Source organism: Arachis hypogaea, chromosome 2 (genome assembly GCF_003086295.3).
Source record: "Arachis hypogaea cultivar Tifrunner chromosome 2, arahy.Tifrunner.gnm2.J5K5, whole genome shotgun sequence".
Classification (NCBI taxonomy): Eukaryota; Viridiplantae; Streptophyta; class Magnoliopsida; order Fabales; family Fabaceae; genus Arachis; species Arachis hypogaea.
In genome coordinates this window covers 7,632,941-7,704,676 of record NC_092037.1, presented here as the reverse complement: position 1 = coordinate 7,704,676, position 71,736 = coordinate 7,632,941, and the positions used below count along the sequence as shown (strand labels likewise).

Below are 71,736 nucleotides of genomic sequence, written 5' to 3'. Positions count from 1 at the left end.
TTTACTACTCTGTTGATTTTGAATTTGAAATATTAATGTTATTTGGATGTGTAATGATCTCATTTTTTATGTGCTCATATTATTCATGTTAATATTGAATGTGTTTGTGTTTCTGCTGTGTCATTTTTAATTTTTCAAAAATTAGATATGAGAATATTATTGTTCTTGTAAGTGTTGAGGATTTGTTCGTTTTTATGGTGATTTTTGCAGCCTATCAATTATTTGGTGTGCAATTTTATAATTTTGGTTGTGTAGTTTTATAATTTTAGATGTATAATCTTATAAATTTGGAATTGTAAACAAATCATATAGATATAAATTTTAGATGTGTTGATGAAATAATTAGCGAATATTATTATTGTTTTGGATGTGTTGAAAGAGAAAAAGTTCAAGAGAGATCTGTATGTGTGGTGTGATGATGGTGTATTGAAGAGAAAGAAAATAAAAAATTAAGTAATTTTGTTATTTTTTAAATAATCAATATGGTAATCAATTTGGGTTGGTCGAGTGGTCAACTCACTCGTCTGCTTAAATAAGTATCGGGGTTCGAATCCCGTCTTGTGCATGCAGCAACTCGGATTAGTCCTTGACTTGTCGGATTGGAGAATATTGTCTACAACCAAAAAAATAATCAATATGATAAAAGTGAATATTTAAATTAAATTAATTAAATAATAATGAATCTTTACGAATAAAAAACCAAATTCTAAAAAATAAATAGCATTTTTTAACAAAAACAAAACACCATGTGAGAGAGAGTTAGAGAGATTAGAGATTCGAGATTTCGAGAACAATGCAATGCAAGGATCAAATATACAAGCGCCCGAAAGGGCCCACGAATTGGAAATGACGTCACCTGGATGACCTCAGGTGGTGCCAACTGCCAAGCAGTACACATGGCAGATCTCTAGCCGTTGGATGACGACGCGGCTCGTGAATCCGTAGTTGACGTGCTGAATTTTAGTTAAGGTTCTATGGATCTTCCTCACATTCCCATTATTATATAGAAATAGCAAGTTGCTCACTGTTCGTAGTGCTTTTAATTTCTTTAATTAATTAATTAATTAATTAATTAATTGTGTTTTGTCTCACTCACATGAGTGAATATAAATGTCAAGGAGTAGGGAAAGGAAGAAGGCGAGGGTTCCTTTAACAAGTACTATAGCCAGATCTGTCTAATCTCCACAGATTAGAACTGCGACATGAAAATGATTATGGAGGATGATGATATTGTTAGCAGGGAGGATGGTATCAAGGCAATAATCGAGGAGGAGCTTGTGAGAGGGCGTGACTTTGCCAATCAGCTAAGACAACGTATCGTCACCAATAAAGAAGATGATGACTCAGCTGATCATCAACGGCTTCTCAGTAACGTCCTCACCTCCTTCGCCAACACCCTCTCTCTCTTGAATAAATATCCCATACATCCAAATCCAATTCATCTTCACCAATCTTCTGCTTCTTCCCCTTCTTCCCATAATAGTGATCTTCTCATCATGCAAATGCTGCACCTGCAGATCCACCCTTGCTTGCTTACATATGACAACCACATTTGCAAGACCCCGCCGCCGGCGGACACAAGAGGCTCTTATCGGAGAAAGTAATCATCATTCATTAATCATTACTTATTATTATTTATATTATTTTTCCACTGCTCGATCTCTTGATTTTACCTTTACATCTATTTATAAAGAGAAATGTTAGGACGTTGTATTTTTTATTTATATATATTTTATTTAATTTCTCGCATCTGAATTAATAGTGTCATGAGCCTATATATTTAGATAGAGAGAATATAGGATAAAATAGGGATAGAATCATAGAAATGCTTAAACTTCGTCTGTTATTCCTTGTTATTACTAAATAATTGTTATGAATAGGTTCTGAGAATAAAAATATGTTACTTTATCTATAGATTCATTAACCTAGAAGTAGCCTTGAAAATAAACCCTAGTTGTAGTTATTTATATGAAAAAGTCTAGATACCAACAACTTTATTAAATTTTAGCCGGTGTATAACCAATAAAAAAAAAGTGAACTATTGTATTGGATTATGAAATCTCACACAAATTTCGTAGTTATTATGGCTATAAATTACAAAAGTTGCTGATCACGTAGCACTTTTTTATTTATTTATATTATTATTTGTTGTTGGTGGTGGTGCTTGTAGAAGAAACATAGAGACATGGAAGAAGGAGACGGAGAATGAAAGAGAGGAGGATGGGCATCAATGGAGGAAGTACGGACAGAAGGCAATCCAGAATGAGAAATACACAAGGAACTACTTCCGATGCACTCACAAGTACGAACAGGGATGCAAAGCAACCAAGTATGTTCAGAGAATTCAAGAGAAGCCTCCGTTGTACAGGGCCACCTATCATGGTCGCCACACCTGCACCAACACAGACACTACTAATAACCACGTACTCATCATGGAGGAATTAGATCATCCTACTTCCTCCTCCTCCTCCATATTCCTCAGCTTTGACAACTCCTTCCCTAATCCACCAACCAATCCCTTTCTTTCACCATCTTCTTCTTCGCTTTTCCCCTCAACAGCACCGCCGCTACCTCCGATGATGATAATGGAAGAGGATCGGCAAGTTCTTCCCTCAACTACTTCAACCCACCCCGTTTTGGATGTTTCGTCAAGGCATCATGTGGTTCCTATATTATCATCGTCAGAAGATAATAATATTTGCTGGGATGATATGATGATGGCTGCCATGTCTCAAGTGTTATACGGTTCTGTTGATGAGGGATGACGACTCTCTCTCTCTCTTAGATTTTAACATAATTATAAGGGTGGAAACTCAGATGACAGTGTGATAATTAAGAGTCGTTAAATAATTTGATTGATTTGACTAAATTTTCATCTAACGACTTTTAGTTATTAATTTTACGTGAAATTGATTGCACCTGAATTTTCACCGATTATAAATTCGAAATGTTAAGTTCACAAAAAAAACAATTAGAATTTTATTTAGTTATTATTTTAGATTAATTATTATTAAAATTAATAAATACTAAATAATATAAGTTATAGATATTTTTATTATTTTTTTTGAAAATATTTAATAACTAAAATAAATTAGTTAAAATTTATTTTATTTAATATTTGTTAATTATTATAATAATTAATGAATATTATATAAGATAATTATTTTTTTGGTATTATTGTTTTTTTTTAACTAAACATTCCTGATTACTAGCTAAGTCCTATCCTAGGTGTTTTTTGTTTTTTTTGTGTGACTGTGTTGTTTTTTGGTGACTGTATCCTAGGTCTGTTTTGGTCCACCATCTTTCTACTTTCTTCTTTTTTGTTTTTAATTTTATCGGAAGGATAGGTAGCTTTAATTAATGGTTTATATATCCTACAAGCGAGAAAAGTTAGATAGATGAAACTTATATGTTGTTCAGTTGTTGTTAGTTGTTACCCTTTTTTTGTTTTCTTTTGTTATTCTTCTTTTTGGTTTAGCTTGTCTTTTTGTTTAGTTGAAACCGCCGCCTTCAGCAGCCTCTCATTTCATTGCAATGTCTATTTTTTCATTCATTTTGTGTACTAGAAAAAAGAAGAAAAAAGATGACAATACACTTTTTTCCTAATTCTAATAGAAAAAAATAAAAATAATTCATATTGATTTAAATATAAGATAAATTCAAAAAAAAAATAAGCCCTTAATATTTCTCAATTTTTATGTCTGTAAAAAATATCTTTAGTGTACAGTAATACACACAAGATAACTTAAAACAAAAGGAGCTAATAAAAAGCTCCATTTCAGTACTTCTTTAATTTACTACTTATACAGTTATACTACTTCAGTGTACTTCCCTTGTTAGATTCTCATTTTATCATCAATGATAATTTATTTGTGATGGATGCTTTTATGATAACATCTTAATATAAAAATAGCATTGTGAATATTTAGGTATCAAAGGTGATGTGATCCTTTGAGTATTCTGCTTTATTCATTTATGCTTGTCGCCAAAGAAATTTAAAGCACCACGAGCGTATTACAGATTAGAGCGTCAAGTGCAATGAACATACAGACTAGAGAGAATTGAATTTTGAGGAACGAGAAAGAGTCAAACATTAAAAATACCTTAAACTCAAACTAAATGTATAAGACATGCAAAAGGTTAGTTCAATTAGTTTAATCAAAATATGTTCTCTAAGAAATATATGAAGGGTATAATAAAATTAACAATATTGTTTGAAAGGAAAAAAAAACAGTTAAAATAATTTAAATTTATTTTATTTAATATTTATTAATTATTATTATAAAAGTTAATTTTAATTAAAACATCCATGCATGTGTGACTAAAAATTAATTTTAATTTTGTCTCATTTGTCTTCTGTGTATAACAACCTTGTTGTAGTAAAAATAGATGTGTGAATGGCTTCATATATTCTTATCTTTTTTTCTTCTCATAGTGTACAAATTATGAGTGAAGTAAAATTTGAATTCTCCACATATATTTAAATAAATGAGTGAAATAATAATTTTATAAGTCATTACTATAGAAATGGTAGATAACGGTAGTTGGAAAAAATTACTGCTAAATGAATATTGATGGCGGTTGATGCAACAAAAAAGAAGAGCTGCCATTAGTTTGGTATTTAGAAGCGGCTGTGATGGAACTACCACAAAATTGACATATTGCGGTGACGAGTAACATAAAATAAACTATTAGTGTGGTTATCGTTCAACCGCTGCAAAATACTTTTAATTGAAGATTTCCTTTTTTAAGGAGTTATTAAGGAGTTATTAAGTTCTAAAATTCATTGCATGATCAATTGTGTCTGAGTTTTTATTTATAGAAAAAGTGTAGATAAAATATTCTAAATCGGTTGAAGTAATTTTATACACATACTGAAATTCGAAGACATTGGCAAGGCGACAGGGTGAAGAGGTAATTATGTATCTATTATCTTTCATATATTTTTTCGTATTTTGTGATATTCATTTGTTATATGTATGATTGTGAAAATATTTAATGTGATTATAGGAGAAAACACAGCAAAGGCACATTGGTAAAGGAGAGGTATGGACTATGGTTCATAAAAAAAAAGATGGCTCCTATATGAATGATGATACGCGTGTTATTGGAGTAAGTATTGGTTTATAATTATTTACATCTCTTGCTCTATTCATGTTGCTAACTTTGAAATCACAATAACCCAATTCTAGTATGTCTGTAGGAAGCGATTGTGAATATTGAGAGGCAAAATGGTTTCTCGAAGGAGATTTCACATCATGATTTGGTTGCACGAGTCCTTGGAAAGGAGCATCCAAGACAAGTTCAAGAGATAGGTTTTGGATTATGTCCAACCAAAATTATTCGTAATACTACACAACAATCGAACTTTGGATTGCAAATTAAGGAGTATCAGAAGGAGATTATAGAATTGAAGGCAGCAGTAGCAAAACTAAAGACAGCGACAACAGAAAAGAAACCAAAGAGACAACCATGGAGAATATATTGATATACATAATCCAATAATAAGGAGACAATTTGCCATCTGACGTTGCTACAGAGCTAAAGTCTTTAGGGAACGCAACAAAATAGATAGAAATCTTTTAACAACTTATTTTTTTTGCTTTATGAACAGTGCACTTTGAGAACAAATTGCTATTAACTATTTTATTTTGACATTTATATATATAATTTAGATTATTTTAGCATTGTGTTTTTATTTGAATTATGTTAGTTTATTATAATTAGAAACATAATCAGTTAAATTATTATGTAACATCTTTAAATTAAAAGATTTTTTAAATGGTAATTGTGATATGAATGAAAATTCAAATAAACTATCTAAATGGAATACGAAACTACATTTTTAGCAGCAATTACTAATAAACGCCACAAAAATTTCCATTTTTTATAACTGATATAGCGTTAACTGTTGCGAGATGAGGTCTCAAAAGTCAAAACAATTCTGATCAATAGCAGGGACAGTTAGTTGCCGCAAAACGTTTTTGCTACTAACTATTGTTTAACAGCGATTATTCTAACGGTCACAGAAAATTACCGTTAAAAATTTACTAGCGCCATATATTTTAACAGTCAATCAACCGTTGCTATATATTTAGCGGTGGTAAAAAAACTGCCGCTATCCAAAAAACTAACTACCACTTCTGTTGCTGTGAGTAAAGTTTTTCAACTTTTAATTATAGGTAAAATAATGTACTCCTAGTAAGTTACAATTATTATTTTTTATAAAAGCTAATCATCTACGTAAAACTTAATAATTTTACAAAACCAACTATAAATAAGTTTTTGTAATGATTAAATTAACTAAAAGTACATGAATAGAACAAATTTTAAAATATTAAAAAATTAATATCATCCTAATAATATAATTAAAATTTTTAAAATATAATTTTTTACTTTAAATGTATATGAATAGAACAAATTTTAAAATATTAAAAAATTAATATCATCCTAATAATATAATTAAAATTTTTAAAATATAATTTTTTGACTTTTAAATGATTATATCTTAAGTATACCAGGTAGCTTGGAAAAGTAAGTTTACTTAGTCACACTTTTATTATTTGTTTGATCTTGTTGAGGAAAAAATAGAATTATAGAAGTTAGTCAATAATTAATTAACGAAATTCTTGCAGAACCAATAATGAAAAATTATGTATTATATTCGAAAACTATAAAATTACACTATTAAAATTCATACTTGCTGATGTTTAATTCTTATTCGTTGACGTTCATGTGTGTCCGTGTGCAACATTCAAAACTGGTACACTAGACTTTCCAACATTTTGATGAGACTTCTTTGTTCAATAGATTTATTAGGATTCACACTGACCAAAAGAAAAGGCCGGTTGAACGACTTTGAATCTTTGTCTTAGTTTATTGTTTTTTAACCACCTTTTTATTTTTTATACACAGCTATCATAATCTTTCTTTGTCCACTCTCAACAACCAATGATGCATGTAAATTCATAGTTATTGCTTGCTAGCTGCAGATCTATTTACATTTCAGCAAAAAAAATATTCAAGGGTTAGTAACATTTATTTAAGAGTTTCTTGGATAGGCTTACATAAATTCATGAATAGAAGTTTTTTTTTTTTTTTTTTTTGGTCAAAGGAATAGAAGCATTTTAAGTGGGTCAATTGTTCTCATAATTTGTTGAATTCTTGTGTGTTCTAAAACGCGATTACATTATGTTTTTATTTCCTTCCTTATGGCCTATGTAAAACACAAATTGAGTTAGTGTATAACATAATGGTGTAATGGGGGTGATTAACACATATTTTTGTTTTATCATAAGAATTAAATGAATTTAACCCAAACTAAAAAACTAGTCAAAGGAGTGAAATACGTCTCGCGTTTATAATCATTCCTTCCCTCTCATGAATAATTATCTAGAGTTTGAATATATATAGGTGAATACTTCAGTAACATTAAACTGAATAAATTTTGATTTATACTAAAATTGAATGATGAGTCTAAATTTTAAAACTAATTCAAAAAACTAAGAGATATTATTTCACATTTATAAACATCATAAAAATTTATTATTCTTATAAAGTGTGAGATTTTCAATATATATATATATATATATATATATATATATATATATATATATATATATATATATATATATATATATATATATATATATATATATATCAAATCAACAATTGTAGCAATCAACCACATAATTCATATCCATTTATATATAAAAACTAGTTTTCTATCCGTAATAATATTACGGAAATATAAATCTTTTGAAATTACAATGATTTTTTTATATTATATATTATGCTAGAAAAAATTTATAAAATCAAACTATTTTTACAAAAAGGTCGTGAGGACAAAAGTCTTCATCGACTAAGAAGACTAGGATTTTCGTAGATAAAAAAAATCAAATAATATTATTTTCATATAAAAGAATTTAATTTTTCACTAATAATTAATTTTGACGTTCATTATTTAAAAGTTAAAAGAATTTAATATTTATATTTTTATATTTGATTAGGTGTTATTGCACAAATAAAAATAATCAATTTTCATGCTTGTTATATATATATATATATAATTTGATATTAGTATAAAAAAATTATATTGATAGTTATAAAATTAACACAAAAATAATTTTTTTAAATGATTGAATTTTGATTTTAATTATTAATCACAACATTAATATTCTCTCTAAATTTATATGCAATAAATATTTAAAAGAAGAGAGATGAAAAGATAAGTGGTAAAAATTTAAAATTAAATAAAAAAATTAAAAAAGTGTGTATAAAATAATAATACATTTTTTATGTAAATAATATGACGAGATATTTTTAATTATATTTAATTATAAATTTAATATATTTTTTATAATTTTATGAATTTATTTAAATTATATTATTTTATTAATTTTATTATTTATAGAATAGAAAGGTAGAGAGGGGTAGAGAATGAGAGAGAAAGATAAAGAAGAAAAAGGAAAGGAGTTTGTCAATTTTAGAGGAGAATATTTTATTTTAATTGTAATAAAAGAATATCTCATGACACATTTTGGTTTGTCAAATTAGTAATATAAAATATAAATGATAAATTATATATAGAGTAAAAATGATAGAGAGAAATAGAGAAGGAGAAAGAGGGTAGATAAGAAGATGGAAGAAGGAACTTTATTAATTTTGGAAGAAAATATTTTTGTTCATGATATATTTTAGTTGTTAAATTAGTAATATAATATAGTTATATTTCTATTTTAATATTTTAATTTCAGTTTTGATTTTAATTTAATTTTAATTACAATTAGATAATGTTATATTTTATATTTTGATTGTCAAATTTATAATTAATCATTGATAATGATCTATAAAAAAGATAAAATAGGTGAAAGAATGAGAAACAGAAAAAGTGAAAGAGAGGAGGAAAGAACTCTTTAATTTTGGAAGAAAAAAATTTGATTTTAATTACAATAAGAGAGTGATATGTAGCATATTTTAGTTATAAAATTAGTAATAAAAACAATATACTAAATATTTTAAACTATTCTTTTATTTTAAATTTTTTGTTAGTTTATTGATTTGGTACATTTAAAATTCAATATATCTGAATATAATTAAAAATTATAAAGTTAAATTAATTAAATTATAAGAAAGACTTTAATAATTAATAATATAACGAAGCTTTGGGGTTATTTTTAGCCATTTTAGGGTGACCTGTTTAGTTTTTAATGGTGTCCTGGATAAGATTTAGGGTAAACTAGCAAGTTGTAAAGGGAGTTTATTCAATCGAACTGATAGACTCTACTTGGTTAATTCTGTTGCAACCGCTATTCTCACATATCAGATGGAGGTTTCTATTTTTCCCAAAAAAAGCATTAGTGAATTGGAGTCTATGACGAGGAATTTTTTTTAGAAAGGACAAATTGATGAAAGAGGATTGAAATTTGTTAGTTGGAAGGTACTGATTACTCCAAAAAAATATGGAGGTTTGAGGATTAAAAATTCTTATTGTGTGAATATTGTTCTTCTTGAGAAGCTGGTTTGGACTTTTTTCCAGCAGTCAAATAAGTTATGGGTTCAATTGTTGGATGCCAAATACAGATCATCTTTATATGGCTGTTTTGGTTGTCATAAGAACAAGGGCTCTCTCATTTGGAGGAGTCTTTGCAAGGCATGAAAAATATTGAAGGATAGGTTTGCTTGGTGTATTGAGGATTTGAACCAGAATTTTTGGTCTTCTAGTTGAAGGAGAGAAAGGCAGTTATCTAATGAGATAGATTATGTTTACATTTTTTATTCAAACCTCTAGATACAGGATATCTGGTCGGTTGGTAGGTGGCATTTGGATACTCTTTATTTTTCTTTATCTCAAAATTTAAAAGGTAATATTCTTTTTTACTATCCAGATGTGCAAGCAAGTCCGGAAGTGAGTTAGTATTGGTCTGGATCTGCTGCTAAAGTCTATGACTCATGCAATGGTTACTTGTAGTTGTGTAAGCAGTTGTTTGATTGAGAGGAGCGAGAGAATTTACTTTGCCTTTGGGGCCAACTTGTTCCGAAAAAGTACAAGTTTTTTGCTTGGCTGTGTCTTAAGGAAGCTCTTCCTACTGCAAGTTTTCACTTCAGAAAATGGATGTTGTCATCGGATAGGTGCCCAAGATGTCTTTCGAATCGGTTTTGTATTTGGGATTGTCCAAGTGGCATATGTTGGATATTTCTTGTCATCCTTTGGATTTGAAGAACTGGTTCTTGTATCATAGCAGAGAGCATTCGTTCAGGTTCTTTTCGGGACTTTGGTGGATATGACGAGTAAAGAATAATGACATCTTTAATCCTCATAAGACTTGACCTCCGAAAAAAGTGATTTGTCTGACGTTAGCTTTAGAAAATAAACTTAGGAATATTTTTGAATTACAACGCATGTCCCTTCCCTCTATTTTAAATAGTTTTTGAAATTCTCCATCCATTGGTACTTTTAAGATTAATTGTGATGCTAGTTATCCTGATTCGGGTGATATTGTTAGAGATTGCAATGGGAGTTGGCAAATGGGGTATTTAGGAATGATTGGAAGTAATAGTTTTTTTTAAGGAGAATTGTTTGCTATTTGGAGATGATATCTCTTAGTTTGGGATGTGGGTCAACAAGATGTTATTTTTGAGACAGATTGTGTGGAATTGTTTAATCTTGTTATTAATCACTAAGATAGTTTTGGATTTATTGATCTATTGGTGCTCAAAATAAGGAATATCATATATTAGAATTGGTGTGTTAACTTTTATTTGATGATGAAAAATATAAATATGGTGACAAATACTATAGCAAAAATAGCGATGAGATTACAATTTCATCATGTAGAGTTTCTTTTTTTTAGAGAAATTTAAAAATAATCTTAAATGAGACTTTTTTTTATTTTAGTAGTTTTTTTGTTTTTCTTGTTTTTTTTTATTTAGTTTAAGTCACCCAAAAAAAATATAACGAAGCTGACTTTTAGAGCAAGTTGGTTGATTCCAATCCATAAATCAAAGCCATTTCAGTTTTTGAATTTTTTTATTAACATAATTATTAATCAGAAACACAAGGCTAACTTGAAACATATAGAAAAGTGATTCAAGTAATTCAGAATCATAATTCATACATATGAAGATTAGCAAATTAAGTAAACAATGGATAAAACAAGTGAAGTCTCTACTAGAAACAATTGACAATGTAACCTCACTAGTCACTGATGATAATCAAAAGAAATAAATGAACTCACCTTGAAAATGCTCTCAAGGCCTTTTTCCTCCTGCTGTATAGCCACCGAAAAGGATGAAATTTTTATTTATTTTGGGTCATGGAAAAGTTTACATTTTTATTTTTGCTCTTGTAGTAAAATCTATGTAGTAAAGCCCAAAAAAGTTGAATATGCCAGATACAATAGAGTTCGGGCTTAGCCCCAAATAGCAAGCATCATCCATAAAACATATCCTTTTCAGACCAAAAGGAAAAGATTATAGGGAAATGATCATTAGCTTGCCATGTCCAAAAAAAAGATGATCATGAAGACATGAACTACGCAAAGTTTTTTCATTCTGCCTCTTCTCTTGTTATTAGCGACTGAGTGTAGAAGAGTAGTAACTAGTAAGGTTCTAGATCTCTGGTTTTACCTACAAACATTTCTCTATGTTGCACCTTAACTAAATCCCTAAACTATTTCTTATCTTAGCAGTTAGCCCTCACTTGTTACTCGTGAGTGATTTGTGACTTGTCCTTCATTAATTAAACATCATCAACAAATTGAATTAAACTAAGTTAGTAACGCTTCATACCCACTTGCTTGTACTAACCTCAGTTACGCCGTCGTGGTGGTGGTGGCCGTGGAGGAGGCATAATTGAATCCATCAATTGAATCTCATAAAAGAGTATAGAGCTGATTGATGATGGGTTTTCAGTTTGTGAGTCGCACCCACCATAACCGTTGCTATGGAAATCTGATTCCGATTCTGATTCTGATTATTCTGATCGCACAGCAATCGAATGTGAATGGCTCCATCCACGAGTACTCGAAGGAGCCCTTCACCCACCGCTCCAATGCATTCTTCTTCCACGGCGGCAGCGAGGCCCTCTTCGCCTCCTCCTCCGCCTCCCAATCCTTCATAAAGTTCGAGAGCGTGGTCTTCACGCGCCCCAAATTCTCCGCCGCGAAGCACGGCGACATGCAGCAGAACACGGGCCTGGTGGAGGCTATCGTCCTGGAAGTGAAGGATCGCCTCCGCATCGGCGGGTCCCACCTCAAATCGGAGCTTATCTGCTGCACCAAGGAGCTTTCCGATAGCCACCTCTGCAACCTCGGCGAGGTCATCATCGAGAAGAATCCCGACAACCCGGAGTTCCCGAGGCGCATCAAGACCTTCTTCCAGGGCACCGAGGAGCATACCGCCATGGAGACACAAACCGTTACCGTCAACGCCACGGGAATGTACTACCTCTACTTCATGTTCTGCGATCCGGAGCTGCAAGGCACCATCATCTCCGGCAGAACCGTGTGGCGGAACCCTAACGGTTATTTACCGGGCAAAATGATCCCTCTGATGCGATTCTACGGGTTAATGTCGCTGGCGTATCTTGTGATGGGGATGGTTTGGTTCGCGAGATTCGTGCAACTGTGGAAGGATATCATCCATTTGCATTATCATATCACGGCGGTGATTGCTTTGGGGATGTGCGAGATGGCGGTTTGGTACTTCGAGTATGCCAATTTGAATGCCACCGGGAGCAGGCCCATGGGGATTACGGTGTGGGCCGTAAGCTTGAGCACGGTGAAGAAGACGGTGTCGCGGCTTCTGCTGCTGGTTGTGTCCATGGGATATGGTGTGGTGAGGCCCACCATTGGAGGCAGTGGGATGAGCTCCAAGTCCAGGATGATGCTTCTTGCTGTACTCTACTTTGTGGCCTCCGAGGCCCTCCTCCTTGTCGAGCATTTGGGCAACATTAACGACTTTTCCGGCAATGCTAAGCTTCTTCTTGTGCTCCCTGTTGTTTGCCTCGATTCCTGCTTCATTCTCTGGATCTTCTCTTCTTTGTCCAGCACCCTCGAGAAGCTGCAGGTAATTAATTGGTTATGGTTATAGGTAACTAACTTTTAGTTAATGTTAGTATTTAGGTTTATAATTTAGGATTTAGGATTAAAATTTTATGATTGAGGGTTTAAACAATAACTTTAAAAATTTTGGTTGAAGTTGGCGGACTACTGTATTGTTAATTGGTAGTAATCCATGATTGATTATTCCATTTTGAGATTTGGTTTGGTTTGGATTGAATGGTTGTAGATGAGGAGAAACTTGGCTAAGCTGGACCTCTACAGAAAATTCACAAATACGCTTGCCGTCTCTGTCTTGCTCTCTATTGCATGGATTGGCTTTGAGGTACTCTATAGTGTTTACTCTTTTTACTCTGTTATATAGTTTCTGCTTTGATACTGATTGAACTTGAATCAGCTATACTACAATGCAACTGATCCTCTGAGCGAGCTGTGGCAAATAGCTTGGGTCATTCCAGCTTTCTGGTCTTTGCTTTCTTATGCTCTATTGCTCGTTATATGCATCCTTTGGGCTCCTTCTCGTAACCCCACTAGGTAATCTTCTCATCATGCCCTTTCCTTGACATTGTAGAATAGTGATGACTCATACTAGTGCTATATTACCTTTTAGAATTTGTTTAAATGAGAATCTTGATGTTGCATTGCTTGACTTGCCTTGTTAACCGATGAGGTTCCGTCCCCTGGATCATTAATATAATCATGTCATTTGTACTTTGTAGATATGCATACATGGAAGGAGATGACTTTGACGAGGAGGGTATCTCTCTGACAAGCGGCGTAGCAAAGATGAGTGGGGACGTGAAAGGTTCTATTGTCACAGATCGAGAAGATATTGAGGAAGATAAGCGAGAATGATGTTTTTAACTTGTATAGTGATGGAAGTGTTGCTTACGAGAGACAGAGAGGGAGAGTTGTATCATATAGAAAGACTCAGAGACAAAGACGTGCATATATAAACGTGGTTTTGTACGTAGAAGAATATTTCACTTGGTAACATGAGCAAGAGTTAGGCAGCACCGTTAAATCAAACATACCATTTGCTACTGACTACTGAATGAAATTAAGATCATCTTTAGTTTTAGTTTCAGATGGCATTGTTGTCCTTCCTTACATGTCTTATTTATTAGTGATATTGTCAATAATGCTACTTACTAGAATGCGTATTTTTTCCTAATATATTTTTTTTGAAATTGTGTTTTCTCAAACATTAACATTGGAACCTAAGGCTTTCCATTTCTGTGCAATCAAATCAATGTCACAAAGAGTTTAATGTTCATGACTTTGATTTTCTCTTATCCATGAGCAAAAATGCAAAACCTATCTTCTAAAAAAAAAGTGTACTAGTATTATTGATTCATAATAGAATTAGTCCAAACATTATTGATTCATGATAAAATTAATCCAAAGTGTCATTGTATATGTTGATTACGAATTGCGAAATATACTATTGCTCTTCTATTTATCCATTAGCATTAGCATTATGGTTAACATGTCTTGTAATGAAGTGAAAGACTAAGGAAGATAGTTAATTATAAAATTGAGAAACCAATCAATAGAAATAGTTTAAAGGCTTCTATGGAAGGTGTGGCCGTGAGAAGAATAAGAGACGTATTTTGCTGTATTTTAAAGCTTCTACGTTTATGATGCTGTTGCCTGATTTTATCAATCTGTACATTTTATTTTTTAAATTTAGGGAGTAATATGTATAAAACAAAAGATTGAAGGGTGTTAAGTGCAAGTACCCGTATTTTTGGTAGTAGCGTTGAATTGAATGTAACAAACACGGCACAAGCAAGTAAGAATGCATGCAGAGTCAGATTCACATAACAGATTTGAGTATTACACTCCACGTCCACCCCCCATTGTCCATTTCTTTCGATCCCCTAAGCATCAGCATCACTAACCACAAATAACAACCTTGTTCCATTCCATTTCCATTTTCATTAACCGATTGGAGTATTACTGAACCCAAAAATATCACTTGTAATTAACAATGAGAATAAAGGTAACTGTTGTGTGGTGTGTTTGGATTCTGGCTCTGCTATGGCAGCATCACGTGGTGGCAAGGTTCGTGGTGGAGAAGAACAATCTGAAGATCACGTCTCCCAGATCACTCAGAGGTATCTACGAATGCGCAATTGGAAACTTCGGTGTACCGAAGTACGGAGGTGCCATGATCGGTGCTGTGGTTTATCCAAAGGCCAATCAGAACGGATGCAACCGATTCGAAGGCGCCGACGCCTCTCTCTTCGCTTCTAGGCCTGGTGGATTCCCGACCTTCCTTCTTGTTGATCGTGGAGGTATTCATTTATTTTGTTGGAATTAGTATTTGCATTATTGCGAATGAGAAATAAGATTTAGATAATGCTTGTGGCAGAGTGCTACTTCACGTTAAAGGCATGGAACGCACAGAAGGGCGGAGCAGCGGCGATTCTGGTGGCGGATGACAGGATAGAGCCGCTGATAACGATGGACACGCCGGAGGAAGGGACCGGAGCAAACGATGACGGCTACATCGAGAAGATTAACATCCCGTCGGCGCTGGTGAGCAAGGGGCTCGGGGACAGCATCAAGGCGGCTCTGGCGAGCGGCGATATGGTGAACGTGAATCTTGATTGGAGGGAGGCTCTTCCGCATCCAGACGACAGAGTTGAGTATGAGTTTTGGACAAACAGCAACGACGAGTGCGGAGCGAAATGTGACGCTCAACTCAGCTTCGTTTCAAGCTTCAAAGGTGCAGCGCAGTTACTTGAGCAGAAAGGCTTCACTCAATTCACACCTCACTTCATCACTTGGTACTGCCCTCAGGCATTCATCCTCAGCAAACAGTGTAAGGCTCAGTGCATCAACAATGGCAGGTACTGCGCCCCTGACCCTGACCAGGACTTTTCCCGAGGCTACGACGGCCGAGATGTCGTCATTCAAAACCTCCGCCAGGCTTGTTTCTTTAAAGTAGCTAATGAGAGCAAGAAGCCTTGGCAATGGTGGGACTATGTCACGGACTTCGCCATTCGCTGCCCTATGCGAGAGAATAGGTACACTCAGGAATGCTCGGATCAAGTGATTGCATCTCTTGGTAAGTGTATGATACTCTCTCTCTTGTTTTTTCCATTGCCTTTCATCCTGCCTCATTTCATTACTAAACAGGTGTTGATGTGAAGAAGATAAGAGATTGTGTTGGAGATCCTAATCTGGATGCTGAGAATCCAGTTCTTAAGAAGGAACAGGATGCACAGGTTGGTGCCTCAAATAGTATGTAGACATGTATATAGACCATAGCTTTGTTAATTTGATTTGGTGATGCAAATTTCACATCAGATTGGGAAAGGCACTCGCGGTGATGTTACTATTCTGCCTACTCTCATCATAAACAACAGACAGTATAGAGGTATATATGATGAAAATTGTTAATGCATATTCAAATTTTTCTCTATGTATGAGTATCATCTTTAGTTCTTAACTTTGTTTTAGGCAAGTTGTCAAGAGAAGCAGTACTCAAGGCCATCTGTTCTGCTTTCAAAGAAACCACTGAGCCATCGATTTGCTTAACTCCAGGTCCTTTTTCCTTTACTATCTTCTTTTATTTATCAACCTGCTTATCAAATCAAACCTCCTCCTCTTGGAAATAAGCACCTTTGGTTTAATCTTTGTTTGCAGACATGGAAACAAATGAGTGCCTCGTAAACAATGGGGGTTGTTGGCAGGACAAATCTGCTAACATTACTGCATGCAGGGTAATCACTATAGCTTTAAATACATATATGGGGGATTTTCTCTTCTTGTTTTAATTATCATCTTTTTTTCCCCACCAAGTATAGGACACTTTCAGAGGAAGAGTGTGTGAGTGCCCTGTTGTGCAAAATGTGAAATTTGTTGGTGACGGATATACTCATTGTGAAGGTAATTTTTATTAGTCCTTAGAGTTACTTTCGTCCCATACTATAGTCTAATCAAGAAAGAGTCGAAAGTAGTTTAAGTAACCTTCTTGTTTGCGAATTTCTTAACAGCAACGGCACGCTTGAGGTGTGCAGTGAACAATGGAGGTTGTTGGAAGGGAGCCCAAGAAGGGAGGGTTTACTCTGCTTGCATTGTAAGTACTAAGTATGATAGTTAATTATATTGTTTCATTGCTTAGTTAATTATATTCTAAATATCATAATTGATTATGCAGGATGACCACACAAAAGGTTGCAAGTGCCCTCCTGGATTCAGGGGTGATGGAGTCCACTCCTGTGAAGGTATGCTTGGTGCTATCCTAACATACATTTTGCTGAGCTATTCTCCCGAGTTTTTCAATTTGAATGTGTTATGAATAATAGTTAATAGTGCTTCAAATCCTGATATAAGATTTTCCATTTCGGTGCAGATATCGACGAGTGCAAGGAGAAATTGGCCTGCCAGTGCCCAGAGTGCAATTGCAAGAACACCTGGGGAAGTTATGAATGCAAATGCAATAGCGGTTTGTACTATATGCGAGACAATGATATGTGTATAGGTGAGGCCTTTTAAGTTTCTCAAACTCTAATCTCCTTTCACAGTTGTGGAGATTTTTTGAGATTGTATAATCCTATCACTTTGTTTAATTAACTGCAGGCAAATATACGGCTTCAGTGAACAGTGGAGGCTTTATCATTTGGGTTATTTTTCTGGTCATAGCTATTGTTGGTTTAGTGGGATATGCATTTTACAAGTACAGAATCCAGGTATGAATATGATGATACTTTGATGAAAATTCCAACGTCATCAGACTCAGTTCTATGTACTAAAATAAAAACAATTTTGTGCAGAGATATATGGATTCTGAGATAAGAGCAATTATGGCCCAATACATGCCATTGGATAATCAACCCGATGCCTCTGTTCAACTTCAACAAGGTGTGTAGAAAGGTCAAAGATCAAAGATTGATCAATGGAAAAGACTAATCTGATCTTGAATGAAATATATATGGGAGGGGCCATGGAGCATCAAGAGCTGTGTGTGTGTTAGTTTTTAAAAGGGAGACAAACTATTTAACCTGCCTGAGTTAGTTTTAGTCAGTTATTAGTTAGTTATGGTGATTCTATTCTCTCAAAGACACAAAACTAAAGTACATGCCGTTTGTCCTTCTGAGGAAGTCACGTTCCTTTTTCTCCTCTTTAGGCTCTTTTTGAGTTAGTTGCACCATTCAACTGCAATGCACGTTAGATTTTGCTATGAATGAGGCGTTTTTATGTTCATAAATAAATTTCTTTTACATGCTTTTGTTGCTGTTATTATTATTGATATCGGCTTTTAAATTTTCTGAATAATACACTTTGGTTTGTCAGCACTCAGAGATGAACAAAAGAAGTAAAGGTAGAACCTGGAGATATGTATGTAATTAAGCAAACTGTTTTTGATGAAGCGGAACTTAAGAAAACGTCTCTACATAAAGTTATACACCCGTATTTATTTTATGGGTTATATACTAGGTAACTAATAATTTTTTTGAACAACATGAACAATCATCAATCAAATCAAAACACAATATGATAGTGTACTGTGATTGGTGGTTATCATTATGATAGTTATAACTATATAACTTTGATAATATTTAAAGACCAATACTAGAGAATGATCAGAATTTATTGTTTTTAGTCATTAATATTTAAAAATATGGATTAAAATATATTGTTAGATTATTAAAATAAAAAAATTAAGTTTATGACTAAAAATGATAACCAAAAATAATAAATTCTAATAATCTTTTAACATTTTTTATTTAAAAATAATACAAAATTAAGATAATATTTTTTATATTTTACAATATTTTTTATTTTTATTTTTTAAATTAAAAAATATATTATTTTAATTTTAGCAATACTTTTTAATAATTATCAACATTGTATAACCATTATGATAGGAAGCACAGCATGCACTAATATATAATCAAAACTTGTATGCATACTGCCTTTCATTTAGAATCTCCATGCACATTGAGTAATATCAACACAATATATCGTATCAGTTGGAATCTATAAATAACGACCTCTACTATTTGATTATTTGAGGGTTCCCTTTATTTGAATAAATGATGTGAAAAGACCAAAAAAATGTATAATAATACAAGATGTGGCCTACACATCGTGCAAGGGTAAATCAAACAATTACGCCTTCCTCACTAATACTCACCTTCTTTAATTTGGTTTGGTTGAGAGAGAGAGAGTGAGAGAGATGCAAGAAGAGTAAGGAAAGGAATTGAAGCCAACGAAACAAGAAGAAACTAGCATTAGCATGTCAACGTCAACCATGCAAGAATATGCATCATCATCATCATCTTCTTCACCTTCACATTCACGTTCGTGTTATACGTCATCTTCTTTGGCAGTAGCAAGAACCTTCAGAAGATTCGAGAGGAGGATGGGTGGTAACAGAGGCATTAATATTTTGCAGCCATCATCGAGAAGACGCCAAGGATCAGCGTTGAATATTCATGCTACAACTCCATTGTTGGGGGACCCACAAACTCCCTCTCCCTTTTGCAGCTACGCTTCCACCATCACCACCACTACCGCCACCCGCAACACCGCTCCACTCATCGGTCCCCGCCACTTCAAACACACTCCTCACTCTCTCTACGCCACTGAATTCTCCTCCCCAAGAAAACAGGTTTGTTCTTTTCTTCCTTCAAGAAACCAATTCCTTATTATTGTTATTATTATTATTGTCCTCTATTGGTTCTTTTTAGTTACGAGATCGTTCTTGAATTCAAAGATGAAAGATCGCAGGAATATAATTAACTGAATTATTAACACGAATTGAATCCAATGAGTTTATGTAGTTGGCTTCGGAATGTGATGAGAGTGAGAGGAGCTGCTACAATAATGAATGCTCCAATATGAATAATTACTTCTCTGACATTGACGAATGGTTGGAACACGCCAATAAGTTCTGCAAGGCCAATAGTGAGTTGTACACAGTAGGAGATCGAACAAAAGAAGATGAAGAAGAAGAAGATGATGATGATATGATGAGAATCTCAGTAATATGCAAGGACTTTCTGTCTGCTCCCGAGAATGAACTTCACAACATAGCATTGCCATCCATCAGAGAAGAGAGTCCCGTCAACCAGACCCACCTCTCATCTTGCATATACCACCCACCACCCTTTAAATCTGACAACGAGCGCGCAAGGCTCTTGACTCGCCGTGAATATGGCCTCACCAACAAACATCAGCTCGAAAGACGTGCACGCAACAAGGCCAAGCATGCTCAGATTATGCAAACCTTGAGGCGCAAGGAAGAGGCAATCAACAACTGGGAATTACAGCAAACTAGGAAGGCCATGGACCACATGGATAAGATTCAGGTACCTTTACCCATGTCATATGTTTAGGGTTAGTAAGGTTAAAGGAACATAGCAAATAAGCAAAAGCATTTGTTTATAATGATTTCTTCTGGAGTCTTATTTTGATTAATCATATACTGTTATTGCAGAACAAGCTGGAGAAAAAGCAATTGGTGGCTTCCGCAAAAACACAAAAGAAAATATGCTCGGTGAGGGAAAAGGCAGAGAAGCAGAAGTTGAATCTGAGATGGTCGACAATGAAGAAGTTTCAACAGCTTCAATTATCAGAGAATCAGAAAAGAACCCAAACAGAGAGGTCATGGGGGCTTTGCTAGATTTGCAATATTGCATCTTCCTACCTTTATAAATGCAACTCTGTTGCTCAGTTCACTGTAAATCGTTCAACTTAGTTCATTATATGATCTTAAACACAATTCAGTGCCGTCTCCATTTTCTTTCATGTGATCTTAAAAGTTAAAACACAATTCAGTGCAGTTATGTGAGCCTTGTCTGTAATACATTGGTTTTACGATTTTTTGTCACATAAAATGTGCTCAATTGCGGAATGTTTTGATGTAATTACAGTCTAATTTAAGATGATGCAAGCATATATAAGTTTGTAACATGTAAAACTCCTGTCAGAAAGCTGAAAATTTTTCAACATGATCATTTAAAATACCAGGAATCTACAGAGAGTACAATTTGTATATTTTGATCGACACCAATATCAACATGTACTTAATTGCAAAAAATGATTAGCCTACACACAACTAAGCAGCAGCAAAGCCATCTAATCTAATCTATTCCAATTTATGGAGTTAAACCCAACCGGAGACCATACTCTCATCCACTGGTTTTGGACCGCCGCAGGACCTAGAGACGGACTCAAAAAGTTTCTCAATCTCTGGTGCGCATCTTATGAAGGACCGGTTCCAGAAGTTATACCTCGGGTTCTGGTAAAAATACGAAAACAGTTTAGCGTTGGTTGCAAGCTACTAATGACATGCTTGAATAAAAAACAACCACAAATCGAACATAATACCTTGATCAGCTCAATGAAAGTGATGAGCAGTCCCCAAGGATGAGGACGATTAACGATCAGCCGTTCTAACAATACTCTAGTAATTTGTTCTTGGATGATTTCCTGCAGCGGAATATAAAGGTCCAAGTTAATAAAACTCATGTTATATCTAGAAAAAAACAGTATTGCGGTAGACCGTAAGAAACACGAACCTGGTTTGATTCCGCAAACAAGTACAGAAGGATGAAGGAGAAGTAGTGGGTGTGTGTGTTAGGGTAGCGTAGTTGGTTGGCAACGGCATTTAAGAAAAGATAGCGCCCTTCAGTGTCCAATTCCACAATTAGTGTCTGGAAAATATCCAATGCAGCACCAACAGAAAATACAGCCAAGGGGAAACCAGGTGACGCAGATTGAGCATGGGGAGATCGTCCCTGAAGTTGTTGGATTGCCTGGAAGACCATAATAACTATTTCGTGATTATCGACTCAAATGAAGAGGTATATATAAATGTGCAAGTTTCAAATTTACAATACCTGCATTCCAACATGCAACACAAGTGAGTTGATCAATGGCACATTGTAACGTGTCCCGGCAGAAGCAGCTTCATTAGGTGAAAGGAGCATCTTGTCCTTCAGCTCAGACAAAAATGGAGAATTTTGCTGTCTTGTCTGCAGAAAAAAGATTGAAGAGTTAAAAAAAATAAATGCAAGTGAAGCTTACCCCCCCCCCACCCCCAAAACAAAAAAAAAAAGCCCAATTCACAAACTAATGTTTTTTACCGTATTACGGGAATATAAATCTTTTAAAACTGTGTCGACTTTGTCCTAATATTATAAATATTATAAATTATGGCACAAGATTTATAGAATCAAACTACTTTTATAAAAAGGTCATAGGGATAAAAGTTTCCGTAGAAGACCCGGGTCTCCATAGAACTAATAAATAATTAATTTTAAAATTCATTATCTAAAATTTGGAAAAATTTAATGTGTATAAAATAATTAATTTTCATGATCATTTCCAAATTATATGGTAACAAACCTTAAGGTATTCATCCACATCAGCCTTAATCTGCTTTGCTTTAATAGCAGCATCGACCTCCGAAAGAATCCTTGGGGATTGAGTAATTTCTTGAAGCAAATCAATCTGCAAAGAAGCAGGTCACCAAAACGTTCCAGGGAAAAAATAATAATAATAATAACATATATATATATATAATATATATATATATATATATATATATATATCTGAGATTATAAGACCTTCAAATTGGGGGTGGATGGATCTGGCAACCTCATACTCCGCGGAAAAGCACTCAGAACAATATTCCGCATCTGTATGCAACTTGGCGGAATAACATCACAGAAGGTAAAGTGAAAGTCACATAGGAACTCAGGGAAGTCATGAAGTAGCACCAATAGCACCCTAAGAGTGCCTTTATAGAGAAAACGAACCTGACCAGAACCAGTCAGCATGTCAGAAACATTGCTAGTCTCCGTCTATATAAGGTAAAAAATAGTGATGAATACAAAAACAAACCGGATCTCCGAGTTCAGCATGTCTCAGAAAAGGCTCCATAAATTGGAAGAGATCAACAAGCAACCTTTGGATATAAGGCCAACCTTTTTGACCATTACCAGTCAGCATTTTTGGCATAAAGCTCCTGTGACTTATCAACTCAAGCCAAGCAAAACTGAAAAAACATTTCCACAAATCCAGTAAATAATTATAAAGCAATTTAACAACAGGTGGGAAAGATGTTATCAGGAAAATAAATTCATTTTTGGTGTACACAACCTTTAAGAGATACTGGTGTGTCTTCTATTGGTGGAAGATTCAATAAAATGAACCAGAAGAAAAAATTAACACAAATAAATATCATCGGTTTTTTACAAACAGGAAGTCTCAACCCAGAAAAATAGCCATTCCACCACAACAGATCATGTGGAGTTACAAGCATATGAATAGATACTATTTCATTACTACAATTATATCGTCAAACAAGTCAGGAAAACAGCATTCTTAGGCTCACCTGAAAGCAGGAACCTTGAGGGGCTGCAAAGCATGAAAAGTATTGGCAAAAGCAATCAAAATCTGCAAAAATATGAAAAATATTAGTCAAGCACACAAGTGTCTTCATTTCTTGGACAGTATCATTGGGAATGAATAATATAACAGAGTTAAAAAAACCCACAATTTCTAAACAAACAACCATCATAAACAGTTTAATATATACAAACCTTTGCTGAAGATTTTTAACTATGTGAATATCAACCATCATAAACAGTTTAATATATACAAACCTACCACCCATACATAACTCCTTTTACTGTTAATAATTTTTCATATTAACAAAAGACGCTTTTTGTTCGTTATGTTCGAGCAAAATGTTTACTTATTGTCCCTTTATCTAATAAACAAATTAATGAGCTTAATTTTATTCAGTTTACCAATCTAGATATCATTTCATTTGAATCTCTCCCATAAAACAGTTTTAAATAGTGGTATTGTGATTTGAATGCACAAATCCATCCAAACCACTATTATTTGATAAATCATCTAAATGAAATGTGTAATGAATCAACTCAATGTAATGAATCATTTGATGAGAGCTGGTTGCCTACCCATAGCTTTCTCAATAACTTCAGTAACAGGTTATGGCAAATGCAGAAGACCAAACACAAATTAAAACAACTTCAACATAGAAACTAATAGGAAACGTTTAAAAGTGACAAATACCTGGAGATTTGCACCATCAGTAACAGGTTCAAGTGAACCAAGATCTAGAAGCAAATTAATGAACAATCTGAAATACGGTCTTGGATTAAAAGAGGCCTTCTTCTCTTCTGCATCTTTTAGAATCAACCGAATAGTCACCGCAAGAATCTGTCAGAGAGTAATACATATTAGAATATCATTACAGAATTCATAAAGACAACAGAGGAGAGAAATGAAGTTTGCCTACAGACCTTAGAAAGAAGAAAGGACTTGTTTGATCCCTGTTCAAACAAATAACAAATTAGAGAAAAGCTAAAGAAATACCCGAACCAAAAGAAAATAAAATGGCACAGTGGACCTTCAATATTGAGAAGACAAGCTTGGCATAAATATCAATTGCAATAAATGACATTGCTGGCAGCTGTTGAGAAGATTGCAATGCCCCAGAATTAATCACCTCACTGTTTAAGCAATGTGTAACAACTAGTTCCTGGAGGAAAAAAGGGAGGAAAGAAAAAGTTTTATTGATAACCCTGGCCATTAATAGGAAAGTGTGACCTGTATCTGAGAGAAAACACACTACCATCAATAGCCGGAAGAAGCGATCTGTTACATCATCCCCCTTAAGGAGACCATTTTGATGTAATTGTAAGATGAAGTGAGTAGAAGCTGTATCATTCGGAGGAGGGAGTTCACATATCCGATACCATTCTGTAAACAACATGGAAACCTACAACACATGTGGATAATAAGTAATGATTGGAAGTTTCCAATAATGTATTGTATTCCCAATTCCCACTTAACGAGAAGTTGAAACACACTAGACATAATTAAAATATACCATAGGCAATAAATACAGAATTACAGTCAGTATCTGACAATGTATGCAAATAGCCACACAACAAAGTATGAATTTATCTAGCAATCTCACAGTAAAGATACCTGCTCACGGAATCCAGCAGGATCTGGTTCAACAGACTCTACAATGTTTACTTCTTCCCGGTTTGGTGCCAGCATCCCAGGACCCTGTTTTTAACAAATAGATTCAGTCAGAGTTGGAGCAGAACAAAAACTATGAGTGTAAAACAACAATAACAGCTGAACCTAGTATCCTATGTATGACCTTATTGTCCCTTGATTGTCTTGCCTTATCCTCCTTTGCAGGAACACTAACAGATAGACTAGCAGGATTAACAGAAGGGTTCTTGATCATCTCGATCAGCTGTTGCAACGATTCAGGGGATCCAGGCTTTGAAGCAAGCTGAAATAAAAGATATTTGGTAAAGACGGGGCAGAGTAAAAAATGCAGACACTCGTGGACAGATACAAACCTTTGCCAAAGCATCAACAAGATTGTGAAGTTCTGAAATAACTTTCGATTCCTCAACAACCAGCATTTGAAGAAGAGAAATAGAAAACTCCGTAGCAGCCTCTGCACATTAATCCAGTGGAGTTGCATGAGTATAACAATATAAAAAGGGAAAACGATTAGAAGGTACATTCTTTTGACATACTGTTTCTTCCCCCATCAATGAGCTTTGCCATATGAACATTGTACTCGGTAAGATTTAGCAGTTCACTGCGGATCAGGCCTACAGTAATATCTTTGTTGAATTTCCTTTCTTCTTCTGAGTAAATTACCTGTAACAAGTATTCAATAACACACTAGTTATAAACAGAACACCAACATAACTTGTATTTAAATGTCACTCATGGAGGATTAGTTAGTAGTTAACCACATCTATTTTAGATGTAAATTTAGCTAATGGCAAGCTCTTTGATCAATTTTATTGATAATTTACATTACAAAATAACATATCACTGTCTCAAACAGGTACATAACATTAGTGGTTTTTGCACTTGGAAAAACTCTAACATCATCAGAATTATCTTAGTAGATGGAAGACACCCAAATCATTAATAATAATAAAGGGAATTCAACATCAGAATATGCAACATTCAGCAATGCTATAGGTAGATAGAGTAAATTACATAAGGAAAAAAGGAACTACTGCCAAAAAAAATGGTAATAATGACATAACTTCATTCAAGTAAGAGTGAAAAACATACCCAGCTGGTAAGCTCCTTAACGGCAAGCTTGCAAACATCACGAATGGCAGTCAGGATTGCAAGATGAGCACCAACATGAGTGTTGTTGGATACATTGTCATAAAGGCCCTTGAATACCTAGTTACAAAAGTAATGACCGTGATTTTTACAAGATACCTAGTAAACCAACCTGCGTCCTAACTGAACCTGAGTATAAGGTACAGGGCAAAAAAAAAAAACCCAGAAGCAACAAGAAAAGGATCTACTAAAGCAACCAAGTTACGACAAAAATTCAGTGATCATTAAATTTCCTGCAGAAGAAAGTGTACCTTCTGCGCTACAGCTAAAGCTGCCTCATCTCGACTAACACATCTGAGTATGATCTCAGGAACCTCGGATATGACCCCCTAATCACAATACACAAAACAGATATTTAGATGAGGAGAAAGAAATTATCAAAGTATGAAAATGAGAACAGCAGTAAAGATAAATATACTAATTTGGATAACAGAAGAGCTGTATACTATAGAAAAGAACCTAAACTGAACCATGACATACCTGTATTTCTGCTTCCTTGGCATCATTATTAACCAAAGCCTCCAACTAAAAAAATCAACAAAATGAAGACTCAAATAAGTGTCCTAAACAAACTGGATTGATAATACTCGAAACAAATGAACTAAATCAACGATTCATGCTATGAAGGATCCTGTTTTGAATATAATTTGACCAGTAATAGGATATACAGAGAAAATATCAAGAAACCAGAAAGGTTGAGAACTACCTTTTGTGCAACCATTTGGTATTTATCCAAGGCTTCCCTTGTAGAAATAGTGGGCTCCAAGAAACTACTTCCAAGACGCTCTACGGCACTTGATGAAACTAGTGGCTGTGAAGCTCCAGATTCCTTGCAAAAGAGTACAGACGCACAGTTAGACACCATTGCGACACATATGAAGCATATGAAGTTATAATGCTCGTGAATAATTCTCACTTTCATAGCATCAGAAGTATCAACAGTGTGCAACTCAGGTGTGGAAGCAGTTGAAGGAAATGAGGCAACTGATTCTTTCTCCAAACTGTGCTGGGAAACACTGTCAGCAGCTCTAATGTGAATTGAGGAAGCACCGAGGCGTTAAATGCAGACAGTGAATACAATAAAGAATAACAGAATGTCACAGAAATAAAACGATAAAATAGTGAATAAAAAAGCAGTACCTGAAGTGTTGAGCCAAATTAGATTCCGACATATCTTCTACTGGTCGTGACACCCCTCCTTCATAGCTGGAGCTTACAGAGTAACCAGGGTTAATTTGTCCTGATACAGAACCATTAGTGCCAGCGAGACCAGCATTTCCAGATTGAACCGAAAGACCAGATGACATAGAATGTGAGCTCTGACTTGACTGATTTTGCCAGGGAAGCCGAACGAAGTCCTAATACACATAAGCAGCAATTTTACCATGCAGTGTTTCCAAAATAATTAGAAGTAACAGTGAAAAGAACCATTTAAATACCTCATAGACGCGCTGCTGCGAGAGGGACAACTGACCAGGCTTGGGTCGAAGAGGCTCTGGCACAACACCCATAGAACTTTGTGTGTACAAGTTTGTATCAAAAAATGTGGAACCCATACCTTCTCGATGCTTCCTTCTCATAGAAAGTTGTTGATTAATTTCTGTATCAATGGTGGTTATTGCCTACAAAAGAGTAAAGAGATATAAATGTTGAGTTAAACAGATGATACTTCTGAAGAAAAAATTCCTATACTATTATTTCTGAGATTCAATGAAATTTCAAAAAGGAACGAGAGTCCAATCTTGGTGGTTGCTGCTAGTAATGCCTATTACTAACATCAAACGTTTTAATCAAATCTATAAACATACACTGGAAAAAATCTACAAATTAGAAGTTGCAAATACTTAACAAATATTATCAGCATTATAGAAAAGAAAACCCCAGATAGTACCCAAAGCAGATGGAATACAATGGGAGAAACATTATCTACACAGTTCATAAGAACTGCAAATCTCTTATTCTTCACAGTTTATCACCCTTATGATTATTTTAGTTTGAAAAATGTTACATACCCAAAGAAAGTAGGGAATCACACCTTAAAAGCTAGCTATCAAGGTAAATACAACGTTGAGCATCCCATACTACTCCATGTTGCTTGGGGCATCACATGATACCCAAGTCACTAACACAATTCTTTACACATTCAAACAAGAAATCTTGTTGGCATTAAGCAAAACTTTTTGTTTCACCCTGGCTAGTAGATTTCTAAAACTAATTATATAAGTACATATAGAAAAGAATAAGGTAAGGCAGTCCAAATAGTCTCTACTACAGAACAAAAAGCTTGACACATTAGTGATAAAATTTGTTCATGCATATCATTAGTCCATTAGTATGTGTTAAAACCACATCAACCTTAAGTCCTTAACATGTAAATGCCTCTAAATAAAGTGTTAGAGCTACAAATAAGCAAGACAAATAATAACCTTCTCCAGACCACAGCATTGCCACACTAACCATAACCACAAGACAACTATCACAAACTTTCAGTATATCTAACCTTATCAGTAGCAGCCTGCTCAATGACTGCACAACCAAGATCAAGATTATCATTGGTGACAAGTTGCACAGCTTGCTCCAAAATTTCATTTGCAATATTTAAATTCTGAAGTGAAATTCTTAGTTGACTTGATATTGATGCCCTTAAAGGTTCCTAGAAGAGAGAGAAATAAGACAAATTGCAGACTAAACAGAAACATATACTAAATAATAATACATTGCTTAGATGTTCTACAATCAAACAGCATAAAACTGAATGTTGGATTTCAGAGCTATACTTTGCATGTAACATGAGCTAAGCTCCCAGCCAGACTGGCAACCATCAGGTGTGCAGCATTTACTATGCGTGTCTCGTCTGATTCCATGGCATAATCCTGCAAAATAAACAAATACACAAATAAAAAAAGACAAACTGAGCAACTGCTTTTCCTGTCTCATACTTTCAGTTTTGTTATACCAAGAGCTTCAAATCAGTTTGAATATACATGATTGCAAGGAACAAGGATGACAATACTACTTCATGACTTTCAGCTATCAAATTTCACAACAATCACCACTTCTCCCACTAAATAGATAGTAACAAAATTTTAGAAAAGAAATTATGAACGTTATAAAATATATGAACATTTGCTGACGATGAGCAAATTAGGAATCCTCAGGTAAGAATAAAATCTGGGAAAGTTATAATATCAACCTTTAAAACAAGCTCCTTTGTTGTTTGTGTAGCTATGGAAACACTACGCTGCACAATACTAGATACTATCTCTTTGATAGCTCTCTCCATTGCAATAGGTACAGCCCTGTTATAACAGAACAAACTTAGTATGCCATACAAATTCAAACAAGCAATGGAAATTATTGAGAGCGACATACCTCTGAAAATGCATTTGCAACCCAAAACCACTAAGCTTCTGATTGATAATAAGATGAGTTGCAATATTAGGTATCTGTGATGGGAGCTATAAGCAAAAGACAGTTAATAAACTTGGTTGAAATCAGCATCCCTTAAGCCGAAAAAAAATCGAAGAAATAACAGAGAACTTTTACATTCCACACCTGGCTAAGGGAAAAAGGTACAGGCGTAGGAGTTGCTTGTAATAGTCCTTGAGCAGATGGAAGTTGATCAGACAAGCCTAGAGGTGTTACCTTTTCATCCTCCATCAAGGCTCCAGTGGAAATATGAAGTGGACTAGCGTACTAATTCATTAACAGACACTCAGGGAAACAATTTATAGATTGGGAGGGGGGAACGAAATAGGTATTCAACCCCAAAAGCATGTAAAAACAAACCTGAGAGAGTAAATGAGGATGTGCCCCAGTATTAGATGGATTGGTAACTTCAAGTGGTAACTCCACTTGATTTACTGGCTGTATAAGGCTAGATTTTATATCAGACATCATTTGTGCTTGAGACGCCCCAACATCTTTATTGGAGAAATCAGGATTTCCTTCAATTTCTCTTTTCCGATCCTTCAGGAGAGAAGTTGGCGTAACATCCTTCATATCCACACTAAGATTTTTGAACAACACCTGTATAGCACAAGGATATGAATAAATCGGTACAAGAGAGCGGCAACTATGACCATAATATCCAGAAAAGGAAATAAAATAACTATGACCTCTATGTCAAATTTGAGGTTCATTTTCAAGTTTGGCATTGAATAAATCTCAGCAAGCAATCCCAGAATGCCCATCGTCCAAGGATTAGGGGGTTGATATGCAAGACTGCTTTGGCATGGTTCAAGGACCTACAGCATTTACTGAATCATGATATAGCACAAGATGGAAGAAAACCATCGCAACAGTTTATTACAATCATAAACTATACCTTTGAAGTAAATGGGATAACAGCTATCATCAGCCCCTTCTCATATGCCTACATCGCAACATATTGATAACCAAATCAGCAAACAAGCAGCTGAAACACCATCAGCCCTTGGAGTATACACAAAATGATAATTACCTCTATAATCAAAGATTTTGGGTCTATTTCACGAGCCCTCAAAACCTGATTCCGCCCAATTGTTAACTTTCCAAGCCAGCTTCCCAGATTTTTAAGCAAAGAGCGTTCTTCTGAACTAGACTTTATGAGCTCAGATCCTAAAAGAACCTGAGAGTACACAAACACGGGATGTTAATTCAAATTTCAACATATATTCACTTCAAACAATCAGGGAACAACGACAATTCACAAACCTTGCAATTTTCATAGGTTGCCTGCACAATCTCTTTGTTCAAAGCCTTTGAATTGACTTTATCTAGGAATTTCAGGTACAAGTCATGGAAATTTGGCTCAATGCTCGCTCTGTCAGTATTCAAAGTATCAATTGATAGTTTGGCATAAGATCAAGTAAACAAAAGTACAAATACAAGAGGACTACTGTATCCATACTGTTAGGCATGTAACCACATACAAGAACAATAAGAAGATTTTTACCAAAACACCAATAGAAAATTCATCTCTGAATGAAATCATTTATCCTACAGTTCTTACATAAAATTTAAGAACCGGAGAGTGATGAAAAAGGAAATCTTGAAGTGGACTCATCTTAATTCAGACTCGTGGTTTCCAGGATTGGCAGATCAATTGTGCACTATTAGTTCAGTTTAATTCAGTTCAAATTGAGTAGACTCAAAATATCTAAGAAATTAACATTATTAATAAAATATTTTATATTGCACGGTTACATATCGAAGGTAATTTTATTCCCTAGTGGCACTCTGGATAGCTCTCCGGTAAAATGAGAACTCAAAATTGACCTAAAACAAATTTTGACCTTCTAAAATACGTTTAAATGGTGGCCCATATTTCAATTTTATTACCGCAGTGCCCAACTGTCCACTTCAAACTCCAGCAATGCAATTAATCATATTGAAAACAATTACACTCATTTCTGTGGAATATATCCATACACATTGATCAGAATAGATACAACTCTTTTAGGCATCCCATCATATGCTTTATGAAGTATACTAACCTTTTCATAACCATATACTGTGCAAACCATGGATAGTACTGCTCTTTCAAAATTTCGGTGAATTCTTTTGCTTTAGCTTCAATATTTGCAGTAGATATATTATTAATTATAAATGATATCTTGTCCTGAACCTCTGACCCTGGAGCCTGTTAAATGCATTAAGAAAAAGAGGATTACATTGAACCAAACAAAGACAAAATTAACATTTATATACATTAGAATGGGATATGAGTAGAACATAAGTAAAATGACTAGGAATCTAAACAGCTGAACACATAAGACCACATCTCATGAAAGCAACCAACGTGATCAACTTGTAAATGGCTAGATCACCTCGATGGGAGTTTCTCTTTTCTCAGCAGCTGCAACCAAAGTTTCAATGTTCAAGGCTGATCCAAACCCTACATAATGGACAGTTCCAAGAAGCAAAGTGAATCTTCAGAAAATGAAAGAAGAAAGATGCACAATATCTATTGCCAATCAACCAGAATCATTCACAAGGGAGTGAAGGGACAGAAATATACTGGTTGAAGTAGCTCCTCGCGAAGGACGAACAAAACCAGGAGAAGATAACATCGACGATGCGCTGCCAGTGCTATGTAGCTGCAGTGAGATACAAAATAAATTAGCAGTAACAACAAAGAAAAAATACCAAGAAAAACAAACAACCACACACATATACATAACAGTAACATTCACATCATGCCCGGAATTCTGAAACAAGAGACAAGTATAGTACCTTATTACTACTAGAAGTATCAGCAGGAGTAACTGCTGAAGATTGCCCTACAGATGATAAGATCGGTTTTACATCAGTGGATGAACCAACAGAGGCTTTGTGACGATCATCCAAGGGAATATCACGCCTCTGTTGAAGCTGCAGTGATATATGTTGCTGCCCAGGCTGGATGACACCAGAGCCATTGAGCTGCTGCAAGGACACAACAAAGATACGTCACCTCAGTATGATAGTGAGAAAATAAAGAAAAAGGTCAATCTACCAACAGGGAAGTATAATAAGAAAACAAACACATTCACACAAATAAGACATCAGTGCTCATAATTTTGCATGCAAATCCATTTTAGCTTCATTGTCCAATACCCTAACATAGAAGGAAGAAATTAGATTACTTTTACCTCCACATGCCCTAACATAGTATGTGCAGAATTATGGTTACTAATAAGTGAAGCATGGTTCACCCCATCCACATCTGCATGACCAGCAGAAATCCTGGCAAGAGCCTGTTCAATGAAAGTGACGATTTCTGAATGTGTGCTGCGCAAATGGGAAATTTGCAGAATGTGATTGCAATACTGAGGCCACTCAATAAGGCGGTCCACAAACTGCTCCAAAGCCAGACTTCCAAACGTAAACATCTGCAATATATGGATGGAATATCAAATAAAACATCATATGTAGACTTGAGCAAATCCACTAGTAAACACCACAAACCTTTGAATCTGCAGGCTTGCGTAACGAATCAAGAACATATCGAAGAGCAATCCCCAGAGACAGATGAGTCACAAGGTGATGCTTTATGATGGAACCTGGCATGTATTAAGAAACAATGTAACATAAATACAGAACTAGAAAATCAAAAAATAACATGTATTTCAACAACTGAGCAAAGTGAAACCTGAAGCAATCAAATACTCAAAACACCTAGTTTAGCAATGTACACCAATATGGTGAAAAAAAAAAACCTCTTGATTGTTTTTCACATTTAGATTTCTAACATAGCAATAGATTTTACAACTGAGTAGAGTCAAGTACTACAGACAACAAAACATTATAGCCCAACAAGATAGAAATACAAATTCTTAGAGGAAGTATAAGCCAGGCATTGCCACTAATAAATTTTAGACAAACCTAAGTCACAGAATGAAATTGTTGCATAGTATCTATTTAAAAAAAAAACAAAAACAAAAACAAAAACAAAACAAAACAAAACAAAAAAGCAGAAGAAAACAAAAAACAACAACTAAATGGTGGTGTAAATGGCTGCTGCAATCAAATTATATTACACAGGTGAGCCTCTTAGCTTGGCAAAAGACCCACTTAGGTCAATTCCAAATCTGTTATCAAGCTCTAGTTGGCACAATTCATTGAATTATACTATTTCTCATCACAAGTATCAGAATAAATATAAAAGCATAATTTATTTCTTCATTATTTTATTTTGAAAAAGAAATAATAATGGTAAAAAAAGGTGACAAGTTAACCATTCCCTACCTCAAAATCGAGAAGCTTAGATTAGCTAGAATTATGAGGAAATATCCAAATAGGCTTGAAAGCAAGTTTAAAAAGTAAATAAATAAATAACCTTCGCTGGAGCTCAAATTCATTTAATTATTGTTCAAGGTTTTCAAGCTCAAGTGCTCAAGACATATGTGACAAATCCAATTAAATATTTAAAAAACAAATACTATTTCATAGTTGATCAAAAGACATATAATTTACCAAGCAATGCAATTTACTAACCCAGGTCTTAAGTTTCCTAGCAGAACACAACACATCAAGATAGAAACAATCATTTTGGCACTAGCCAATAGAAATGAGTTACATTCAACATCCGAAATGCTAAAAGAAAAACTTACCAAAGAGAACTGCAGCAATTTTGAGTTGCCTTTCAGGATATTTCGGAAAAAATTTATACTCCTCAAACAAGTTTCCAATCATGCAATCAAAAATTGATTTCTCCCTGATAATTCACATCAATATTGCCAGCACATTAGAAGCTAATTATAGACCAGATAATATTTGCATGAATGGGTAATAAACAGCATTTAAGAGAATGGATAGTCATTTGTTCATTCTTCATACATGATTCATAACAAGCATATAAAAACTTTAAAAAATGTCACCTCTTCACAGAAGATTCCTTGAACCGGGCAAGCATTTGCACCATTGCATTGATGGTTAACAGATCAGAAAACATCTGATGGAAGTACGAGTTTGCTTCATGTTCAATGTCATCCGAATATCCATCAGAGGTAGATGAATCTGCAGGCGCACCATTTTGCAGTCTTGGGTTTGAATCTATCATAGATACCTGCAACCTCTCCAGCTCCTCAGAAAGTTGACTAGAGTTAACAAAGTCAGTATGAGATTTCAGAACCTGTAATTAAACATCATTAGACACGAATCCCATAAAAGCAGGTAAAGGAAGGGACAAGCAGAGAAACCAAATGATTGAAGTACATAACCTTCAAGAAGGTAGGAGTAGTCTCAGCATAAAGATTCAGAACAGCACCAGACTGATGAAAAGATTTACCAGATAAGCTCTGTGATCTACCAAAATGGATATCTTTTACGAATTTGAGGCACTCCTGTGAAATAAGATAAGTGTTAACTACTTTCCTTTCTGCTAGAATAAATTCAGCAGGAGTTCAAATTAAAAAGAACAAGACCAAATGAATGCATACATTTTACTGTACTAGTTATTAAAGACAACGGATGAGGGAAGGAAAATTACCTCAAAGAAGACATCCATGTACATAGATAAGTTGTTACTCAGCCACTTCTCAAGGTCAAGGAATTCTTTTCTTGAAGCAACAGCTGCTAATCTTATACTATAATAGGAGGGAATGACTTCCAGTACTGATGATAGAATCTGTATATAATAAACAGATAAAACTATAATCTACTGTTAAGAACGGCAAATAACAATAAAAACTCCAGCTTGCTTTTCAAAGGTTAGTGGTTTGAAGCCAAACTGCAAATATAATTAAGAGATGCTCAACAAAAGCGAGGATTGGTTATTATAAACAATTTTTTATACAAAAACAAGAAAAACCATCATAAATGAAAGCAATCTTGTTAAGACTGAATAGCAATCCAAAAAACCCACGTTTCACATGAGAAATACCTTTAGCTCCTGGCAGATGTCAACAATTCTTGTAACACTGTCCAGGTCATTGTTTTGGGAATCAATAACCCCTCGTAAGACCAGATTAGGATTAGCATGCCATAGATGTTGAATCATTCCACTACCTCCAGCACTCTTTAGTATCATGGGGAAAACAACTAGAGATACTTCATGTTGGAAGAGGTTGTAAGCAGTCTGCAAGAGCAACATATGCAAACTTCATAATAAGAGGTACAGAACAAAAGGATGAACAGCAGAAATGACTATGAATTCAGGAAAAATGTACATTAATGTGTGCCATCCCTAGAAGCAAGACTTCAGGACAGTGTTTCAGGGGATAATCAAGTATCAACCGAACATAACTGGCATGACCCTTCTCAGCTAGCTGGCAGAGAACATCCAGAAGGTCAAGACACAGCCATGCATGATTAGCATGTCCATTTTGAAGCTTGAGGCCATTAATCGCATCATTATATGCCTGCAACATGATTTCACATTTTAAAAAATGGAGATGATGTGAACAAGAAACAGTAATCGTGTAGGCAGAGCAATCAGACCAGCAGCCTTGTAGAGTGCGCGAAGGTAAACACTTCCGGTGGTGCTGATGCAGCATATTTTAGGAAAGATAGCTGACCCTCAGTATTCTTCCACACAGATCCACAGATGGCATGGAGAGGAAACGGCTCCTGCTAGGTTCAATTTCAAAAATGTCAGAATTTTGAGCTGAAGATTTGCATGTTAATCAATTAAACACCAGGGGGAAGTCTGTGTAGTTCTGATGCCATACCTTACAGGCATGTCTATACACAGACATCAGAAAACAGAATGCTTCTTCACTAGGAAGGAAAAATCCTTCATGATCAAGATTTTCAATAACCCGTACCCAGTTGGTTTGAGGTGCCTGTATCAGAAACCAGAGAGAAGGTAAGGACTGTAATCGTGTATTCAAATTTGAAGAACAGAATTAAAAATTCAGAAAATCATGGAACTTTTAAGTGAATTGACGAGAACTCACAAGCTGCTTGATTGTATCTATCAACACATCAATGTTCCAAGAGTTCGGCAGTGGCAACTCAGACAAGTTATTGTATCCAAGGGCTGCACCAAAAGTTAAGAATGTACACTTGTTGTCCTCCAGCCCTGCATGGGTACGAGCAATAGCACCAAGTAATTTAGAGAGGGCACTGTCAGTTAAAGGTAAGAAAAGTGACAAGATCTCCTTGCACTGAGAGACGTCAACTGTGCACCCATAGCCTAGTTCCTTCACAATATCTCCCATGTTCATTTCCTTCTGTATGTCTGCCAAAATAGCATCAAAATCATTTTCTACAGAATCATGGAACAACTCCATATTCCTGCAGAAGAAAATGGATGTCAGTAGACAAGCAACTTATAAGACAATAGCAGATATGGCAAGTTGGCAACATCAGAATCAAATGCTTAAATAAATAATGCAGAACATAAAATAATATTCCAAATAGTTTTCAAGCCCAGCCTTATCATTGATATTGATAAGTGATGAAAATGATTGGCAGGTAGTCAAAGTATATTAAATAGAATACAGACAGCTACTGTAATTAACATGACTATACACCCGAATTGTCTTCTAGAGGCTAGAATCATCTATAACATAAGAATTATTAATGAGGTGATCACCTCAAAAATTCAGCCTCGTGCATCTCATCGGGTAGCAGCGGATTCAGAACAAAAGGTGGGGTGTCCTTGAACTGCACCAATGCTAATATCTGCATAAAGGAATCTACATGCTTGGAGAGACCCTCTGATTGCTTGAGGAACATGATAATATTGTGAATTTGTTCATGGCAACTCAAAGCACCAGGATTGGCATGCAATTCCTCAATCTGAGCCATGCAAAATTTCTTGCCTAAAATGATGACAATGATGATGATGAGGAGGAGGAGGAGGAGGATAATAATAATAAAAAACAAGGCAAATTTTGACCACAAGAAAATGGCCATGAATCTAACATCTTGAAAAGACAACAACAGTATTTGAAAAGTGAAATACATGTAGGAACCCATTAAGCAATAACCAAAGTTAGAAAATAACATGCTACTTACCAGATAACCTGGTTTCAGGATTTTCAGAATCAGATAATGCAAGACTGATGGTAATTTTTTCCAGTAAAGACAACTGTAGTCCATTACAAAAATTTGCTAGGAAGTTTTCGTTGATGTCTATATTCTTCATTGACTCCGAAAACACCGTGCTAAAGTTTGGTTTGTCCAGGAGGTGCTTTATGACTGCCCCAAGAATTGGCTCATACTTCACATCTTTCAAATCTCTCCTGACATAATTAAAGTGATCAAAGCATGTCTGAAGCAGCAAAATGCATCCAACGGTTCCAAACTCAGCAAACTGTGAGTGCAAGAAAGTGAGCGTCAAAAATCAAATCAATGTCTGATAAACAATGCAGATAAAACTCAAATATGAATGTAAATTGTAAATTGTAAAATGTAAAGTAGTATAAAATATAACATCCTGAAACAAATCTACTCAGGCAAGCCAAGGTCATAGTTTTCCCCTAATATTTTCACAAGAAAGTGAAGAGAATAATAGCAGAACATCTTTAGATAAGATTGATGGCGCACACTAGAACACATGAAATATGTCACATTTACAAGTTTCAACTATCAGAAGGAACATGAAACAAGGGAACTTCATCATTGCAACCTAACTCAAGGCTACACCTATCATCTCTTCTACCAGGTAAGCTCATCAATCAACCATTTCATTCTCCAAATCACCAAAACTAAAGGCAGTAGTGAAAGAGACCCTAGATGACTGATCCGTGCCACAGGAAGATAGCATATGTTAAATAGCGTTTCAGCTAGGCATACTAATAACGCGAGCAATGGAGGAAAAACACGGTGATCATTTATAATGTGGCAAACATGTCAAAAAGATTTATGCAGAAAACAGACCAACAGAAACCCAAAATGATCCAGCATCACAAATTCTATAGAGCATATTTAGTTGCAATAGACCCAATATTTTAACCCAGTCCCATAAACGAAATCATAATTGTTTGGCAACCCCACATCAAAAAGCAAGAAACTTCACGAACAACAACGCATCATGAACACAAAAAGTTGAAGCATAGCTAGAGATTTAAACATGAAACTTTAGAGAGAGAGAGAGACCCAAGAAAAGGAAGTAAGCAAAATTCGAATTTAAGTTTACGAACAAAGCAAAACCTAGAAATAAAGTGCGAACACGAAAAGGAAGAGAGATGAAAGCGGGAAATTGAATCGGGAATGTTAGAGTGAGTACCTGAGAGAGTTGATGGAGAACGGAGTCAAAGTTGACTTCGTTCAAGGAGGTGAGCAAGAAGCGAATCTGGTTGGGAGCTGCGGAGGAGAGGATGGTGGGGGCCATGGCGGTGAGGGAGGGTTGGGATTCGACGGCGGTCATCAATCAAAGAGTGAACAGAGAAGGCAACAACAATGTGTGAGGGCGCGTTAGAGAGAGAGAGAGAGAGAAGACAAGGAGAAAAGAGAGTGAAGAAGGGATTTGGGGTGAGGTCAGGTTTTTTGCTTCTGGCTATGAGAAGTTGGGAACGAAAAGTGCTGTGCTGTGCTGTGCTGCTAAGAGAATAGAGACTCTGATTAGTGATTATGTGTGTCGTTTTGTATTGAGCTTCTCTCTCACTCTCACCTTTTCTTACTTCATCTCCTCCCTTCTTTCAATTTTTTGGATTATGAGGCTTGGGCCATTTTCTATTTGGACTGGGTATTAGGCTTTATTATTGGGCCATATTCATCATCCTATCACTTCATTTGTCTGGCAACTAAAAACATGGGTAAATTACCAGTTAGCTGTTGTAAACTTTTTTTTTTGGTTTACTTAAATTAAATCTGACCTGATTTTTTAAAAAAAAAAAAATTAAATCTGATCTATTTCAAACCAAAGTGAGTTGTGTGGCTAAGGCATGTGATGTAGTGACAAAAGTGTTTGTCTCAAATTAAGCCACCTAGGTTCAAATTCTAGCCGGGGTGGCTAGGTTACTTGGTAGTGAGTGAGTGTCAACAAGTATTAAGAATTTAAATCTTGTTCTGTATATGAAGTTATGTACTGGTTAACAATAATTTTTTAAATGAAATTTAGATTCATGAGACATTAGTTTTTAATTTATCAAATTGAAGAATAATATACGAAAAATTAAATATGACTAAAGTTCGTTCTGTATATGAAATAATGTATTGACCAATAATAATTTTTTAAATAAAATTTATATTCATAACAAATTAGTCTTTAATCTATCAATACAAAAATTAAAATAAATTATCTCAAGAGAAAAATGCATGTAAAATGCTATAAAGAGTGTGATTCCTGTTCTTGTATAAATTTTCGAAAATAAATAATGAGTCAAAACTTTTTAAAATGATTAGAAAAAAAATTAGATGACCAAATTAATAATCAAATTATTTTTTTTCTTTAATTACTTTTATTTTTCATTCTTTTACTTCTAATTTTTTATCTCTGATTTTAAAAATTCTAATTTCGTCAAACTCTTTCTTTCATTCCATCATGTTGAGTTTGTTTTTCTCTTATATAAGGTCAATTTCTTTTAGAATATTTCTTTATACTTTTTGTTACTAACCTAATTAAAATTCTAAAACCATTGAGAAAGATAATGCAGCCATAGTGTGAGGGAGAAGAGAACAAACAAAATTTTTAGTTTTATGTTGAGCAATAATTTTTGAATAGTATTTTCTTATTTATTCATCGTTGGATTAATTTAAACTCTAAAATTTAGATTGCAAATTCACCTCCTCTTGTTATTCATTTTAAATAGTGAAGATGTTAATTAGAAGTCTATTGTAAGAGAAATTGACTTCGTTCGACAGCTCTAATTTTGGGTATTTTTCACTTTTTGCTACTTATTTGTAAGTTTTGGTGGTTTGGTATTTTGGCTGGTTGTATATATGATTTGTACTTTATTTGAAACTTTTATTTACCTCATATTTGATTATAGTGGAGCTATTTCATTGGTTTGGACGACTTGTGATTTTTACCTCTCACACTGAGGAAGATTTCTATGTTAAAATCTCGACGTATTCTTGTTGTTGCTTTACTTTATATATTTGCTTGTTCATAATTGTTGTCATATTATGTTGCGAGCGCTTTTATATTGTTATTATATTGGTTATTTGTGTTGTCTTTGCTACTGGCTCTTTCCTAGCATCAGGCTTGTTGATAATTTTTTAAGCCTGTGATTCTGTGAACAATGAAAGCTAATACTAATATTAGTAGGATGATCACTCCTAATAGTTCTAATTATGATTTGTGAAACTCAAAGATGGAAGATTTATTTTATGTCAACAAATTTTATCAACCAGTTTTTGGTGTCGGGAAGTATAATAATAAATCTGATAATAAGCGGATTTTATTGTATAAACAAATTTGTGGATATATTAGACAGTGAATTGACGATAATGTGTTGAACCATATTATTAGAGAGATACATGTTCGAACCCTTTGGATTAAACTTGAACAATTGTATGCTCAAAAAACTGAAAATAACAAAATATTTTTTATTAAATAATTATTGGCCTTGAAATATATATATATGAGACATCAATGACAGATTACTTGAATAGCTTTTAAGAAATCATGAATCAGTTATCTTTTATGAGTATCAAGTTTGATGAAGAGGTTCAAAGATTGTTACTTTATTGGCTCTTTACCAGATTTATATAAAAATTTTAGAATTTTATTGTCCAATTTTGCTCCTACTGATATAACTCTTATGGATATTGACAAGAGTAGTGTTTTGAATGAAGAGATGGAAAGAAAGTCACAAGATGCATCATCTAAATATTCATATGTTCTAATTTTTTAGTCTATGAAAGAAATAAAAGTCGAGATCCTAAAAGTAGAAATCATAATAGAAATAAACTTCGAAAAATGTATAAAAATATTGAGTCTCATCATTTTGGTAAAAGAAACATGTGAAGAAATTTTGTTGACAGTTAAAAAAGGAAAAAGTCAAGGCAAGTCAAAACAAGAGCATAAATAAAGATGATAGTGGCAATGAAGACAAAGTCAATATAACTCATGATTATTTTTTTCTAGGAATCTGTTAACTTTGTTGATAATAGCACTAGTTGGATGATTGACAGTGATACTTCTATTCATGTTACATATAGGAAGAATTTATTTACATCTTATACTCTTGACGATTTTGGTGATGTAAAAATTGCTCATCAAGATATTGTAAAATCTACAATGTTGGATGGGTTTGTCTAAAAACTTCCAACGATATTAAATTGATTTTGAAGCGTGTGAAACATGTTCCAGATATTTGGTTAAACTTATTTTATATTGGTAAGTTATGTAATAAGACTTAGATAGCTCATTCTCTCATGATATTTTGAAGCTCACCAAAAATTTTATTGTTATTTTTAGATATATACAACATTCTACTCTTTATTTAACTCAAGCATTGTGAAAGATATTAATGCTACTGAGTTTATTGATGAAACTGACTTATAGCATAATATATTATGTCATATGAGTGAGAAATGCATGAATATATTATTTAAAAAAATTTAAAAAAAAGATATTTTTTCAATGAATTTTTTAGCGTATTTGACGAGTTTTTAATAGTAAAAATAAAAATATTAAAAAAATAAAAATATCTTTTTTAAAAAGGTTACAATTTATATATTTTTTTAAAAGATATTTTTTACATAATAAATTAACAAAAAAATATTTTTATCTTATTTTATTATAACATAATTGATAAAAAAATTACATAAAATATTTAAATATAAAATCACTTTTATTTTTATAAAAAATCTTTTAAAAAATATTATTTATTTTTTTTTTGGAAAATGGCCAAACTAATCTATTATCCAATAAAAAATAAAGAAATCGAAACAAACGGCTAAACAATTCATTAAATAAGAAAAAATATGAAGGCGTTACGTCCCAACTTCAAGCAACATGAAATCAGCGCACCAGGCAACGCACTACTCTCATATTATATTATTATTAGATTATTAGATTAGATTTCTTTTTGGTATTTTTTTTAATTTTTTATTGTATCTCCTAGTAACCTAGTTTAATACATTGAAAATTAATTCATTATGGACAGGGACGGAGTTCGTTACATTAAAATTAATTCATTATGGATAGGAACGGACTCGCATACAAAATTGTGGGGGGCATTTGTCCCATTGAATTATAAAAACAATAATAATAAGTATACATAGAAATATATAATGTTTATTGTATCATTATATTTGTTCCATGTTTAAATTTTTTATTTATGTATAATAAAAATTTATGTTCTTAGATATCAATACAATGAAAAATATTATATATAAATTTAATTTATTGAAACTAGAAAAATTAAATTTACTTAAATTAGAAAATAAATAATAATAATAATAATTCAATTAATTAATTATGTAAAACCAAACTTAAATTTTTAAATATAAAGAATTGTTCATATCCTGACCCAATAATAAAGGCTCAGGTCCAAAAGAAAGGCTTAGTCCAGAGGATTGAGCCTTACTACGCACCGACCTAGTATCAAGAAGTCGGTGCTGATCACGATTTGTCTTAAAGAAGTCGGGCACGAGATTAGCTGGCAGATAAACACTCATTCAAATGAGTAACCGCCCCTAAAATCTCTTTAACCGCTTCATCAAGCCATATCTTAACCTCCCTAAGATAATGGGACGGTTAACACCCAAAAGATACGGCACTACTCCAACGGTGGTTATTGGCTCACCACTATAAATACGCTGACACCCCTCAGGTATCTCTAAGCCCAATACTCTCTAGATCTGCTAACACCCTTGCTAACTTAGGCATCGGAGTGTCTTTGCAGGTACCACCTCCCATTTACTCACGTACACAAGTCGGAAGGAGGCTCCAACGAACGAACCTACTCAAAAGCCACCCTCTGCAGATAATTGGGCCAACCAGCGCCATCTATTCTATTAATCTCCGGTTACCCACCGTAACATTGGCGCCGTTGCCGGGGACCCGAGAGATCATCCATAGATGGCGGACAGATCCCACGAAGAAGGCCATGTGGGGACAGATTCTGAACAAGAGAATCTGGATACAGGCAATAACGATGTGGATTTCACCCTCCACCAGGAAATCGATAATCAACACAGGGAAGGCACCTCCGGAGTAAAAAACCCAAAGGTAAACTCCTCAGAAGGGCGCGAGTCAGAAAAAGAAGGACCACCCCATGTAACTGAGTTCATGGGATTAGTCCACAGCCGCCTGGAGCAGTTAGAGCAGGAGCGAGAGCGGCAAAAGGAAACTGAAAAGCGCCTAAAAGAGGAGATGGAACGACGAAAAGAGTTAGAAAGAAAACTCTTAAAGTTGGAATCCTCCCTCAAAAGTCGCAACTCCCGTGACGAACAAGAAGAGCCACCCTTAGGAGGGGAGGATCCCTTTAGTGAGGACATAATGAGGGCTAAAGTTCCGAGGAACTTCAAAAGCCCTGATATGGACCTCTACGACGGAACCACGGATCCAAAGCATCACCTGAACAACTTCAAAAGTCGGATGTACCTAGCTGATGCCTCCGACGCTACGCGATGCAAAGCCTTCCCGACCACTCTATCGAAAGCAGTGATGAAGTGGTTCGATAGCCTCCCCCGAAGGTCGGTTACCAGTTTTGAAGACCTCTCAAGGAAGTTTTTGATGAGGTTCTCAATCCAGAAAGACAAGGTGAAACATGCACCGAGCCTCTTGGGAATAAAACAGGAGGTCGGAGAATCTTTACGAGCCTATATGGAAAAGTTCAACAAAGCATGTTTGGAGATCCAAGACCTGCCCACAGAGGCAGTCATAATGGGATTAGTCAATGGACTTAGAGAAGATCCATTCTCGCAGTCCATATCTAAAAGACATCCCGTTTCTCTAAGTGATGTACAGGAAAGAGCCGAAAAGTACATCAACATGGAAGAAAACGCCAAATTAAGAGACCTGAGTTGGCGACCTGGCCCCCTCCCTCAACAAAAGAGAGGGAAAGGGAAACCAAGAAAAAGAAAGAACTCGGTCTCGAAAGGCCAAGAAAATATCACTCTTATACTCCTCTAAAAGTTTCTATAGTGGATGTATACAGAGAAATTTGCAATACTGAGAGACTGCCACCCCCTAGACCCATTAAAAATAAAAAAGGGGGGAGCCGCAGCGATTACTGTGAGTACCATAAAATATATGGTCACTCCACAAACGACTGCTACGACCTTAAAAATGTGATAGAAAAGCTGGCTAGAGAAGGTCGGCTTGATAGATATCTCATAGAAAGTTCGGACAGTCATGGAAAGAGAAAGCGAGATGATATGGATAGAAGAGACCCACCACCGCAAACTCCATAGAGACATATCCATATGATCTCAGGAGGGTTTGCGGGAGGGGGACTTACCAAATCCTCTCGCAAAAGACATTTCAAAAGAGTCTACCAGGTCGGGGAGGAGTCACCCGACCTTCCTACCATTTCATTTACAAAAGAAGACGGGCAATGAATAATCCCTGGACACGATGATCCAGTAGTAATAACTATGATCCTGGCAAATGCCCATCTCCACAGAACCCTAGTAGACCAAGGAAGCTCGGCAGACATTCTCTTCAAGCCTGCTTTCGACAAGCTAGGGTTAGATGAGAAAGAGTTAAGGGCCTATCCCGACACCCTATACGGATTAGGGGACACGCCAATAAAACCACTAGGATTTTTGCCCCTTCACACCACTTTTGGGAAAGGGGAAAAAACAAAGACTCTGAGCATAGACTTCATAGTCGTTGACGTGGGGTCAGCATATAATGCTTTAATCGGCAGAGCTACCCTTAATCGGCTCGGAGCTGTGGTATCCACTCCCCACCTCTGCATGAAATTCCCGACCTCAGCGGGGATAGCAACGGTACGGGGAGACAAAAAATTGGCAAGGAAATGCTACAATGAAAGCCTAAATCTGAGAGGAAAGAACAGAGAAGTTCACACAATAGAGCTCGGCGGTACAAGAGCCAGAGAAGAGCTACGACCACAACCGGGAGGAAAAACGAGGAGATACAGGTCGGTAAAGAGGAAGGGAAAAACACTTATATAGGAGCCAACCTAGGGGAAACTCTAAAACAAGAGTTGGCTAAACTCCTAAGAGATAATTCCGACCTATTCGCCTGGAAGGCCTCTGACATGCCTGGGATTGACCCCGAGCTCATGTCCCATAAGCTCTCGGTTTGTCTAGGGTCCCGACCCGTACAACAAAGAAGACGCAAGCTCGGCCCAGAACGAGCCCTAATAGTAGAAGAGCAAGTACAGGCGCTCCTGGAAGCCGGCTTTATTAGAGAGGTCAAGTACCCAACATGGCTAGCCAATGTAGTGCTAGTCAAAAAACAGAATGGCAAATGGAGAATGTGTGTCGACTATACCGACCTAAATAAGGCATGTCCCAAGGACCCTTATCCCCTACCAAGTATTGATACCCTAGTGGATTCCAGCTCGGGGTACCAATACTTATCATTCATGGACGCCTACTCGGGATATAATCAAATCCCGATGTATGAGCCAGACCAGGAGAAAACATCATTCATCACACCCAGAGCTAACTTTTGCTACGTGGTCATGTCATTCGGATTGAAGAATGCAGGAGCCACATATCAAAGGCTGATGAATAAAGTGTTTTCCCCTCACCTGGGGAGCCTAATGGAAGTATACGTCGACGACATGCTAGTAAAAACCAAGAAGGAAGTCGACCTCTTGTCCGACCTCTCACAAGTCTTTGACACCATAAGGCTGCATGGGATGAGACTAAATCCCGCAAAGTGCGCCTTCGCGGTGGAGGCAGGAAAGTTTCTAGGGTTTATGCTAACACAAAGAGGGATTGAAGCCAATCCCGATAAGTGTAGAGCCATTCTAGAAATGAAAAGTCCGACTTGTTTGAGAGAAGTCCAGCAGCTCAATGGCCGACTTGCAGCCCTCTCTAGATTTCTAGCGGGATCGGCGCTAAAATCCCTTCCACTATTTTCCTTATTAAGAAAGGGATGCCAGTTCAAATGGACTCCTGAATGTGAGGAGGCGTTCCAGGAGTTCAAAAAGTTTTTAAGCCAACCTCCTATCCTAACCCGACCAGTACCAGGGAAAGACCTCGTTCTGTACTTATCCGTAGCAAATAGGGCTGTCTCGTCAGCCCTGATAAAAGAAGACGAGGTCGGACAACATCCAGTCTACTTTATCAGTAAAGTTCTACAAGGCCCTGAACTAAGGTACCACAAACTAGAAAAGTTTGCCTACTCCTTAGTAATAGCCTCACGAAGGCTACGACCTTACTTTCAAGCTCACACAATAAGAGTCCGTACGAACCAACCCATGAAGCAAATCCTCCAAAAGACGGATGTTGCAGGGAGAATGGTTCAATGGGCAATAGAGCTCTCCGAGTTCGATTTGAGATATGAAACTCGGACAGCAATTAAAGCCCAGTGCCTCGCCGACTTCGTGGCAGAATACGCAGGGGATCAAGAGGAAAAACCGACTACATGGGAACTCTATGTAGACGGATCCTCCAACAAAACGGGAAGCGGCGCAGGCATAATATTGGCAGATGAAAGAGGAACCCAGATAGAGATTTCCTTAAAATTTGGATTTCCGGCTTCAAATAATCAGGCAGAATATGAAGCCTTGATCGCCGGACTAAAGTTGGCAGAAGAAGTTGGTGCTACAAAGGTGATGATATACAGCGACTCACAGGTGGTGACCTCCCAGATAAGTGGAGAATATCAGGCAAAGGACCCAAACATGAAGAGGTACTTGGACAAAACTCTGGAATACCTCGGGCATTTTGCAGAAACCGATGTTAAACACATAACTCGGGACTTAAACAGCAGAGCAGATGCCCTATCCAAGTTAGCAAGTACCAAACCAGGAGGGAATAACAGAAGCCTGATTCAAGAAACCCTCCAGGAACCCTCAGTAGCAAAAATAGAAGACAAATAAGAGGTACTTGAGGTAGTCGGTCTAGACCTCGGATGGATGAACCCCCTAGTCGAATACATGAAATTCGACGTCCTCCCTAAAGAGGAAAAAGAAGCTAAAAAGATCCAAAGGGAAGCACAACACTACACCTTGGTGAGAAATATCCTCTACAGAAGGGGGATATCGACACCGTTGTTAAAATGCGTACCGACCTCAAGAACTGTCGAGGTATTGGACGAAGTACACAGTGGGATCTGCGGAAACCATCTCGGAGCAAGGTCACTAGCCAGGAAAGTAATCCGAGCTGGATTCTACTGGCCGACCTTGCAGAAAGATGCCACAGAATTTGTGAAAAAGTGTCAACCATGTCAGATGCATGCGAATTTCCACGTAGCTCCACCAGAAGAGCTCATCAGTATCACTTCTCCATGGCCTTTTGCAAAATGGGGAATGGATTTGTTAGGTCCTTTTCCCCAAGCGCCAGGACAAGTCAAATACCTGATCGTGGGGATAGATTACTTCACAAAATGGATAGAAGCAGAACCATTAGCCACCATCACCGCTCAAAGAAGTCACAGGTTCCTCTACAAAAATATCATCACAAGATATGGGATACCTTATTCCATTACTACAGATAATGGAACCCAATTCACCGATGCTACCTTCAGAAGCTTAGTAGCCAGTATGAAAATCAATCATCAGTTCACCTCGGTGGAGCACCCACAAGCCAATGGGCAAGCCGAGGCAGTCAACAAAGTCATACTGGCAGGGCTAAAAAAGAGATTGCAGGAAGCAAAAGGAGCTTGGGCTGAAAAGCTCCCTCAGGTGCTATGGGCTTATAGGACAACCCCCCAGTCCGCCACAGGAGAAACACCTTTTCGACTAGTTTATGGCGTAGAAGCCATGATACCAATAGAAATCAATGAGCAAATCCCAAGGGTAATTCTCCATGATGATGTCGGAAACATACGGGGACACAAAGAGGAGCTCGACTTGCTCCCCGAAGTCCGAGAAGATGCCTGGATAAGAGAAACAGCATTGAAACAAAGGATGGCTACAAGGTACAACAAAAAAGTCATTCGAAGAACATTTGCCCCGGATGACTTGGTCTTATTCAGAAACGACATTGGAGTCAACAAATCAGGAGAAGGAAAGCTCGCCGCAAAATGGAAGGGACCATACAAAGTCAATGAAGTTTTAGGAAAAGGTTATTATAAAGTAACCGACCTGAACGGCACTGAATTACCGAGGCCGTGGCATGCTTGTAATATGAAAAGGTACTACATTTAAAAGCGAACTCTACTCCCTGATGTACTCTTTTCCCAACTTCATGATTTTTTCCCAAAATTAAAGGGTTTTTTCTGGAGAAGGGTTTTTAACGAGGCATCATAGTAGAGGCTAAGGGAAAATAGGCTATTAAAACCCTTAGTAGCAAGAAGGTACCTCCCCAATAAATAAAGATCTTTTTCATCTACAATATCTCTTATAAAATCCTTTTTATTTTTTCTAAGTCTTTCTACGAAACGCGCCGACTTAAGCTCGACAAAACGTGAAAATCCCATGAACCGACCTAGATGGTCGTCAGGATAAAACGACGAGGTACAAGTCGATGTAAAGAGGTTATATGAGTTGATCGTAAAAACTCGGGAACAATCCGACTCATAAGTCGAAATGAGAACCCGGGTAGAAAAAGCTCGGAAATACTCCGACCCGTAGAACGGAGCCAAGAACCGAGTAGAAGAAAAACGCATCGCAAAAATAACCTAAGTCATAAGAACTCGCTAAAACAAAGTCGAGTATAGGAGATAACAAAAAGAGATTGGAAAACCTAGAAAAAAGTTTAAAGGCTGTCCCAAAAGTCCTTAAACAAAAAGCTCAGAAAAACAAACAAGCCGAAAGGAAAGGTTTTCAAGAAAAGATCAAGGAGACATCAAAAAACCAAAAAGCATACACGCATAAGGTAATCTAAACCCTTATCCAAAAAGGGTATCCATTTTGTTAACTTAAAAACCCTTATCAAAAAGGGTATTTTTTAAATATTTTGTTTACGGCCTGGGAAGGCCAGAAGAAATTGTTCAACCAACACCACCAAAAATAAATAAATAAATAAAGAGTTTAAAAACGGGGGACCCACAGGCCGGACCCCCAAATAGCCACAGATCATTTTTTAGGAAGAAGAGTAGACGGATCACCACCACCGGAGTCAGGAGGAGTGCCACCAGAAGCATCCATGGGAGATGAAGAGATCGGAGGAACTACTGAAGAACTCGGAGCGTCTTTAGAACGAGGAGGAGACTCAATAATCCTCTGCCCCCGAGTCTTCAACTCTGACTCAGAAACGATTACGGGGGCAGGAGGATCTACAATGGCACCATCAATAACAACTTTGTCAGGATGTAAAGGAGAAAGATCCAAGTCGGGAGCAATAACTCTGACCTGCTCCAGAAAGATCCTCCAAGACTCCTCGGCGCCATCAGCAATAGAGTCCTCCAACTCATCATATGCTTTCCGAGAATTCAAAAGCTCAGTCTTCACAGACACAAGATCTTTGAATAAGCTTTGATAGCTGGCCTGTGCTGTTTTCCTCAGATCCATCTCCATGTTGCATTGGGCCTGCAAAACCTTCCCTTTCTCCCGGATGGTATCTCTTTCCTCCCTCAGCTTGGCAATTTCCTTCCTCAACTCTCCCTCATGCTCTTGATATGCACGAAGCCTTCCTTCCAGCTCCTCGACCCTCGAGGTCATCCCTAAAGAGCTGAGAGGAGCCTTCTCAAAAATATCCAAGAGCTTGCCGTAGACCCCCGCCGCTTTGAGACTCTCCTCGATCATAGTGGTAAGGTGGCTCCGAACAGACATATCATCCATGCCTATACGAGCATGAGGATAGATATTCTTTCGGACGAACGCAAGAGCATCCGCCTTAACCTCACCAGAAGAACCAGACTCTAAGGTCTTGCGCTTCTTGGGATCAGGGGAAGGTCGGACGACGGGGGGCGGCTGAGAGGGAGCTGAAGAAGAAATCACCATGGGATTGGAAAGAGTCCCAACATTCCGAGGAGGAGGAGGAGGAGGAGAGATAACCCTGGCACCACCCGCCCGAGCGCGAGACTTAGCTTTAGCCTCCTGGACCCTCTGGAAAGATTCTTGAGCATTTGTCTTTGCCATTTCTGAAAAAGAAAACAATAGCTAAAGAATCAAACAAGTCATAATGATCAGTTAACAAGTCGGGAATCTAACAGACAAGAGAAAACTACCTAGCTGTGATTGGATAAAGGCCGGAGACCCTTGGAGAAACTTTTTAGTATCCAAATATGGGGCCCTCCCCCACACTTCTCGGAGGAATCCCACAACGGCAGCCTCTACTTCATCCAGGTCATCTAGACCATATTTCTCACAAGGGGAGGCCTCCAGCCAGTATAAGGGAAAGCGAGGAGAAGAATTATCATCCAGAAAAAAGGGGTGATGACCCTCTAGAGCTTGCACTTTGAAAAAGAAATTTTTAAAGTCATGAAAAGATTCATCAAAAAGGGTAAAAATCCTCCGACCTTGAATGGCTCGGAAGGAAACCCATTGCTGTTTATTGTTCAGCCCACTAAAAGGCTTGGTCATATGAAAACGATGGAAAAAGATTTTCAGAGAGGTCGGGAAATCTAGAGCATGGCTAATAAATTGATAAATTTTCAAGAAACCCCAGGAGTTTGGGTGAAGTTGAGTAGGGGCAACCAGACAATGCTGCAAAACAGACACCTCAAAATCTGAAAAGGGTAGAAAGACGCCCAGACGGGTGATCATGCACTCATACATAAAGAAGAAATGGGGAGCCGTTCCGTTGGCTCTCCCATGACAAACTCGGTCCTCTGAACCAGGGACAAGCAATTCATACTTAGGCTCATCCTCATCCGAAGTACAGAGCCGGTGGTGGGTGCGAAGATGAGTAATAAACTCCGCATCAACCAACGGCTCCTCCCCTAGAACAGTAACATCAACCCAATCTACGGAGGCCATTTTCTTTCTCTAAGGAAAAATGAGGAAACCTATAAAGGGAAAAAGAAAAGAAAAAATAAAAAACAAAGGTCTCTAGATAGGAGAAAAGGAACCAAGCAAAAGTCCACAAACCTATTTTTCTACAAAGTAAAGTCATACGAAAAGTGCGAAAAAGAAAAAAGAAACTAACCTCTTTCCGAAAATGAAGGTTGGAAGAAGCAAAAGTCTCCGGAGCACGAGAACGCAGTACGAATGAATGAAGAACAAAGAAAGAAGAAATTTGAAAGATTGCAGAAACGGAAAAATGAAAGAGAGGGAAAGTATTTATAAACATGCTAAGGGGCATAATGGTAAAAACGGAGCAGTAATTAATAAGAGTGCACCGTTAACAAAGCCATCAATCCCTAAATGCATCCCTAACGGACACGACGCTTGAATAGACGTAACTGTCAGAAACAAAAGGTCGCGAAAATCACGTCGGTTTAAAAACCCGTGTTTCCTCCAAGAAAGTCGGCTACGAACCCGAGTTAAAAACTTGAACCCAAGCCCTAAAGAGATCTTGGGCTCAAGTAGGGGCACTGTTCATACCCTGGCCCAATAATAAAGGCCCAGGTCCAAAAGAAAGGCTTAGTCCAGAGGATTGAGCCTTACTACGCACCGACCTAGTATCAAGAAGTCGGTGCTGATCACGATTTGTCTTAAAGAAGTCGGGCACGAGATTAGCTGGCAGATAAACACTCATTCAAATGAGTAACCGCCCCTAAAATCTCTCTAACCGCTTCATCAAGCCATATCTTAACCTCCCTAAGATAATGGGACGGTTAACACCCAAAAGATACGGCACTACTCCAACGGTGGTTATTGGCTCACCACTATAAATACGCTGACACCCCTCAGGTATCTCTAAGCCCAATACTCTCTAGACCTGCTAACACCCTTGCTAACTTAGGCATCGGAGTGTCTTTGCAGGTACCACCCCCCATTTACTCACGTACACAAGTCGGAAGGAGGCTCCAACGAACGAACCTACTCAAAAGCCACCCTCTGCAGATAATTGGGCCAACCAGCGCCATCTATTCTATTAATCTCCGGTTACCCACCGTAACAAGAATATTACTAGTATTTAATAGTTTTTCTTAAAAGTTAATTGAGATAATATTATATATTATTTATTTATTTTCATTATTTTATTTAATTTAGTTTTGGCCTTATATATAATATTTTTTTTTTGTCAAACAAACATCTACCATAAATATAATAGGGTTTTAATTTTACAATTAAATAGAAAAAAATTATTAAATACTTATTTAATAGAAAAATAAAGAGACATTATATATATAAACAGAATTATACGTACCTATTAAATTTGAATTTATCTTTTTTCAATTTTTTTGTAAATCTCTCTCACACAATTATAAAACTTAGGAAAAATTAAAATTGGTCCATCCAATTATATTTTTTAATATATATTTTTTTAATTATTGAACTATAATTCTTTTTTGTATTATATAAAATCAATAGAATATGATTTGATAGGCATAGAATATCTAACAAGGCGCTAGTATTAATAATAATTATATTAAAATATTTTTAAATTAACATATTTTTAACATGTTAATTAAATTATTGAAGACTTAATTAATATATTTTGAATTTTAAATATCTATTTTTAATTTTTTTTGGTATTAATTTTATCTCTACTACTAAATATTTTTGAATCCGTCACTAATTGTAGATCAAAATTCTATTTAAAAATTTATTGTTTATCAATAATTTTTTATATATATAAAATAAAATTTAAATTCCAACATTTATTTAAACATATCACTCAATCATCCTAATTTAGTTTTTTTTGGTATTGTTGTATTGTTAGATTAGATTAGAATTTAGACAAATCTGCTTGCTGCAAAGTACGTACGTACTAAGATATCTTGATGAGGCCCCATCTTTCACAAACCCAAATATCTTTGTGGGGCCCAAAACTCTGCCACTGGATCTGACTCTCACATGGGACGCGCCCAGCCCCGGCCCCCGGTGAACAATTTGCAATGCATAACAATGGTTTAGGCCCAATATGAATAAGGGTCACTTCATTTAAGAAAATTAGCGTGATAGTGGGCCCATCACTTTAAGGTATGAAATCCCCCTTTTGATGTGCAGGGGCCCAGGAGGTCTTCGATTTTAGAGGAATTGTTATAATTATGTGTGCGTGGGGCCTCTCGTGGGCCGATCCCATTCAAATATCTGAATGAATGATTTTTATTTCTCTCTTGAGTTATGGTTCCCCTGGATTTCGTTTAGCTCAAGGGTCCATATTTATATAATCTGTTATAACTAACTCGGAGATAGTTAGTTTATTAATTTATTTAAGTAAATATGAAAAATTTAAATCTTATTTTATATATATTAATTTATTAATCAATAATAAATTATTAAATAAAATATTAAAAATATTATTTATATACTAAAATTAGTAATTATTTATTTATATATAATATATATAATTTAATTTATTTTTAATATATATTTTATATTTTAATATATTCTATGTTAGTAATTAATTTTGATAACTGATACAATAAAAAACAAAAAAATATTTATATGTTTTATTTTATATATTTTTAATATATATTTTATATTTTAAAATATATTATATATAAATAATTAATTTAGTGTCTAATCTTTTATATAGTAGTATCATAGGTGTTTTCAAGCTAACACAAGAAGAAAGTGAGGCCACCCTCTCCCACCTTCAATTCCCAATAAAGGGTCGGTGTTTTGTTATGATGATGATGACATCATCCCACCCCACCCATGCTTATTAGTTCGGATCCGGACAAGGTTGTTCCTTCTACTTTAGACAAATTTGCTGGTTTTTCTTTTTCTTTCTTTAACGAATAATGATATCTCTTAATAATATCGAATAATCATGTATTTAGCAACATTCATGGGTAGTTTGGTACCTAGTTTAGATATAGCTCCGCTACTTTCTTTTTCTTTTTTCTTATGGTTTTTTTTTTTTTTTTTTTTTTTTTTTGTGGAAGACGAGGCTATTATTAGTATTTAATGTCATTATATATTTAATAAACTGATAGAGGAATATTTCTTATGATAGAGACTTCGGTTGAAAACTTAAAATAAATTTTTACTAATCGGATAAACTTAGTTATGAACTTTTAATGGTCCACTCGACCATGTTTGATTGATTCGCTTAGAACCTGGGATTCTGCATGGTGTACACGACAAAATTGAGGGGGTTTTATTATTTGTCACTGCATCTTTCAGTTCGATAATTAAAAATTAATCTATTATAGATCAAAATTTTAGTTAAAAATTTGTTCTTAACTAAAAGATTACTATAAATACAAAATAAATTTAAATTTCTAACTCTTATTTAAGCGAACGGTGAATTAACTATCGGACTAATATAAATTTGTTTAAGGAAAAATTGCCAAGGATTAGAAATAACTTGGTTTTGGACTTCAAGCGGGTGATGCCAATGATAAAGTTGTCCTAATCTGCATCAACAAAAAACTGTTCTATTCTATCAGTTAAACCCCCCACCACTCAAAATTGCTACAACTAACTTAATGATGATGTTATCAGCAGATATTTAAAACTGTTGTTAAGTTGTTGCTTTCTTGTGATGACTAAATAGAAATATTATCCTTTTTTGTATATTAAGTATAACGGAAGTAAGCAACCTAAAAAAAAGTATATCAGAAGTACGTAAGTAATGAGTACTCTGATCATCATTAGTAGATCAAATGTATTAAACGTTGCATGCAATTGCAAGTTAGTTGCTTAAGCACATTATAATTACAATATGTTCATTTTAAGTGTAGAGATCACAAATTCGTGCGCTGAGAAGATCGGAGATCCTGATTTTAGTAAAAGCAGAGTCGGGAGACAATCTACAAGACAATACAATGTTTAAGTTAGCAATGTATTTCAAATGTTATTTTTTTGGTTATGAGTTTATCTGTTGAGTTTCTTCTCTTTTTATTCCTTTATCTCGGGAGTATTGTTTCTTTGGGCATTTACTACCTTCATGACATGCTCTTAATGCCATGATTTGGTATTTTCATGACTTGGTAGTGTAGCTGTTATGTTGTTCTTAACGTTATGTTATAACGTCAGATTCTCATTTAATTGTTATTTCATATATCACCATTTGTCTAGAATAGTGCTTCAACTCGAGTCTCTTGACTTTATAATTTTGTCAAGAGTACCCGAGTTTATGAGGTCAAACTTAAGTGATGCCTTTAATTTGTAAGCGCCAAAATTCTAAAGAAACCGTAAGAAAACTGTTCAGTTTCTTTCAGCCATCTTTGCGCAGCTGTAACTTTCCTCGGTTTACGAACTGTCAGGTTATTTATGAATTCTTTCTCTATCAATCAATGCCACATTAATTTCTAATTAAACAATCTTCACTTTAACTTTACTTTCCAAAACACTTCCGCTCTCCAAGGAGCCTTCTCCCTTTCGTTCTCTTTCCTCTTCCTTCCTTCTGCTACCATTCCAAAGAAGAAAAGCTAGCTTTCTGCAACTGTTTTCTAAGTGAAACACTCTGTCAACTTCAGCAAACTTTAATAAGGTTTTAATGTTTTTTTTCCTCTTTGCCTCTTTCCCTCTTTTCGAACTAATTTGTTAGTATACGCTTATTTTTGTGTTTCACACTTTGCTTTTCTTCACTGTCTCATGCAATTTCTTCTACGATTCCAGTTACTGCTCCATGCATTTCTTTCGCAATTTTGGTTTTTATGTTTGCAACCTTTGATTAGGTTAACATAATAGGGGTACCATAATCTTAGGTTTCCCTAACTTGATAGCAATGATTTTTACATTTTTTTTTGTCCCATTCTTGGGTCTTCCAACACCTTTCTAGATTTTTCAAAACTATGGTGAATTTTTGAATTTCCTCTAACCCTTTGTAATATAGTGGTGGTACCCCTATAGATTTTTCCCAAGATGCTGAGGAAAAAAGTTATTGCAGCTCGTGAACGCGGTGGCACCGTTAGTTGCACGAGGCCCTGACCTACCTTAGTTCCTCTTATAAACAGCGAGCTCGAAGTGGATGTTTACTCTTAGGTCTCTGAGGAGGTGAAGGATACCGTTTTTACCATCGCTCAAAAGGAGATTGATAACTTGCGAGAGGCCAAAATTATCTTTAATTTCGACTTGAGCAACTTGTATATTTTTTGGTTCTCAGACCAGCGGATCGTTTGTGCCATATTAATGAGCACGCCGACAATGCCCCTGACTGGTTATAGATGTATGAGACTCTATTTTTTTGAGTTGGAGTCTGACTTTCTTTTTTCGATTTTTAAGTGAATATCTTAACTCATATTGGATGCGCTCCCTCTTAACTTCATCTGAATAGTTGGGTCATCGTTCGTTGTTTTGAATTTTTGTGCTCGTTCTTAGAAATCGAACCTTCCCCTAAAGTCTTCTTCTACTTTTTCACTTTGATGATGCCCTTTAGATCATAAGGCCGTGGGTTCATCTCCTTCCGAGGTATTCCAAATAGAAGAATTTTTAATCTTTTTTAGGAGTCTTACCACGGATTTAAAGAAAAAATTTTTAAAATTAAAAGAGTTGAAGGTACAACCCCCTTTTTCTTGACCTTGGACGGTGGAAAAAGGTTCAACTTGTATTGGAATTTTAACATGTCATCTCCAAAAATCCGTATTAGCGGTGTCAGTGCTTCTAAGCATCAATATGCTATATGGAATGAACGTCCTCTCACCTTGAGAGACATTATAGTAAATAAGCTGACTGCTCGAAATGCTATTAGTAAGGTTTTCTTCTTTCTCTTTTTCTTTTATATGTATGATTTCATTTTCTCATTAAAGCCTTATGTCTTTATTTCAGTTGATATGGCTGGAGGTTTTATTGCCATCGCTGCTCTGAAGAAAAGGTTGGAATCTTAACCTATCTTGTCGATTAATGTGAGTAGTGACCGAGTTTCTTCTTCTACTACAATTAGCCACCTGCCACCACCTCGAAGAACCGAAGGAAGTGGGGAAGGGCAAAGTCCTAAGGTTCATATCTTAGAAGAAGATTCTCCCATCAACTCTCCAAGGAAGAAAAAACTGAAGAACACAGGAAAAGATGATGCTGATATTTTAACTTCAACATCGTTTGGCGATGTGTTAGATAGGGGGTTCCGAGCCCCTGACTTTGTAGACCGACACTTTCTAAATGAGTATACAAAACTGGGTCTTGCAAATATGCCTTTGGAGGATACCTTACCCCGAGTTCAAAGAATGCTTCTCCATTCGGCCACATACGTTCGGGATGCCAAGGTCGAGATTTCACATCTTCATTCAGATTTTATATCGAAGTATAGGGAAATTGTTGACGTTAATGCTCAGATTCAGAACTTGAACAACTCAGTCACTAACCTTTAAAAGAAGTAAACTACTCTCGAGAATGAGGTAAAAGGTTTCAAGGAAGCAAAGGCTTCATCTGACTTGAAGGCAGGGAATCTGAAGAAGGAGGTTTCTGAGCTCATAGTGAAGATTGAGAAACTCAAACTTTTAGTAAAAAAAAGGTTGAACGTGCTACGTGGATGAAGTTTTCAATGCTGAACGTAACATCCTTAACCAGATCAAACCGATAGCTCCCGACTTGGACGTCTCCAAAGTTGATGCTTTCAAGAAAGTGGTGGATGAAAAAGCTGTCTCTATCTTGTAATATTTTTGCAATATTTTCTAATCCGATGGTACCCTTATAACGTTTTCTAAGTGTGCCTTTAACCTTGCATTTTGACTATTTACTTTGGTGATACTGTTTTGGACAAGTATTTTTCCAGTAGTCGGGATATAACTTTTTAATTATTTAAACTAATCTTAGTCAATTTCATTGCTTCTGTTTGGATTTGATAATTGCACTTTAACCCTGTTACTGTCGATTGGTACGTTTAATTTTCACTGCCCTTCATTGTACATGCTTTATTTCAATTTAAGAATATGCTATGTCGTTGAGATAGTATAAACATCTGTATATATTAAGAAGACAATATAAGCTTTGGTTATGAATAGACAAAGATGTTTATTATTGAAATGAAATATAAAATTTATAATTTTCAAGACAGTAAGGCCTCATTAAAAACTTACATATCTAGGAAAAAAAGTGCCTTTATTTCTAATATGAGATAATCCTAAGAATAATACCTTTTCAAGTGGACTGCATTTCAGTTTCTTGGTATCTCGGTACCATCTAAGGTCTCTAGCTTATATGCCCCATTGCCTAGGTTTTCCATGATTATGAAAGGTCCCTTCCATGCTAGAGCTAGCTTTCCTTGTGATACTGAGGTTCCGACATCAGCCTATTTCAACATTAAGTCCCCTGGTTGGAAGCTTCTAGGTTTGACTTTTGTGTTGTACCTCTTTGCCACCGTTTGTTTTAAAGCTTGTTTAGCTAAGTTAGCTACAACCTTGACCTCGTTAACTAGGTCCATGTTTTCATGATTTTCTGATCTTCCTAGGAGCATTCTTGGACTAGGTTTGGCAACCTCTACTGGGATTACTGCTTGTTCACCATAAGTTAGCCTGAATGGCATTTCTTTAGTGGAGGATTGAGTCGTAGTTTGGTATGACCAAAGTATCGACCATAATTTGTCAGCCCATGATCCCAGTGAATCATCTAAGCGCTTTTTTAATCCTTGTAGAATTACTTTGTTTGCGACTTCTGCTTGTCCATTTGCTTGAGGGTGTTCAACTGAGGCAAAGATTTTACGGATTCCGAGACCATTCGAAAACTCTCGAAACTTAGAATTTGTAAACTCTGTTCCATTATCCGTAAGTATTACCTCAGGGATCCCAAACTTTGTGAGGACTTCTCTCTATACGAACTTCTGACAATGCGCTAAAGTAATATTTGCTAGTGGCATAGTTCAATCTATTTCGTGAAGTAGTCTATGGCCACTATTAAGTATTTTACCTGATCAGCTCCTTGCGGGAATAATCCTAGCAAGTCCATGCCCCACTTTGTGAATGGTTTTGTCGATACGGCGGATACAAGCTCATGGGGTGGGGCGAGATGAACATTCCCATAGAGTTGGCACTTTGCACACTTCTTTACATACTCCATGGCATCTGCAATAATGGTGGGCCAATAATTTCCCGCCCTGATGATCTTTTGGGTTAACAACTTTCCCCATACATGATGTCCGCAATAACCCTCATAAATTTGATATAAGACATACTTTGTTTGTTGAGGACTTAAACATTTCAATAATGGTCACTACAAAAAAATGCTAAGTACCACCAAATTTAACGTCAGATTCATCAAATAAACCCGCTGATAATAAGTTTATCGTCAAATTTACCATTGTCCTAGAGTTGACGGTATAAATGGCACTGGAAATTGTTTACTAGCAAATTTTCTGTCGGTTTCTTTAATGAATTTGTCAAGACAGAGTTGATGATTATCGTGGGATTAATTCGATGGTAACTGTGGTGCCATATTATGTGTTTAGTCACTAAGTTTATCCGTCGGTAAATCCTATGGATTTTTTTGGCATAGTTAAGCCGCAATTAGTAGCCTAATTAGCACTCTTGTTAACAAAATTATTAGCAGAAATCTAAACTTAGCAGAAATCAACCAATTATTTTATTAAAAATAAATAGTCTGAATATAATAAAATGTCATAGAAGTAGAATACAATGAAGTAGACAAAAAAGAAATCCCTAAACCCTACAAATCCTGGTGATTGTCGTTGTCATCATCGGGGTCCCCCTGCTAAGGCGGTGTAGTAGGTGCTGATGTCGGTGACCCACCAGCAGCGTTGCCGCTGAAACCAGCAACGTCATCGCTGGCTCCAGCGCGCATCTACTAGTTGTACACCTTCATCTGCTCTTGAAAATAATCTAGCTGCTCTAACTTTTTTCGTCAGGTCTGAGCTGATGGCAATGACTCCTCCCACGCGTGCAAGAATGTCGTTGTATCTCTGCTTAGACTACTCTGCTTGTTGGTGAAGCTCCTATGTCATCTTCTGTACCTCTTCCCTCAAGTTAATAATTTCCTAGGGATCGGTAGGGCTGGTCACAGAGGAAGCTGCCAAGGCGGAGGAGCGGAGGCCACTGGCTAAGAATGACCGCAACCCGAAGTGGTGATTCTTGTGGGGTTCAAAGGCAGTCTCGCGCCAAAACCTGTCAGGATCTACCACTGAGGTCTTGGAGCAGGCTTCGTGGTTCCCACTAGGCCGCTGAGATTGCTGGGTCGCGGCCTCCAACCTCTACGTGTAATCCTCCTATGTCACACACGTTGTAATTAGGATAATAGTTAATTGACTTTTAAAAAAATTGAAACTTAGAATTAGTTTAAACTCATATAATGGGCTGCAAACCACTCTTCAACAAATCTCTCCTTATTGGCCTTCAAGGAATGGGTATACTTGAAGGTATTTGCTATCGTCGCCTCATAATCCAATGACTTAGACTACAAATATTTATATCAACCAATAAAATAAATAAAAAATAACTAATTCAGGTAACCATTAAAAACTTAAACATTACCAAACTACTTACCAGTCTGCCCTTCCTCTTCATGAAGGTCATCGATCCACCCGTATACTTCGACGACCTCGGCAAAGCCCTGTTAGCGACGTTTGTCAGATGACGATGCTTGAATCCCTCATCATTTCTAAAATTGGCCTCCAATTCCTTCTTAATGGATGGACGAATCCAGGTCACTAGGTGGTCACACGCTCATCATCTGCTGAAGTCGTTTAGCTGTCCGGTAGTCGTAGATCTTCCTGATCATGAGATTATATTCCACATCTCGATGACATGCCATCGGGCCAAATCCTCAGCTAGATGACAGGCAGTGGTGGAGGGGCATCCTGCTGGGGGGCACTAGAGGAATCACCCACTGCGGGCACTATCATTGGATCGACAGGGGGCATAGCAGAAAGAGGCACGTAGTTCAGGTTTGGGATCATGATGAACTGCTAGTTGCTGAACCTATCTGTGACTTCACAGGGGTCAATAGGGTAGTCAAGGTAGAGAGCGATGATTGAACAGTCCCTAGGGATTCGGTGGAAACTCTCCCTTTACCATGACCACGAGACCCACTCGATCTACCTCTGCTACCTGTCGTCGTGTCTGAAAAGAGAATATGTTATTAACATTAATCTACATACATTAACTACAGGAATCATTTAACAAAACTTCCTGGAGAAATTGGACATAACCTTCCCTAAAATTGGACATATATCCACCTTAACGGTTCCCACAAATCTAACCAATATCAATCCACAGCATCAATCAACACTCAATTAATTTCGTAAGACTTAAATTGCACTAAACATGAAGCTTGCATGATTCAAATCCAAAACAATAAGATGTGACATACAAAAATCCAATGCAAAAGCAATATGCAAAAGTTTAAGTATGAAATATATTGAACTATTTATTCTTAATTAGAGTCAAGTTAAAAAAATCAAGCACATAAGATGTGACATGTAAGACCCCAAAACTTAGCTACTTATTCCTATTTTCTAGATAACAACACAACAGCCTTAAATAATGGAGACATCTAACATAAAATCATAAAATATATTTCGAAAACCAAAAGGCATCCTACTTTTTCTACTTTCTGCAATGGGAATGATGCCTTAGACATTTTGCTGCTTGAAGTGCTGAATTTTATGTTTTCCCTCTGTCCCTTTTTAACTTTAAAAAAACAAAGTCTCTATGAGTTAAAATATTATTTCGTATGTAATTGTAACAATTTGGCAATTTTTATGACAAAACAAGTGCTTAATATAATAATGGAGTGTCACCTTATAATTAATTTATGGCACTGAGAGAAATTATAAAGAAAAATACTTTAAAGAAAATCTCATAACCAATTCATTTTCTAGAAGCATAAAGAGTTTTTAATTCTGATCACTTTATCATGGTAGACTTTCCCAAATTATCTTTATTGACCTGAAAATAACTTTGTTTTCAAAGTCCAATCTCCTAATATAATTAGATGGTAAACAAGCATGTTAATGACACTATCATACCAACATATGATTTCACACATAAAAAGCTATAATGGAAAACTAACTTCATGCCAAAATAACAAGCCATATTTACCTTACATAATTTTCTACAATAAAGTCTTAGACTTCTATATACGCTAAAATTCTTTAATCTAAGTTATTCCTTTACGATCATTTCGCAAGAGATTAATTGCAGCTTTCAGGACGAGTTCTTAGCCATAAGAATCACCTTAACAACCGAATGTGCTTTTCTTGTTTAAATGAACAATTTGAATTGTTAGTTATCTCTCAAGAAAAACTAAGAATAAAAATAGACATAAAAGTCATAAGTAGCTTGAAATGTTAGTTTTTAAGAGTGGAAATAAGAACAGGACACAACCTTTTTCAATAGGAAAATTAATTCAGTTTAATTGACATCACTGTAATCAGCAGTCAACAACATAACTAAATCAATAATTAGCAAACTTTCTATTCAACAAATTTAAGTTTTCTATTTAACAAATTGACAAATTCAAGTCTCATAATAAATTGATAAGAATGCAATTAGTCAATTACATCACATACATAGTATCATAAGATATCAGAGCTCACAAACACATACAAAATTAACTAATTATTTTTAGCTAAATCATTCTGAACACATGACAAACTAAGTTAACAAACTCACATTTTTTATGCAAAACGGGTTAAAAACAAAACAAAAATTAAGCATGAAAAAATTAACTAGCTTGGACCAGGCGGACGACGACGAAGCTGGACCTGGCGGCAGATGATGAAGCTGGACCTGGCGGCAAATGACGAAGCTGGCGACACGAAGCACAACAAGACGTTGGTGGTGGGAAGAACAACGGCTGTAATGGAGGCTAGGGTTTGAAACAGTGGCTATAATGGAGACATCACCAAGGTCAGTGCAAGGAGAAGAGGGAGGCGGCGACAGGAGGGGCAGGCGCCGGTGTGGTTGACAGCGCGACGGGGAAAGGAGGTGGCTAGAGAGGGAAAGAGAGAAGATAGGTTAGAGAAAGAGAGTGAATTTTGCGCTTTGAATTTTATGGCTCATTACCGTTGGATTTACTGGTGGATAAATATGACGGTAACTCGTCGCAGGTCACCAAAACGCAACATTTCACTAAAATGGGTTTACTGGCGGATTGCTCCGATGGTAAATCCGACGATAAATTTGGTGCGTATTTTCCCTATTTTTCCTCCAAGTATTACCAGTGAATTTACCATCGGAAACAAAAATCCACCGGTAACGATTTGATCAAATGAATTCCATGTCAAAACCGTCGATAAATTCGCCGGTAAAGCTGATGCTAATGTACACTGCTAAATCCAATGGTACTCAGTGTTTTCCTTGTATTTAGTTGCTTTGAATCACAACTTCTTTGCTTATTTAGTATCATTGGGTAGAACACCATGTTCTAAATACATACAAATAGGGTCCATCTAAGTGTTAGCATCGTTGGAATGAGAAATCGTAAATCAGATTTGTTAACAGAAGGCTCCATGAGAACTTCTTGTATTATGCTATGATTTTCGCTTCTAGGTTTAGTACTTGTTAACTTTGATAACACATCAGCGCGTGTGTTCTATTCCCTTGGCACATGCTTAATAGGAAAGGAATCAAAGGTCTGTACCTCCTGCTGCACTTTCTTCAAGTACTGTTGCAACAACGGATCTCTTGTCTAGTACTCGCCATTAAATTGGGACGTTACGAGTTGTGAATCACTAAATATAGCAATTGCTATTACACCAACATCCCGAGCTAGCGTTAACACTGCAAGCAAAGCTTATACTCAGCCAGATGATTGGAAATGGGAAAATCAAATTTGATAGATGCTTCGATTACCATGTCATCACCCTTAGTCAGGATAAGACCGGCACCCCCATTTTTCATATTGGAAGTCCTATCAACATGAATTTCACGCTTTGGTACATCAGAAACCAGATGGGTCATCTCGTCCAAAAAGTCAACTATTGTCTGAGCTTGAATAGCTGAATGTGGTTCATATTTATCAAATTGAGACAATCTATAGACCAGCTTACTATATGACCTGCCAAGTTGGGCTTTTGCAGTATCTTTTTAATCGGTTGGTCGGTTCACACTACAATTGAATATCTTTGAAAATATTGACATAACCGATGTGCCGAAGTGACTAGAGCAAAATCCAACATTTCTAATTTTGAATATCTTAGTTTAGGACCTTGGCGTACCTTACTGATAAAGTACATAGGTCGTTGGTGCTTACTTTCATTTTCCAAAACTAAAACTGAAGCCAGAGTTTCTTTAGTTACAGACAAATATAAATATAAAAGTTTCTCGAGTTTTGGTTTTGCTAGGACAGGAGGGGATGACAGCAAATGTTTAAAATGATGAAAAGCTACCTCACACTCTTCTTTCCATGAAAAATTCACACCCTTTCTCATTAAATTAAAAAATAGCATTGCCATTTCAGCGGAAGCTCCTAAAAATCTTAACAAAGCGGCTAACTGACCTGTGAGCCTTTGTACCTCTTTAATGTTCTGAGGATTCGACATGTCTATGATAGCTTGACACTTCTCAGGATTAGCTTCTACTCCTCTTTGAGTAACCATAAAGCCTAAAAACTTATCTCCTGAAACCTTGAATGCACATTTCGTCGGGTTCAACCTCATCTGATGAAGTCGGAGGCATTTGAAAATCTCTTGTAGATCAATCATCTAGTCGGAATCTTGTTTAGCCTTTATTAATATGTCGTTAATATAAACTTCCAGCTTCCTTTCGATTTGTTGCTTGAAGACTGTAGCCATCAATCTTTGATAAGTGGCTCCTGCATTTTTCAAACCAAAAAGCATTACAATGTAACAATAGATTCCTTTAGGGGTAATAAAAGTTTTTTTCTCTTCAACAGAACTATGCATGGGGATTTGATTATATCTACTATAGACATCTAGGAAACTCAAAATACGATATCCTGAGGCCGAGTCGATCATGGATGTTGGGTAAGGGAAAACAATCCTTTGGGCAAGCTTTATTTAAATCCGTGTAATCTACACACATATGCCATTTTCCATTAGATTTTTTTCACCATCAGAACATTTGATAGCCACGTCAAATATGTCAAATCTTTGATGAAACCAACATCCAATAGTCCTTGAACTTGCCTTCTGACCTCGGCAGCTCAATTGAAAGACATCTTCCGTCATCGCTGCACAATTGGCTTAAAAGCGAGATCAACGACTAGTTGATTGGACATGAATGTGGGACTAATTCTTGGCATATCAGAAGGTTCCCAGGTAAATAAATCCACGTTACCTAAAAAAATTCTGAAGTTCTGACTTTAGGGGATAAGGCAAGTCCTTGTTGATCATGGTGTATTTTTCTGGTATATCGCCAATTTGAAAATTTTTGAGGTTTCCATTTGGTTCTAGTCTCGGTTCTCTTGAATCGGAGAATTCAAGTCAACTAAAAATACTCTAGTAGAACAATTGGCCTTATCTCTCAGAGTCAAACTGGCCTTGTTGCATTTCAAAGCTAACAACCAATCTCCTCGGATAGTAGCTTCCGGAGATTCAGAGGTCATGAACTTTATGACAGAGAATTTGGTTGATATGAAGGCACAAAGGTCGTTCAAAGTCTTTCTTTTGAGAATAACATTATAAGTTGTTGAATCCTTTAAAACAATAAACTCATCTTGTACTGCTCGCACCTCAGCTCCTTCTCCTATAGTGAACAGGAGATCACTAGCACCATCGAGCTTGATGTAGTGATCTCCTAACCCCACCACTCTAGGAAGATGTGGTTTCAAGTGCCGATCCTTTAAATCCAATGCGTCAAAAGTGTTTCTGAAAAGCAAATTTGAATATGCTCCCATATCAACCATAATTCTTTTCACGATTCTATTTCCTAACTTCACAGTGATCATCAAAGGCTTATCATCTTCAAATGTGGTATACTGGAAATCTTCTGCCGTGAATTGCACAGTTAGTATGCTGGTTATCTTCAAAACTTCTGAGCTTGAAATTTTAAAATCGTTTTTCATTATATTCTTGGATTTGGATTTTGATAATCTATTTTTACCCACAACCCATTTACCATGACATGGGTAGTTTTCTTCGGGGCTTCTATAGTCCTTGTATTCCTTGGGTTCTTTATTTCCTGATCTTCATCATTAGTTTGCCGTCTAGGCGGCCTGACATGGTGAACAAACTCGGAAAGCTTTTCATCTTGGATTTCTTGTTCTAGTACATCTTTCGTATCAATACAATCTTCTATTTTATGACCATATGACTTGTGATAGTCACAATATTGTGACTTATTCAATGAAGACCTTGGCCATATTTGTCTTGCTTTTGGGAGAATTCTCCTGTGAGGAACTTGTTGATACACTTCTGATAAGGATGCTATTAGGGGGTGTATATGTGGAGAATTTCCCGACTCGAGGAACAGAGGATTTTGGAGATGAAGATTGTCTCGACCCTTCGACCTTGTTTGGTAATGGAGCTGGGTTATTCCTGTTTGTTGAGACCACCTTCAAAACATCCTCATCTTGCATATAGAGTTAGGTGCCTTCTGAAATCTCCTCCTAACAATCCAGCAATCAAACACAAACACATGACTTTAAGAGTTCGTGTATTTACTTCCAATAGAGATTTATTAAAGCGGTCCAAGTAATCTCGTATGCTTTCTCTAGATCTTTGCTCGACACCAAGCAATGAAATCGGATGTCCAGTTTGGGTTCTTCTTATGGTAAAATCTGCTAAGAACTTAGTTTTGATGTCAGAAAATGAAGAAATAGATCTGGAGGAGAGTGTGTTAAACCATGCCATACCTGGGCCTGACAAGGTTACCGGAAAAGTTTTACATCGAATCGCATCTCCTACACCTTCTAGATTCATCCTTACTTCAAAAGCATCAATGTGTTCTTGAGGGTCTAACTTCTCGTCATACTTCAAGTCTGTTAGCTTATCAAAATACTTTGGCAAGCGAACTTGAAGGACATGGGAAGAGAATGAGGTATGACATATAATCACATGTTCCCGGGATTTCTTATGCCTTTTTGGACTTAGACTCTTTTACAGAGTCCGTCGCTTTTAAACTGTGCGGATCGAGGTTCATCCTTTGCCCACCTATTAGGCTCACGAGGTTTGACATTGCGTTGAGGCGACCTCCTATGTTGTTGTGATGAGCGTGAATGCCGTCGATTGTTATCTTGCTGTTGCTCTGGGATTTCCCTTTCACAACTATGATCATTATGTCCCCTGATCGTACAACTTCGGGAGGGGGATTGTCGTGATTGTGATCGCTCTGCCAACCGACATTCCAATTCCAAGCGATGGCATTCCAACTTTTCTATCCAATGACGCATTTCCTGCATAGCATGATGGTAATCATCCCCTAACCCTGCAAAGTGATGGGTTCCCGCATTATGAACCTCCGGGTTGGGTATCTCCTGATTCTCATATCCGGGAGGAACCTGATGTTCCTCATGAGTATGGGTGACATCCATCTCGTGCCCATCTTCTTAATGTTGTTCCTTAAAAGGAGTATCCGGGTAATCACTGAATGGATTTTGTGTTTAGCCATGATTCTTAGCAAAGTAGAATTCCCATAAACGGTGCCAAAAGTTCATCCAAAGTGTAGAGATCACGAACTGGTGAGTTGAGAAGATCGAAGATCATAACTTTGGTAAAAGTAGAATTAGGCCGGGGGCAACCTGCAAGATACTCTAATACTTAAATTAGGAATGTGATTCAAATGTTGTTTTTTTGGTTCCGAGTTTACGTGTCGAGTTCCTTATCCTTTTATCCCTTTATCTTGGGATTACCGTTTCTTTGTGTATTTACTGACTTTATGACATGCTCTTAATGCTATGATTTGCCAATTTCATGACTTGATAGTATAGCTGTCATGATGTTCCCACGTTGTCTTGTAACATCGGATTCTCATTTAATTGTTACTTCATATATCATTATTTGTCTAGAATACCATGTTTAATAGCTTTTAATTAAAAAAAAACAAGTGACCAACACTTTTTCTTTATTTTTGTCTTATACGGGTAAAATTGACCAATTAAACTAAAATTATTATAAAGAACCTAACAAAATTTATTTAAGAATAAGGACCAAAAGAAATTTATCGAATGATAATAATATCCTTTAATGATATCATCTCCTATTCTATTTTCATTGGGGAAAGCTTATATACATAGTCTCCATCATCATTATAATCCCATCATCATTTTCCCTCAACCTTAAACCAAACTGACTTGCATCCCTACAATTTTCTTAAGAATTTCTAACCATGATATTCAGTAGTGTTTATTTATCTTTAACAGTCTTCGATTGCGTGAGAATTATGATTCTGCACTCATTTTTTATCTCAGCGTCGGATAATACTCAACCCTAACGTTTTACGTTTCTTTCCTTGGCAGCGTATAGCCTTCGACGATTTTTAAGCCACGATTTAATTTTTTCATCTTGACATTATTACCAACTATGATAAACAGTGCTACTGTAAATTTGAGAATTTTAATTTCGAAAGGGTAAAATATAGATAAAAAAATTATCACTTAATGAAAATAATATAATCCTTCTCTTTAAATAAAATTTATTGTAGTACCTTATTAAAAATTTTAACATATTTTCTCTTTCTTTTTTAATTAATATTTATTAGTAGTCCTTACTGCTAATTCTTCCTATTTGTATTAGCATTAGCTAACTCTTTCTTTTTGACCCTATAAATGTTTCTAGCATTTCGGTTTAACTAATGACCCTTCCGCTTCATGAAGCAAAATATTTTAGTAAATCATATGATCCTTATGAATCCACTTACAATTTACATAGGCTCATATATAGGACGAACTTAGTTTTTACTTCTATGTTTTTGTTCCGACCCGGCGCAGCTGGCATAATATCCCAGTCCGAGCGGTCGACCCAACGAGCACGTGACGCTCGAACCGCGAGGAATATCTGGACACCTCCTCTCTCCCAGTTAGCCATATGACAGCTGGGAGGGAAAATTTTCTGGAAGGCAGGTCAGTCTTGTGGGACCCGTCCTAGACACAGAGTATATAAGGTGAGAGCCCAACCCCTCCCTCAAGGTACGTCATGATTTTCTTACTTTTACTGCCACCTGGTACGGTTTGACTTGGACGTTGGAGTCCTTTTTGCAGGTGGCTCCCCCTCATCCAATCACCAGCTCGGGAGGTCGTGAAGCCCCAGCCCTCACGCGCCAATAACCCAGATCCAAGCTGGTTCCCACCATCACACACTCAAAGTATCTCCGACCCGTCTGGGACCCGAAGTCTTGAACAGTTTTCTTGTTGTAACTTAGATTATTTCTTTTTTCTTCTACCCTTTCTAGTGGTAGCATTTTTCCAACAATTTTTTTCCATAAAATTGTTTTTGTATTTTTATGACTCATGATGATGAGTTGTACCTGTAAAACTTGATTAATTAACACCTTCCTATACAATATTAGTATGATAAAGTTTACATAGATAAATCAAAATATGTCAGTTTCAGAGTTGGTAACATATTTTTTCGAGGTAGAGTTTATCGATGTCATGGTTCATCGTCTGAAGTATATATTTTTTATGGAGCATGTAGTCAAAGTTAAATGATAACTCCGAATTATAACACCGTTTAAAGAGTTTTTCTCTAAAAACTTTTTAATGGTTGTGATGGGAGTCAATCCAAATGAAAATATTTTGGAGGCTATGGATTTTTTACTCCTACTTTTATACGAGAGTATCATTAACTACCATATAAATTTTTATAAAAAGTTTTGTTTTTTTTATTTTAAGAAAAATCATTAATTAGATATTGACCCATCAATTTATGTTTTTTAGACATTTTTTTTCTTTTGATTCTAGATTCAAAGAAGGGAGAGGAAAATCTAGCAGACTCTCTTTCAATCACAGTTGTCGTTCTCTCTTCCTCTTCCTTCTCGATCACTCATTCTTCCCCATACCGTGCTTGTTCTCTTATCCTCGACACAGCAACACCGCCGCTACACTCGGATCCACCACTTTATTGTTTCCTGTCGTCTCTCTGTTCCTTTTCTTCACATGCGACTCCAATATTTGTCCTTCTCTCTCCACCTCTGCCTCTGCGACCAACTCTTTTAAGGTTCCATTTTATTATTCCCTTCACCTTCTTCTTCTTCTTCATCATCAAATTCAATTCAAGTGAAGCACCACCATCACTCAGCAATGGTGACTCTTTTTGTTCCTACAACCTCTAACCCTACTTCCATCAACCCTGTCAATGCCTTCTTGGCCATGCCAGCTTGGCAACCAGGTCCTATCTCTAGGTTCAATTATCAATACTTCATTTTAAAATTTCTCTTTTCTTTTTTGGATTAATAGTCAAAATGTTCAAGAAAGATTACTTAATTTGCTCCTCAAAGACCTCAAATTGATTCTGATAGATATGATAGAGAATCAATTTTGGGGTATTTCATATTTTGAGAACTGAGTTAACAACTGTTTTGACTATTATCCGTTTTCTACTATAGATATCATTGAGTTAATTAGATATTAGTTAGTAATGTTCTTATAATTAGTAAAAATTCATTCTAGTTGTTTTCTTTTGAATTATGGTTTCTTTTGCTTTAGTTCGATAAATTTAAGATTCATAACAAATAATCTCGTATAAGGATATCAAACTCTAGAGTTCATTTGAAGTCATGAAGCTTAGATAAAATTGAATTGTGAAATATAACTCACAAACTCAATTTAGAAAATTCATAAACTCGAGAGTTCAATATCCTTGATGGAGATATGGAATAGTCTATTTATATTAATATCTTGTTGGTTAGTTCTTTAAGATTTGGATTAGGAGTTTGGCATGGGAATGAATGTTAAATTAGGTGTAAATAGATAAGGTCTTGTTTTTATTCTATATCTTATGATATAAATCATTGTACTTATTACATAAATACTCTTAATTGCTTGACATATTCAGGAAACCTAAAAATTACTCGAATATGAAAGGGAAAGAAGAAGCACTATAACAAAAATCTTTGTGAAGCTATTTCTAATTAATTGGTGAGTATTTTTTCATTGAGTAAACTTGATGAAGGTGTTGTTGGATTAGCTTCACAATCACAAGTGCAACTATTCAAATAAATAATTGGTTTAGCTAAGTAGGAAGGGTTTTCATCCCCTGCCATAATCACAAGAATCTTGGGCTCATCATTATCAATAACCACCTTATTAGACAT

The 71,736-nt window shown here is 36.0% G+C and overlaps 5 protein-coding genes across 9 annotated transcripts; 4 read left to right on the top strand and 1 right to left on the bottom strand.

The window, feature by feature from the left end:
• The first annotated feature begins 1,035 nt into the window (after positions 1-1,035).
• On the top strand, positions 1,036-3,058 carry LOC112735687 (WRKY DNA-binding transcription factor 70-like). Its single transcript, XM_025785214.3, has 2 exons — positions 1,036-1,600; positions 2,171-3,058. Exons 1-2 carry the CDS (start codon positions 1,203-1,205, stop codon positions 2,763-2,765), a joined length of 993 nt encoding a protein of 330 aa, XP_025640999.1. The 5' UTR covers positions 1,036-1,202; the 3' UTR covers positions 2,766-3,058.
• Positions 3,059-11,050: 7,992 nt separating this feature from the next.
• Positions 11,051-14,148, top strand: LOC112735677 (uncharacterized). The gene is made up of 4 exons (XM_025785203.2): positions 11,051-13,068; positions 13,291-13,386; positions 13,459-13,595; positions 13,781-14,148. Exons 1-4 carry the CDS (start codon positions 11,899-11,901, stop codon positions 13,914-13,916), a joined length of 1,539 nt encoding a protein of 512 aa, XP_025640988.1. The 5' UTR covers positions 11,051-11,898; the 3' UTR covers positions 13,917-14,148.
• A 766-nt stretch (positions 14,149-14,914) lies between these two features.
• LOC112735667 (vacuolar-sorting receptor 1) lies at positions 14,915-18,301 on the top strand. Its single transcript, XM_025785197.3, has 12 exons — positions 14,915-15,361; positions 15,439-16,137; positions 16,209-16,297; positions 16,380-16,449; positions 16,533-16,616; positions 16,719-16,795; positions 16,880-16,961; positions 17,069-17,151; positions 17,233-17,299; positions 17,428-17,556; positions 17,655-17,764; positions 17,849-18,301. The coding sequence occupies exons 1-12, from the start codon at positions 15,055-15,057 to the stop codon at positions 17,942-17,944; spliced, it is 1,893 nt and encodes a 630-aa protein (XP_025640982.1). The 5' UTR covers positions 14,915-15,054; the 3' UTR covers positions 17,945-18,301.
• A 905-nt stretch (positions 18,302-19,206) lies between these two features.
• LOC112735661 (uncharacterized) lies at positions 19,207-20,965 on the top strand. Its single transcript, XM_025785191.3, has 3 exons — positions 19,207-19,689; positions 19,862-20,389; positions 20,518-20,965. The coding sequence occupies exons 1-3, from the start codon at positions 19,315-19,317 to the stop codon at positions 20,701-20,703; spliced, it is 1,089 nt and encodes a 362-aa protein (XP_025640976.1). The 5' UTR covers positions 19,207-19,314; the 3' UTR covers positions 20,704-20,965.
• Positions 20,966-21,009: 44 nt separating this feature from the next.
• LOC112735653 (uncharacterized) lies at positions 21,010-39,310 on the bottom strand. Of its 5 annotated transcripts, none has more exons than XM_072213934.1 (51): positions 38,875-39,310; positions 37,662-37,959; positions 37,237-37,465; positions 36,596-36,935; positions 36,368-36,481; positions 36,138-36,266; positions 35,867-36,058; positions 35,581-35,775; positions 35,188-35,325; positions 34,919-35,041; positions 34,577-34,830; positions 34,310-34,413; positions 33,165-33,259; positions 32,849-33,088; positions 32,451-32,642; positions 32,236-32,314; positions 32,045-32,112; positions 31,712-31,857; positions 30,930-31,038; positions 30,697-30,843; positions 30,562-30,609; positions 30,353-30,481; positions 30,024-30,263; positions 29,790-29,930; positions 29,607-29,692; positions 29,428-29,533; positions 29,012-29,107; positions 28,735-28,887; positions 27,674-27,856; positions 27,375-27,592; positions 27,151-27,250; positions 26,941-27,063; positions 26,715-26,759; positions 26,486-26,563; positions 26,178-26,294; positions 25,622-25,748; positions 25,439-25,539; positions 25,231-25,368; positions 25,050-25,133; positions 24,691-24,837; positions 24,466-24,597; positions 24,359-24,388; positions 24,129-24,275; positions 23,422-23,483; positions 22,929-23,082; positions 22,652-22,843; positions 22,431-22,535; positions 21,923-22,057; positions 21,602-21,838; positions 21,411-21,512; positions 21,010-21,321 (listed from the first exon to the last, which is right to left on the bottom strand). In XM_072213934.1, exons 1-51 carry the CDS (start codon positions 39,013-39,015, stop codon positions 21,187-21,189), a joined length of 7,224 nt encoding a protein of 2,407 aa, XP_072070035.1. In that variant the 5' UTR covers positions 39,016-39,310; the 3' UTR covers positions 21,010-21,186. The 5 variants fall into 5 exon arrangements, with proteins under 5 accessions (XP_072070035.1, XP_072070029.1, XP_072070039.1 ...); XM_072213928.1 differs by having other exon boundaries at positions 27,151-27,262; positions 38,875-39,244; XM_072213938.1 differs by having other exon boundaries at positions 27,151-27,235; positions 38,875-39,244.
• Between the last annotated feature and the right edge of the window lie 32,426 nt (positions 39,311-71,736).

Coding starts and splice junctions, on each gene's coding strand:
- LOC112735687 (XM_025785214.3), top strand. CDS start 1,203: ATGAAAATGATTATGGAGGATGATGATATTGTTAGCAGGGAGGATGGT. Junction 1,601..2,170: donor AGAGGCTCTTATCGGAGAAA/GTAATCATCATT, acceptor TGGTGCTTGTAG/AAGAAACATAGAGACATGGA.
- LOC112735677 (XM_025785203.2), top strand. CDS start 11,899: ATGATGGGTTTTCAGTTTGTGAGTCGCACCCACCATAACCGTTGCTAT. Junction 13,069..13,290: donor GCACCCTCGAGAAGCTGCAG/GTAATTAATTGG, acceptor GAATGGTTGTAG/ATGAGGAGAAACTTGGCTAA. Junction 13,596..13,780: donor CCTTCTCGTAACCCCACTAG/GTAATCTTCTCA, acceptor TGTACTTTGTAG/ATATGCATACATGGAAGGAG.
- LOC112735667 (XM_025785197.3), top strand. CDS start 15,055: ATGAGAATAAAGGTAACTGTTGTGTGGTGTGTTTGGATTCTGGCTCTG. Junction 16,138..16,208: donor TCAAGTGATTGCATCTCTTG/GTAAGTGTATGA, acceptor ATTACTAAACAG/GTGTTGATGTGAAGAAGATA. Junction 17,557..17,654: donor AGACAATGATATGTGTATAG/GTGAGGCCTTTT, acceptor AATTAACTGCAG/GCAAATATACGGCTTCAGTG.
- LOC112735661 (XM_025785191.3), top strand. CDS start 19,315: ATGTCAACGTCAACCATGCAAGAATATGCATCATCATCATCATCTTCT. Junction 19,690..19,861: donor TCTCCTCCCCAAGAAAACAG/GTTTGTTCTTTT, acceptor GAGTTTATGTAG/TTGGCTTCGGAATGTGATGA. Junction 20,390..20,517: donor ACCACATGGATAAGATTCAG/GTACCTTTACCC, acceptor CTGTTATTGCAG/AACAAGCTGGAGAAAAAGCA.
- LOC112735653 (XM_072213928.1), bottom strand. CDS start 39,015: ATGACCGCCGTCGAATCCCAACCCTCCCTCACCGCCATGGCCCCCACC. Junction 34,831..34,918: donor CTACTCCTACCTTCTTGAAG/GTTATGTACTTC, acceptor GTTTAATTACAG/GTTCTGAAATCTCATACTGA. Junction 25,369..25,438: donor TTGTTGATGCTTTGGCAAAG/GTTTGTATCTGT, acceptor CTTTTATTTCAG/CTTGCTTCAAAGCCTGGATC.